This window comes from Quercus suber, unplaced genomic scaffold (assembly GCF_002906115.3).
Source record: "Quercus suber isolate HL8 unplaced genomic scaffold, Cork oak 2.0 scaffold_19, whole genome shotgun sequence".
Classification (NCBI taxonomy): Eukaryota; Viridiplantae; Streptophyta; class Magnoliopsida; order Fagales; family Fagaceae; genus Quercus; species Quercus suber.
The window spans coordinates 2,462,716-2,534,804 of record NW_027069484.1 but is presented as its reverse complement, the minus strand read 5'-3'; the positions used below and the strand labels follow the sequence as shown (position 1 = coordinate 2,534,804).

The 72,089-nt window shown below is 34.9% G+C and overlaps 3 protein-coding genes across 5 annotated transcripts; all 3 read right to left on the bottom strand.

Moving 5' to 3' along the window:
• Window positions 1-27,467: 27,467 nt before the first annotated feature.
• LOC112031602 (glutathione gamma-glutamylcysteinyltransferase 3) lies at window positions 27,468-35,039 on the bottom strand. Of its 2 annotated transcripts, none has more exons than XM_024064293.2 (8): window positions 34,560-35,039; window positions 34,308-34,464; window positions 33,205-33,443; window positions 30,767-30,930; window positions 29,882-29,933; window positions 29,089-29,316; window positions 28,407-28,910; window positions 27,468-27,885 (listed from the first exon to the last, which is right to left on the bottom strand). In XM_024064293.2, the coding sequence occupies exons 1-8, from the start codon at window positions 34,638-34,640 to the stop codon at window positions 27,820-27,822; spliced, it is 1,491 nt and encodes a 496-aa protein (XP_023920061.1). In that variant the 5' UTR covers window positions 34,641-35,039; the 3' UTR covers window positions 27,468-27,819. The 2 variants fall into 2 exon arrangements, with proteins under 2 accessions (XP_023920061.1, XP_065618166.1); XM_065762094.1 differs by having other exon boundaries at window positions 34,565-35,039.
• A 3,880-nt stretch (window positions 35,040-38,919) lies between these two features.
• On the bottom strand, window positions 38,920-51,008 carry LOC112031627 (glutathione gamma-glutamylcysteinyltransferase 1). 2 transcript variants are annotated; one of them, XM_024064333.2, is made up of 8 exons: window positions 50,849-51,008; window positions 44,426-44,582; window positions 43,783-44,021; window positions 43,222-43,385; window positions 41,721-41,772; window positions 40,380-40,607; window positions 39,752-40,261; window positions 38,920-39,346 (listed from the first exon to the last, which is right to left on the bottom strand). In XM_024064333.2, exons 1-8 carry the CDS (start codon window positions 50,945-50,947, stop codon window positions 39,260-39,262), a joined length of 1,536 nt encoding a protein of 511 aa, XP_023920101.2. In that variant the 5' UTR covers window positions 50,948-51,008; the 3' UTR covers window positions 38,920-39,259. The 2 variants fall into 2 exon arrangements, with proteins under 2 accessions (XP_023920101.2, XP_023920093.2); XM_024064325.2 differs by lacking the exon at window positions 50,849-51,008 and adding an exon at window positions 45,288-45,636.
• Window positions 51,009-70,000: 18,992 nt separating this feature from the next.
• Window positions 70,001-71,657, bottom strand: LOC136062817 (uncharacterized). Its single transcript, XM_065762386.1, has 2 exons — window positions 71,360-71,657; window positions 70,001-70,347 (listed from the first exon to the last, which is right to left on the bottom strand). Exons 1-2 carry the CDS (start codon window positions 71,655-71,657, stop codon window positions 70,001-70,003), a joined length of 645 nt encoding a protein of 214 aa, XP_065618458.1.
• Window positions 71,658-72,089: the final 432 nt, after the last annotated feature.

The window sequence follows — 72,089 nt, the reverse complement described above, 5'->3', positions numbered from 1 at the left end:
ACGCTATAGGTTGAAACTCTCTAAAAAAAGAGAGTCTTCCACTATCAAAAGAAAGTCCTTCATTTTTAAGGTAATAACAATTGCATGAGGAATTTTATCAACACAAAAATTATTAGAATAGTTGATTTGGCAAGTTTTTAGAAAAAATTACACTTTACCTATTTAAACTATACTGCCTCATTTACTCTCTAAATTATAAGAATGCTTGTTTTTCCCCTTAAAATATTACTCATCAGACACCAACATGTCACTCAACTGCCATATAAGCAAGTCCACCAACGGAGGGACTAATTTTGCTAACGGAGAGAAACTTTATGGAGTGAAATCCATTTTTTCAAACTTTAAGCATTAAAATATCACATTTTGCACTAAAATTAATTATATCACATTTTGCTCTGAAATGGCTTTGAAGACACAACTTTAATATAAACACATTTTACACTACAATTGCAAATTTTGAAGTTTTGATACAAAACATCAGTGGCAGCTCCCTGAAATCAATATTATGAATACCGTTTTGGACCCTGCTTTGGTTTGTTTAGTGGAACAGAATATTTTAGTACCGGTCTATTTTGACGTACCGTTTTAGGGTGTTTCAGGATTTCTAAAAAAAATAAAAAATAATATATATTTATATTTTCTTATACAACATAAAATAATTGATCCAAATAAGTAAACCTCAAATAAAACAAATCATTTAGTTTTTCTTTTTTGACACTCAAATCATTTTGTTATTACATAACAATTACTGTTTTAGAATATTAAAACATAAATATGTAATTAAATAATGAAAAAGAACAACAAAAAATAGTACAATAAGAGTGTATATATGTATATCAACCCATTGCAAAACTGCTTAACATTTTTTATTTATTTAATGTGTATTCACTTACTTTTAAGGGACTATAGTCCACTACCCCAATTCAATGCCATGGCCCCATCCACCCCACACTAAGAGACAAGAGTCGATCAGCAATTTCAACACAATTACATATTTTTATATTTACATACACTTACACAAAAAGACAAAAGCTAAGCAATTTATATTGTCAAAAGATAAGTCTAAGTCACAAGACTCACAACACAAGTCAGACTATGAGTGAGAGAGAGAGAGAGAGAGAGAGAGTTGACATACCTTGATGTTGCCTGAGGTCAAGGGCGGTGTCGCGGCGGCATGTTGAAGGCTGAGGTTCTTATTTCCCGATCTTGCTTTTGCTGTTGCCGATCTCGCAATATCCGATCTGGGCCAAGTCAATCTCTAATCTCGCTGTCGCGGAGCTGCTCTAGGTGTTCAGTATTGCTATTGCTGCCTTGCTGAGTCTTTTTTTTTTTTTTTGTTTTTGAGAATCGCTGCCTTGCTGAGTCGCTGCTGCTACTAAGAAGTGACTCAAGTGAGGACATGAGGTTCTTATTAAGTTAGAAATTGTTTTAATTTAAAATATGATTGGGTATTATTATTATATTTGTTGAGAATCCGTGGGTTTGCTCTTTGCTAGGCTTGCACTGATCAGTCTTGTATTGATCATTTTTTTTTTTTTTGAGAATACATGGGTTTATGTTTTCAGTATATTAGGCTTTTTTACCTGGTGGGCTTGCTTGTTACAATTTTTTTTTTTTTTTTTCTCTTCAGATTTTAGTTCAAATTTTTTTTTGGACTTTTTTTTTGCTTGAAAGTAGAACAAATAAATTTTTTTTTTTATTTGAGGGTATTCCTGATTTTTTTTTTTAGAGTGTAAACAAATAAAAAAAATTAATTATTATATATAAAATTTTTTTTCCAGGTCAGGGTGTTCCTGGGAACACCTTGCCATGAATGTGGTGCTGCCACTACAAAACATGATTTTTTTAAGAGGCTATTTTTTAGAAAAAAATTTCACATAAAATAATATTATTTTTTCAAAAATCTCTAGATTTTACTGTAAAAGTGTTGCAAAAAAAGGGAGTATAAAAGGTTTAACGATATTGTATTTGTATGCAAAATATTACTTACTGGTGTATTCTCAAAATGTATAGTTATATTATGCAAAGTTCAAGCATAATGAATTTAGCTCGAATGGAAAGGGCACAATAACAATTTTATTATTGAGAAAACCAACAAAATTGTAGGGACTGGGTTTAAGCACTTCTGCTTTTGGATGAGTGGGCTCAGACCTAACTAGCCCAATACAATGAATTTGTAGAGAGTGGGCCAAAGAACTAGACTTTAGTGCATGGACAAAAATCAATATGGCGTTCGTGACAATCAGACAGAGATGAATTGAGATTAAGAAAGTTTGTCTTTGGCGCAATCCGAGGAGCTTTGCTGTAATAATTATTGAATAAGAGTGGTTGCAGGAACTCTTCAGATCCTTCTCCCCCCCTCTCTATGGTTGGTTTCTCCTATTATATAGTCCTCTTTAAATGAGCTTTGCCTTCCACTTGTTGATCATCCAAGCCTATACCTGACTGCTCCTCCCATCAACCACCTTACCAAACCTCCTGTGATTTACAGCAACCAAGGCAGCACTGTTCAGAGGTCACTTTCTCATTAATGCGGCCAGGACGTTAGTTGTGGGCATTTAATGTGGATGTGACAGTTTCTCCTTAAATTGCTCTTTCACTATACTTCCATAGATGACCCATCGTACTTGTCTTTTTCTTGGGGTGCTTAGGGGGGCTGCCTTTGGTGGCATGTTGCTCTTCCCTTTTATGATCTTGGCTGGCTGTGGACAAGATTGTCCTCAGCAATGCTTCTTGGCAACTTGGGCTTTCTACGTTCATCCTCAGATGTTTCTTCATACTCGGCGTGGGCCTTGGGCTTAATTTAAAGTGGGTTGGGGCTGCCAGATTCTTGGGCCCCATAATAGCCCTTCAAAATCCTGTTGTCCAGCTCCTTGGACGAGGAGGAGGATTTTGATTTCCTCGAGCCTTTGTCATGGCTTGTCCAGTCTTGTCCTACGTCAACGCTAGAGTCTTTTTACCTATCCAATGCACATTTCCGGTGCTTCGGTATACAGCGTGCACCCTTATTAAATTCTGGCGGCTCTGTGCTCCCCACGTTCAATGGTGTGATGGTAATCTATTCAAACCGATTTGTCTCTTTACTTTTGCATTCAAGAATTCTTGCGCACATATCCTGAATCTGGTCAAGTCACTAACCAAACTCGTGTCTCTTTGTAGCATAAAAAGCCTGTCCTTGGAGTTTTTCCTCATTTCTGTAAGTCTTCTTCTTACTCTATCTCGTGTTTTGTCCATTTTGATCTTCTTTTCCCTTTATTCCTCTCTTTCTTTTGTTTTTCCCTGAATCTTTTAGCTGTTCTTTAGGATGGGTAGGTTTAAGAAGTTGGTTGAGTCTGAGGAGGCGATGGAGAAATTCATTGCCAATTATAGGATACCCAGTAATGTGGGTTTGAGGTACTGTGAAGAAGGGGAATGGTATATCAAGAGGGAGGTGGGTGAAGTAGTGATTCCCATAATCGTCTTCCTTGAAGGCGGTATGAGAATACCTATGGGGCCAGTGATGAAGGACTACCTTAGGCACTTCCGATTAGCCCCTACCCGGTGTGCTACTAACGTGTTTAGGATCCTGGGTTGCGTGGATGCCTTAAACGAGCAAATGGGGTTGATGTTAACTCATCACGATATGAATTGGTGCTACAACCTCCAACACCTAAAGGGTAAGTCCTACTACATGAAGACGAGGGACGATAAGGTTCGGCTTATTCAGTGCCTCCTCGAGTCCAGTAAGAGGCTAAATAAGGACTTTCTCATAGTGTACGGGGAATGGCATGACGACCTTCATTGTCCAACAGAGAAGGGGACACCAGGTGGGGTGCTTAGAGCAGGAGAGGACTTGATCTTTTGTGTTATTGTTTCTCCCCACAGACGGCGCCAATTATAGGGATTGGGTTTGAGCACTTCTGCTTTTGGATGAGTGGGCTCAGACCTAACTAGCCCAATACAATAAATTTGTAGAGAGTGGGCCAAAGAACTAGACTTTAGTGCATGGACAACAATTAATATGGCGTTCGTGACAATCAGACAGAGATGAATTGAGATTAAGAAATTTTGTCCTCGGTACAATCCGAGGAGCTTTGCTCTAATAATTATTGAATAAGGGTGGTTGCAGGAACTCTTCAGATCCTTCTCCCCTTTCTATATGGTCAGTTTCTTTTATTATATAGTCCTCTTTAAACGATCTTTGTCTTCCACTTGTTGATCATCCAAGCCTATACCTAATTACCCGTCCCATTAGCCACCTTACCAAACCTCCTGTGAGTTGCAGCAACCAAGGCAGCACTGTTCAGAGGTCAGTTCCTCATTAATGTGGCTAGGACGTTAGTTGTGGGCATTTAATGTGGAGGTGACAGTTTCTCCTTGAATTGCTCTTCCACCATACTTCCATGGATGACCCATTGTACTTGTCTTTTTCTTGGGGTGCTTAGGGGGGGTTGCCTTCGGTGGCATGCTATTCTTCCTTCTATGATCTCGACTGGCCGAGGACAGGATCGTCCTCGGCGATGCTTCTTGGTAACTTGGGCTTTCTACGTTTATCCTTGGACATTTCTTCATCCTCAGCGTGGGCCTTGGGCTTAATATAAAGTGGGCTGGGGCTGCTAGATTCTTGGGCCCCACAATCTGAGGAGCTTTGCTCTAATAATTATTGAATAAGGGTGGTTGCAGGAACTCTTCAGATCCTTTTCATGGTCAGTTTCTTCTATTATATAGTCCTCTTTAAACGATCTTTGCTTTCCACTTGTTGATCATCCAAGCCTATATCTGATTGCCCATCCCATCAGCCACCTTACCAAACCTCCTGTGAGTTGCAGCAATCAAGGTAGCACTGTTCAGAGGTCACTTTCTCATTAATGTGGCTAGGACGTTAGTTGTAGGCATTTAATGTGGAGGTGACAGTTTCTCCTTGAATTGCTCCTCCACCATGCTTCCATGAATGACCCATCGTACTTGTCTTTTTCTTGGGGTGCTTAGGGGGGGCTGCCTTCAGTGGCATGCTGCTTTTCCCTTCTATGATCTTGGCTGGCCAAGGACAGAATCGTCCTTAGCGATGCTTCTTGGCAACTTGGGCTTTCTACGTTTATCCTCAGATGTTTCTTCATCCTCGGCGTGGGCCTTGGGCTTAATATAAAGTGGGCTGGGGCTGCCAGATTCTTGGGCCCCATAAGAATAATTATGAATGTGCAAGTGTTTAAATCTTAAAATTTTTGAGACATAATTTCTGATGATGCATAGAAAATAGAAATATTCCTTACCAATTTCCATTTCCAATGTTTTTGAAATCTTTCCCTAGACAAAAGTTTCTTAGAAATGCAGTTTCTTACTCGTACCAAATATATTCCCATTAATGCTTTATTATAAATGTGATTATTATTATTATTGATATAAGGGTAAAAGACTTTAATTAGTTTAATTAAAATTGAATCAATGAATTTTTAAGTATAAATACGGTACACATTGTGAATTTCAGTTAGTTCCTTTGATAAAATTTCTTGTTGTTGAATAAAAGATTTGGAATTTAAACCCCACCTATACCAAAAACCAATGGGTATCTTGACCTATTGATAAAGAATAATTATTATAGAACAGATACTATAGGTTGAAATTCAATTGCGTGTGTGTGTCTATATATATATATATATATATTATGATGAAGCCATGACAAAGTGATCCTCTCTGAAGTGAGGAATTGTAAATGTCAAGGAAATCTACAATTGATAATATATATATATATATATATATAAAACTGAAGTTATTTGACTTTTGGCTAACCACATAAGATCATGCAATATAAGCTTTTGAGACTTCAATTTATAATATAGATAATTATCATGAAGCATATACTATAGATTTTCAATTTACTTCCTTCTAAATGCCTAGAAATTTTATATTGTTCTAATCAATCGAATTGTTTCAAATGCCATTTTTTGGAGCTTTGTATTGATTGATGACATGTTTTCCAACTCAATGCTTTCCAGGAAATGTTCTTCATAAAGAATTGTATGAAGAGTTGAGCTTGATGGTTTAGGGCTCATATATATTTAAAATCATTTAAAATCCAAGCAATATGAAAGGGAGTCCTCCTACTTGCAAAACGTAATAGAGACAATTGGTCTTATAGTAATTACAAAATTATTATTGTTATTTATGTGCAAAAGAAAAGATAAAATAGAGGTTAAACAAAATATCCAAAACTTTGAGTCTCCATTTGAAAACCCAAATTAGACTGGATCCTAACCATGATGGGGCTACTATGCTACCACCATTGTGACCAAAATCAAAATACAAAACAATAATTCTGAATTTGTGATTATTCAAATAATGATAAATTCATTTTAATACCTTTTTTTTTTTAGGAAATTATAAATTTATAATTCAAGACTTTGAACCTCTAAAGTCTTAAAAAGAGAGTTTTAGAGACTTTGTTTTTATTGTCCAAAGTCTTTGGATTCAGAGTAATTCATACATTGGGCAGAACTTTTCAATTTAGAATTTATTTTTTATTTTTTATTACAGTACCTCTTTTTTTCAATGATAATTCAATTTAATACCTCTTGTCCCAAAAACATACAAATTCATAATCCAAAGACTTTGAACTTCTAAAGTCTTAAAAGAGAGTTTCAGAAAATTCATTTTTCTTGTTTAGAGACTTTAGACTTTAGAGTCTCTCTTATATATGCTAGGCACAAGCACAACTTTCCCATTTAGAAAATTTGTTTGTTAGTATCATATTATTATAAGTGGCAGGTTGTTACTGGTTGTTATTGTTGGGGCAAAAAAGTAATCTTAGTATTAAGTTCAAATTTGAACTAATAGCAACTAACCACCTATGATTTGTTTTGAAAATGTTATGAACGTAACACTTCTCTTATTATTATGTAAATAGTACGGGTTTTACTAATGAAAATGATACTAATTGGATGATAATTTATAGGAGAGTTTTGTGCTCACTACAAAAAACGAGGGCTATAGCCGCGTTTCTAAAATGTGGCTATAGACCCTAAAAATGCAGTTATAGGCCCGTATGGTCTATAGCCACATTTTCTATAGCTGTGCTTACACAAGTGGCCTAAATCCCATAACTATAGCTCCTGCGGGTCTATAAACGCGGCTATAGGCTACCCTCTAGCTGCGTTTTCCAAACGGGGCTATTTTTCCCCCTTTTTTTTTCCTTGCTAAATCACAAATTCCTACCCAAATTGCATGAAGAAACACAAAACAAGTTCCCAACACATACAAACCCACAATTGAGGTGTGATGTAAACCAACAAAAATTACTCTTGGGAAAAAAATTAAAACAAAATTAGCATCTTTACAAACTTACTATTAGAGAAAGGAAAATTAAATGTTTCTTTGATACTCAATTCATATTCAATAAAACAACAAATTGTACCCATCAATATTTACTTTACTGGAAGGACAGACCTAATTAGGAGTTTCTTAGAGGATTTGTTGAGCATGATTATATGCAACACAGAAGCTCACAACAACAAGATGCAGAAAAGGCACAGAAATTTTTTCCAGAATTTTTGCCTAAAAGAATCCAAGCACTTTTCCTTAGAGATCACTCTTGAAATTAAGCCTAGTAAAAAAATCCAAGCACTTTACCACCAACATTCTTTCTCCTAGCCTCTTCATGATCCATGATACCAGCAGAAGTCGTCAACACAACATATCCAAACTGCAGTTTTCAGAAATATATCACTCAGGAAAAAAAAATAGCAATCTGTATAACCGAATAAAATTATAGAGATGTAATGCAGATCAAAGTCCACTTTTTAATATATATATATATATATATATTTAAGTCACAGAATTTCATTAAAAATGAGCAAGAACAAGTGCCATCCCAATACATAGGGCGTATTAAAAGCATAGCAAAGACAAGCAAAAAGGGACAAGGAGAGAAAAAGACGTAAACAGCTGATAACAACAACAATACAGATTTGACCATCCTTAACAGATTAGTCAAATGAGGTCATTAATTTACATTTAACATTCTTCGTAAATTTAATCATCAGTATCAGCCAATCATCTGAAGATTATAATCACCCGAAACCGAACATTTTTCATCACTCCACCATTTAATGAAAAAGGAAATGGCATAAACATATTAAGGTAAAATAACATATTAATAGACATCTGGCTTGAAGGCTTGCAGTAATAAAGAAACAGCAAAATTCCTGAAAAAGACTTTACAAGAAGCATGTGGTGCTAACCTGTCTTGAGGGGAGCAGCCTTGCAGTCCAACCTTCAATCTCTTTGACACCCACATCAATGACTAAAACAAGGGTCTGGCACACAAAGCAAATATGCAAAAAGATGTGTGTTGAGTATGTATGTGATGGGGGTAAAATTTTCATATTGTGATACCAGTTTAACTAATTAACCCTAAACTTCAAGTTAGCGTCTTATATGCTCCTAGAAGATCATTATTTTCATGTCATCGTTCCTGTGATGAGGCCAATCTTTGGACAGAATTCTCAAATCAAACAGCCAAAAATTCCCTTTGCACAACCATGTGACACAATATATGAATCATCAATTATCAATTATCAATTCGCAATTTCCAAGAAACCAAACTGCGTAGAGGACCAATTTACAAAGCTTGTATGAATTTAACCAAATGATGTAGCATGAGGTGCATGATAATTGACAAGTCACTCAGAAAATGGCTAGAGTTTATCAAAAATACTTACTTGGAAAGTTTTATGCGATAAAGTGGAAGAGGGAAAGCAAGAAATGGTCTAAGTAAATAGATAACACTCTCAGTAGGATAAACAATGATACCTATGCATAGAAAACTTAAAATGTTCTCATGCATAGCATGTCTATATGCATACCTCTCAAATAATGCATAAATAGGTCGCATAAAGTGCAATGTAGCCTAATGAGAAATACAATGATAATTATTATTTTATCAATAGAGAGCAAATTCCAACTTATAATATCAAATAATCATACCCTTGTGTCATCTGATCCAGATATCAAAAGCGAACCTTTGGAATTCCATGCCACAGCATTAACACAACCTTGATGTCCCTATTGAGAGAGAGATAATAAACACAACACTTTCATAACAAATCAAATATGATAAATTGTTATTGGTTTTAATTTAAACTGACCAATGAAACTACTTTTTTGCCCACCAATAACAACTTTTAGTAACCTACTACTTATAATTTGTTGTAAAAATGTCATGGACATAACATTTTTTTGTGTGAAAAATGTTAAGACATCTTGATGTTGTCACAATATTTCAAAACTGCTGAACTGTCAATTTTTTACAAGTTAAAATAAAATATAACAAAATTATAAAGGTATTATAAAAATATTGCGTCATTCTATTGTGTTTTTAGAAATTTTTTGTTGGTTTAATCAACTTTGTTGAGCCAAAATTCACTATTCCACATACAATTTTTTTGAGTTGACTTTTTGTATTTTTTTTTTCTTTACACACTATTTTAAGTAAAAACACATAGTTTTGCACACAAAAATAAAAACTTAGGAAAAAAACATTTTTCATCCTTTATGTTTGGGATAGTTTACCATTCTTTCTTAAACTTTAAAATTAATTTTTCCCTTAATATTTTGGAAAAGAGCAAATATGTCATATTGTTATTCTCTTAGATTCTTAAAATATTTTATTGTGTAATGTCTAAATTACTCTTGCTAAATTTTATTCTAAAAATTTTCTTTACGTATTTTGAGTTTTAAACGATAAAAATTCTTAAAAAGATAGAAGAATGATATTCAATAACACAAGCCTTAGAATGATGATATTCAATGACACAAGCCTTTTGTTATCTTTTTTAATTTTAAATTTCTTAGCAAAACTTAGTTATTTATTGTTGGAAGATGATAATATTCATTATCATTTTTAGAAGTTTTTAGAGAATAAATATATTGTCTTTAGCAAGTAGGTACTAAAAAACTATTATAGTTAAATAAATATTTGTATGTTAAATAACTACCCTAACTTTGTGGTTGATCAAAATTCTTAAATGAATGAGATTAACTTTTTTCGACATAATTATCAAAATTCTTAAAATTAATGTCTCTTTTGATTAATGTAAATCTCTATATACTTTAAAAATCAAATAATTCATATCTTTATTTTATAATACAAATAAAATCTAAAATTGACCTTAATTAGTACAGTAATTTTTTTCTACAGCAAGTATGTGTTGCCCTAACTAGTTATATATTAAATGGGAAGCAACTTATATGGTCCTTCAACTAGTATGTCTTCACAAGTTTGTATTAGACTACACTAGAGTAGTACTATTTTCTTTTCTTTTTTTCCGGAAAAAATGATCCCACCCTAGTCCTTAGAGCATCCCCATTAGTCCATGTATAGTCTTCTATTTTAGAGAAAAGTACAAATTTTATACATTTTGAGCCAAAAAAACACCCACATCAGTGAGTGTAAAAATGTGTAAACATTTCCACGAGCTACAGTAACCATGTATATTTACATGGTTACTGTAGTTCGTTTATAATTATTTTATTAATTTTTTCTCTCTCTTGTCTTTGTTGGTCTCTATTTTTCTCATTTTTTTCTCTCTTGTCTCTGCTTCTTTTTTCCTTCTCTCTCACTCCTCATTCACTCTCTGCTTCAATGGGTCTGATAAACCTTCGCTACGATCAACCTTGGGTTTCTGCTTGAATGGGTCTGGGTTTCACTCTCTGTTGGTCCTCTTCATCGGCTTCGACTTCGGCTTGAATGGGTCTGATCAACCTTCGCTCTGATCAACCTTGGGTTTCTGCTTGAATGGGTCTGGGTTTCGGCTCCGATCAATCATGAGAATGAGAAACAAAAAAATCACAAAGCTTGGGTCTGAGAGATCTGGGTTTCGGCTTGATGGTGGCTGGGTGATGATAACGGTGGTTGGGTTTGAGAGAGAGAGAGAGAGAGAGAGAGAGAGAGAGAGAGAGAGAGAGAGAGAATATAATAAAAAATGTAAAAGAATGAATATTTTATTGAACAAATGTGTAGAATAGATAAATTGATGTGGCTGTCTTGTAAAAGTGGATGTGCAAAATAGAAAGAGTAAGTTTTTTCATGTAAAATAGACAGAAAATTTAAACGAGCTGATGTGGTTGCTTAGTGTCAATTTTTTCCACTTAAGTAGGCATATTGTGAGACACTAATTAATACGCCAATGCCTCTCACCTTTGCTTTCAACGCCTATTTCACCTCCCACACTCTTTTTCTCCCTCCTAAAACTCAACATCTTAAAACTTAAAAAAATAGTAATAATAATATTAAGATTTTAAAGTTCTTTATAATAATAATAATAATTATTATTATTATTATTATTATTGTAACATTATTGACGGTCTGCCTCCTATCTTTGCTCATAAGGTAAAGTAAGAATTAATTGGTAAAAATGATTCCATTGATTATAATAATTTAACTTATGGTGATATTTTAAGCACTATTAAAAAACTCGGTATTAATATGTGCAATGATGAAAAACTGTTAAAATATCAATTAAAAAATAAAAGAAAAGCCAAATATGAAATTGGTAATTTTTGTGAACAATATGGTTTACCCCATATTGCTCATTCCAGACAAAAGAGTAAAAAATATGATAAAACCCATAAGAAACATAAAAAATACAAAACTAATTTCAATGATTTCTATGCTAAAAAGAAGAATGCTTCTAAAAAAAATGTTAACCAAAAATCAGGTAAAGGTAAATGCTTCAACTGTGGAAAACCTGGTCATTTCAGCAAAGATTGTAAACAAAAACCTGGTAAGTTAAAAAATAAGTTTAACATGTTAAATATTGATAATTATTATTATTATTATTATTATTATTATTATTATTTTGTATAGCTAAAAATTATAAAATGGTGTATTATTACAAAATCCCATTACCAATCTGCGAATTTTAATTGTTGTGTTTTTATTTTTTAGTCTTTTACAATGTTATATATATATATATATATATTGCCTCTGTTACTGGGCTCACCATATAAAGTTACCAAATTTAAACTGAATTGAAACAATTCTGATATCAAGGTGAAGAAGACTTCATCTAAAAGATCGTTGTTTCAAACAAAATTGCAACATTGAGTAAATTTACATGACTGACCGGATTGAATTAGTGGTTCAACGACAAAGGTGGACTTGAAATCCAGATTCAAGATCAGTAGTCAGTACTATTAAAGAGAGGGTCGAAGGAGCCGAATGTGTAGGAACAAAAGTTTAGAGGTTTATGTACTGTACAATAAAAGTTTTAAAGGGAGACCATTGCATCCCAATTAAAAATTAGCCATTTGAGGATTGGTTTTATCCATTAATATAATACAGTATATTGAAATACCACTAAATCTAAAAGTTGAATCCAATAAATTTATTAATTCCAGCAAATCCAGCTCTAACATTTATTTATTATTTTATGGGACATCTCTAACACTTATTAAGGAATATTCAACACTCTACTTTCTTTAGATATGATTATATGAAACCACAAACATGGAGGGAAGAGGATCCATCGAATAAATTTTTTTTCTTTTACCAATTATTTTAGCAGAGGAGTTTAAAGTCGCAAAGGTGAGAATTAAGCATAAACGAGCACTATCTTTTGCCGCTAGCTACCAGATATATATATATATATATATATTTATATTTATATATATCTCTGGTTATATATGATTATATGAAACCACAAACATGGAGGGAAGAGGACCCATCGAATAAATTTTTTTCTTTACCAATTATTTTAGCAGAGGAGTTTAAAGTCGCAAAGGTGAGAATTAAGCATAAACGAGCACTATCTTTTGCCGCTAGCTACCAGATATATATATATATATATATCCAATTATTTTAGCAGAGGAGTTTAAAGTCGCAAAGGTGAGAATCAAGCATAAACGAGCACTATCTTTTGCCGCCAGCTACCAGATATATATATCTAGTTATATATGATTATATGAAACCACAAACATGGAGGGAAGAGGACCCATCGAATAAATTTTTTTCTTTTACCAATTATTTTAGCAGAGGAGTTTAAAGTCGCAAAGGTGAGAATTAAGCATAACGAGCACTATCTTTTGCCGCCAGCTACCATATATATATATATATATATATTTATATGAGTTGGGTTTAAGTTACACCTGGTGTAACTCTAAATAATGTTACACCATCTAATAACTTATTATTGAATATATATTTTGAAAATTCAACCGTTGTATTATATGTTCTATATGTTTTAACATGCATGTCAATTTTCATATCAATCTGATGCTATTTATCATTTTATCCATAAACTCATTTTTTATATATTATTTTAAACTATAAAAATTTGAATCTTAACAATTAATTGATGACATGGTTATTAATTTTTAATCTCCTTGAAATTTTGCAAGCATGAAGAATATACGAAGATAATGTAATCTAACGGTGGATTTATCAATATTTGCATCCAATTAAAAAATATTGAGTGGTGTAACATTGCTTAGAGTTACATTAGGTGTAACCATTGTTATTGATTCTGTTTCGTTCCGGTCGGAACAGCCGGAATTTTTCGTACTGGTATGCAAACCAGTACTGGAATACCCTATGTTTCACCTCAGGTCAAATTTCGGGCCGTTTCGGTCATTCCGGTCAATTCCGGCCAATTTCGGCCGAGATGCAAATTTCGGCCGATACCGGATTTGGCCTATTATTAAAAAAAGAAAAAGAAAAAAGAGTAAAGGTCCAATGGGTGCTGGTAGTTCTTGGGAGTTCTTTTGATGATAAATTTGATCCTTCTCTCATGTATGATAACGAGGAGGAGGAGTAAATCTTGTATTTTTTGATATTTAGTTATTGTCTTGTAAATTTTCTTATTGTGTGATGTTAAAATGATGTTATATTGATGTTTAAGACTTAAGAGTTAAGACTAAATGATTTGTATTATTTGATATTTAGTTATTTATTTATTAGAATTGAAAATTTTATGTTCAACAAGAATATATATAAATTATTTTTTAAGAACCCCGAAACACCCTGAAACGGTACGCCGAAATCAGCCTATACCGAAATATTCCATTCCACTGGACAAACCGAAACGGGGTCCGAAACGGTATTAATAACAATGGGTGTAACTTGAACCCAACCTTATATATATATATATATATATTTGGGCACTTCTTAAAAATTCAATAGGAGACTAGTAGAAGAACCAATTTTTATTATTATTATTTTTTGTCTTGTTTATGGTTGCTCTTAGGGCATTTGTTAATTGGTCATTTTAGGAAAGTTTTAATAACACTTTCATGTAAACAGATGCCCTTATGGTAATTATTAATAAATCATAATAAGAAAGTTTTGACACCACTTTTATGAAATATAGAAATCTGTTAACAACATTTATTATTTTATCATTGTTCCTGATAAGGGTAATTCCGTGGTTTTGATAAAGTCGTCCATGATAGGTGGAAGCGACGGTCCTAATGAACTCGTCAGCCTCGCTTGAACATTCACGGCCTAAACAACAAAGCAGAAGTCGAAAAAGTTTTTATTATTATAGGAGACTAGTAGAAGAACCAATTTTTATTATTATTATTTTTTGTCTTGTTTATGGTTGCTCTTAGGGCATTTGTTAATTGGTCATTTTAGGAAAGTTTTAATAACACTTTCATGTAAACAGATGCCCTTATGGTAATTATTAATAAATCATAATAAGAAAGTTTTTATTATTATAGGAGACTAGTAGAAGAACCAATTTTTATTATTATTATTTTTTGTCTTGTTTATGGTTGCTCTTAGGGCATTTGTTAATTGGTCATTTTAGGAAAGTTTTAATAACACTTTCATGTAAACAGATGCCCTTATGGTAATTATTAATAAATCATAATAAGAAAGTTTTGACACCACTTTTATGAAATATAGAAATCTGTTAACAACATTTATTATTTTATCATTGTTCCTGATAAGGGTAATTCCGTGGTTTTGATAAAGTCGTCCATGATAGGTGGAAGCGACGGTCCTAATGAACTCGTCAGCCTCGCTTGAACATTCACGGCCTAAACAACAAAGCAGAAGTCGACGATTCCACCTCAAAGTTGACGACTGCACCCTGAAGACAACAACCTTCTGAATGAGATGACTAGAATATATCAACAAGATATGAAGCTGATGAGGGGAAGCTAAAGAGGATAATCAAGCCTTTGATGATGCTAACATGACTTGGCCTCCATGCATAAACATATAAGGGAATATCTTGTGCACCACACTTAACCCTGATCAAGAGAGTCCTATAAAGAAAAGATTCTGTAAGATATGCGAATTAAAGAAGATCTCTCCCACAAGGAAAGAACTTCTAACCCAAGAAACGAATATCAACCCCATGCTACTATAAAAACCAAAGACCCTCACAAACCAAGGTATGCATAATTTACCCCAGCTCTGGCCCTCTAGAGTTGTGAAGAGTTCTCTAACTTAACCTCTGGAAGGTCATTGGCTGGTACCACACCGGTACTCTTCTAGGGTTTTCTTTGTTTTTGTTTTGCATGTGTTGTTTAGAGTACGTAAGTATCGTGTGGCTTACTGACGATTTTTGGTATCATCAGTTGGCGCCATCTGTGGGAAAGCTTGCCATACTATTGCTTCCCAGACAAAAAGTTGCATGGTACTTACTCCCTCGATGGCAACCACCAACAATGCTCAAAGAGATGAATCATGCACGACCGCCCTCGAAAGACAAGTTCAAACTCTCATCATCGCCATAGAGCTCCTCACCAAGCAAAACCATGATCTGGAAGAGCAATTGCGCCAAAGAACGCAGGCCTTAACACATAAGAGGAAGACCAAGAAGACACCAATGCTGAGAGAAGGAACCAAGAAAGGCCAGAGGGTAGCAACGCCCCAAGCAGACCAGAACGACAAGACATGAGCTGGCCATTCGTCATAGATACGGTTCCACCTCATATAGTCGTCGAGATGTAGATGATGAAGGAACGGATAGACTTTATAATGAACGCCCTTAGAGGATGAGTATCCAGCGACCTTGATGACTTGGTCCATCGAACTGATTTGCCATTCACTGTGCCCATCACTTTTTTCCCCCTTCCACCGAAGTTTCATATGTCGTAGGTGGAAAGTTACGACGGATCTAAGGACCCCTTAGATCACTTGGAGTTTTTCAAGACCTTGATGCACCTTCAAGGGGTGGCAGATGAGATCATGTGCAGAGCCTTCCCTACTATGTTAAAGGGACTCGCATGGATTTGGTTCAGCAAGTTAACCCCCAACTCCATTAGTACATTCAAGGAGTTAAGCGCCTAGTTTGTCTCACACTTTATCGGGGGGCATAGGTATAAGAAGTCCACTATGTGCTTGATGAACATTAAGCAACTGGAGGATGATACGCTAAGGTCTTACATAGCTTGTTTTAACAAAAAGACCCTCTTGATCAATGAAACTAACGACAAGATACTCGTGGTTGCTTTCACGAATGGGCTACGGAAGGGTAAGTTTCTATTTTCCCTATATAAGAATAACCCAAAAACTATGTCAGATGTGTTATACAAGGTAACCAAGTACATGAACCCGAAAGACGCACTGCTGGCCCGAGAAGAGAAGCCTAAGAAGAGAGAAAGACAGGAAGATGTACGACAGGATAGGGGGTGGAAAATGGCTAGGATCGGAGAACGGCGGGAAGACAGGCGCTCCAAGCCCCCGGCGGGGAAGTTCACGAGTTTCACCTTGCTAACTGCCCTGATCAACTAAGTTTTAATGCAAATCAAAGACGAAGGAGCTCTAACATTTCCTAGTAAGCTAAAAGGAGATCCCAATAAGAGGTCTAGAGACAAGTACTGTCGCTTTCACCATGACCACAATCATGACATAGCCTACTGCTACAATTTGAAGCAACAAATAGAAGCCCTCATAAGAGAAGGAAAGTTGCAGAGTTTCGTTAGTAAAGAAAGAGCGGATCTATTGCAAGAGTAGGTCCCTCAGTGGGAGAACAAGCGCCCTACGCCGCCCATAGGAGATATAAGAATGACTGTAGGAGGTGTTACAGCCTCTGGTTCATCCAAAAAGGCTTGTAAGACTTACCTCAGGATGGTTCAGAACGTCCAGCTAACAGGCTTCGTCCCCAAGTTGGCACAAATCGACAACCCCATCATTGAATTTTCAGAAGAAGATGCTCGACATCTCCACCACCAGCATGACGATGCACTCGTCGTTAGCATCCAGGTAGGGGATTACAACACACATCAGGTCCTAGTTGATAATGGCAGCTCAGCTGACATCCTTTACTACCCGGCGTTTTAGCAAATGAGGAATAATAGAGAGCGACTGGTTCTGACGAATGCTCCGCTCGTTGGTTTCAAAGGAACAAGGGTATTCCCCCTTGGTGTAGCCACATTGTCTGTAACAGTTGACGACTACCCCCAGCAGATTACTAAGGATGTAACATTCCCTGTGGTCGACTACTTGTTCGCTTACAATGCCATCACAAGATGACCTACCCTCAATTCGTGGAATGCTGTAACCTCGACCTACCATTTAATGATCAAATTCCCCACCAATTATAGAGTAGGAAAACTACGTGGAGATTAGGTGGCTGCACACGAGTGCTACGTAGTTATTTTGGAAATGGATGACCATCTCTAGGCCATGAACATAAAAGAACATCAGACAGTGGCGGAGCCTGTTGAAAAACTTGAAGAGATACTTCTTGACGATTTCCAACCAGAACGAACAACCAAGATCGGCACCCTTGCCAACTTGCCGGTCTACCAAGCGCTCATGACTTTTCTCTAGGAGAATCAGGATGTCTTCGCCTGGAGTCATGAAGACATCCTAAGATCGATCCCTCAGTCATGATGCATAGGTTAAACGCTTTGCCTAATTTTCCACCTATTAGTCAGAAGAAGAGAGTGTTTGCCCAAGAGCGAGACCAAGCTATAGCAGAAGAAGTCTGCAAGTTGCAAGAGGCAAACTTCATCAGAGAAGTTTACTACCCTGACTGGTTGGCCAACGTAGTGATGGTCAAGAAAGCCAATGGGAAGTGGAGGATGTGCGTGACTTCACGGATCTAAACAAAGCATGCCCTAAGGATAGTTACCCCCTCCCGCGGGTTGACGACCTAGTAGATTCTACAACCTGACACCAGTTGTTGAGTTTCGTGGATGCTTTTTCTAGCTACAACCAGATCAAGCTAAATGAAGCAGATCAAGAAAAAACTTCGTTCATCACCATCCAAGGCCTTTTCTGGTACAAAGTGATGCCATTCGGCCTCAAAAACGTCGATGCAATGTATCAAAAGACCATAAACAAGATGTTTGCACATCAGATCGGAAGAAATGTTCAAGTCTATGTTGACAACATGTTGGTGAAGAGCCGAAAGGAGGACAATCATCTGGACGACATGCGGGAAACCTTCAATACCCTCCACTCTTACAACATAAAGCTCAATCCAAGCAAGTGCGCATTCGGGGTAACGGCTGAGAAGTTCCTAGGAAATCAATCTTGACAAGATTAGGGCCATAGTGGAAATGGCACCACCGAAAAATGTAAAGGAGGTGCAAAGCCTCAACGGCAAGGTAGCCGCGCCGAATAGTTTCGTATCGAGGGCAACGAACAAGTGCCTACCTTTCTTCCACACATTGAAGAAGTCTTTCAAATGGACAGTAGAATGTCAGCAAGCATTCGAAGACCTAAAGGCCTACCTCTCGTCCCCTCTGTTGCTGAGTCCCTCCCAACCTGGGGAAGAGTTGTTCCTCTACTTGGCGGTATCCCCAGCTACAGTCATGTGGCTTTAGTCAAGGAAGAAGACAGGGTATAGAAGCTCGTGTACTATACAAGTCAAGCGCTCTGAGGCGTAGAGGAAAGATACCCACCAACGGAGAAGTTTGCCTTTGCTTTAGTTACGACCCGTAGGCTAAAGCCATACTTCTAGGCCCACACTATCATTGTCTTGATTGACAAGCCTCTACGAAGAGTAATGAGTAGTCTCGAAACTACCAGACGAATGGCGCTATGGGTGATAAAACTAAATGAGTTTGACATACAATACTACCTGTGTACTGCCATAAAAGGGCAAGTAGTCACAGACTTCATTGCAAAGTTCACTAATGGGGAAGGCCAGGTGGCAGAAGAACCTCCTCACTAAAGTATCCACATAGATGGGTCGTCTAATAAGCACGTAGGCGGAATTGGTGTAGTGCTCCACTCCCCTGAGGGAGACAAGATCGAATGCATGGTTTGACTCGACTTCCCTACAACAAATAATGAGGCAGAATATGAAGCCTTAGTAGCATGACTAGACCTCACCAAAGCTGCAGGAGCAACAAGTGTGATCGTATACTACAACTCTCAGGTAGTCACCAGTCAAGTAAATGGCAACTATGAATGCAAAAGAGAAAGGATGAAGAAGTATTTGAATCATGTGCGGAAACGAGTCAACAAACTACAAGCCAAGTTCTTCCAAATCCCTAGGGAAGAGAACGAGTAAGCTAATCGCCTTGCCAAAGCCACGTTAGCCGAATATATGCTTATCCCTAGTAAAGTACTTCCCTTTGTTCGACTTTCACCTTTGATAGATGATGTCGTCGTGCAAGAAGTGAACTCAGAAAGCAATTGGACTACACCAATAGTTTCCTATTTGAAAAACGGCAAACTACTTGACGGTAAGGAGGCTATAAGAAAGCTGAAGGTTTAGGCGGCACAGTTTGTCTTGATAAAGGATGTCCTGTATAAGAGGGGCTTCTCTCGACCGTACCTAAGGTATCTGCAGGTGAGAAATCCATGAAGGTATCTACAAAAACCACTCAGGGTTACAATCGCTGGTGCACAAGATGATCCGGGCTGGATACTACTGCGTACTATGCAGAAGGATATTGAGGCATATGTCAAGATGTGCGACAAATGTCAGAGGTTTAGCAACGTAATTAGACAGCCGATAGAGGAGCTCCCCCATGACGGCCCCGTGGCCTTTTGCCCAATGAGGACTAGACATCATGGACCCATTCCCAATAGCGATGAGACAGCTAAAGTTCCTAATAGTTTTCATAGACTATTTCACTAAATGGGTCAAAACTGAAGCCTTGACCACTATCATAGAGAAGAACGTGTGAAACTTTGTCTGGAGGAACATTATTTGTAGAGATGGGATCCCTAGAGTCTTAGTCTCAGACAATAGGAAGCAGTTCGACAACGACTCTTTTAGGAATTTTTGCTCATAGTTGGGGATCAAAAACCACTACTCCTCCCTAGCCCACCCTCAGGCCAATAGGCAGGCTGAGGTTATAAATCGATCCTTACTTAAAATCATCAAGACTCAGCTTGAGGGGGCAAATGGTATATGGCTGAAGGAGCCGCCAAGCATACGATGGGCATATAGGACGACAGCAAGGACACCTACTGGGGAAATACTGTTTCGATTGGCTTATGGAAGCGAGGTAGTCATCCCAACGGAGGTCAGACTCACAAGCTACAGAGTGGGTAATCATGATGAAAGAAAGAACGACGAGGCTATGCGTCTACAGCTTGACCTATTAGACGAAGTCAAGGTGACAGCTAAATAAAGACTTGTGCAATACCAGGACCTCATGGCCAAGCACTACAACTCGCGAGTCAAACACAGAGACTTCAAGGTTGGAGACCTCGTATTGAGGAAGGTAATGGGCACCGCCAGAGACCCCACCCAAGTAAAGCTCGACCCTAATTGGGAGGGACCCTACCGAATCACGTCATGGCAAGAGAAAGGCACATATCACTTAGAGACGATAGATGGACAGAAGTTGCACCACTTATGGAAGACCGAGCATCTCTGAAAATACTACCAATAGATGATAGCATGAAAAGCGACACTCCTTATTTTCCATTTTATTTTAGTTAGTTTTTGCTACCGTACCTTTTAAGCCTAAAGGGCAGGTCTTTTTCTTTAAAGAACAATTTTTCTATATGCATTTATCATAATAAGAGGAGTTTATTCAGATATGACTGACGTATTTATCTATTTCTACATGTTTATCAAGTCCACAAGTGGACGGATTCATAATCAAGTCCATAAGTGGACGAGTTCGTCCTATGAGGATGAGTTAATATTATTAAGTCCACAAATGGACGGATTCATTATTAAGTCCATAAGTGGACGAGTTCATCCTATAAGGATGAGTTAATATTATTAAGTCCACAAGTAGATGGATTCATGATTAAGTGCATAAGTGGACGAGTTCATCCCATGAGGATGAGTTAGTATTATTAAGTCCACAAGTGGACGGATTCATAATCAAGTCCATAAGTGGACGAGTTCATCCCATGAGGACGAGTTAATATTATTAAGTCCACAAGTGGACGAATGCACGATTAAGTCCATAAGTGGACGAGTTCATCCCATAAGGATGAGTTAATATTATTAACACAAGTGGATGAGTTCATACCATAAGGATTTATCAAGTCCACAAGTGGACAAATTCATTATTGAGTCCCTAGATGGACAAGGTCATCCCATAAGGATGAGTTAATATTATTAAGTCCACAAGTGGACGGGTCCATGATTAAATCCATGACTGGATGAGTTCATCTCATAAGGATGAGTTAATATTATTAAGTCCACAGGTGGACAGATCCATGATTAAGTCCATGACTGGACGAGTTCATCTCATAAGGATGAGTTAATATTATCATGTCCACAAGTAGAGGGGTGCGTGATTAAGTCCACAAGTGGACGAGTTTAGGATGCCTTAAGGGGTTCGTTAAAATTATTAAGCTTACAAATGGACGGGTTTATTGCAAGAACCCACTAGCAGACGAGTTCGTTGTTAATACTCATTAAGTTTGATGCCTCAATTTATTAAAGACAAGAAAACAAGTTTCTTATTTTGCCCTTAAACAGGATAAGGCCTTTGTCATGGCTGATGTAAAAAGTAAAGAATGTGTGAACATATGCATCAATATCAGCACACGCTAAAAAGTGATAGCTGTAAAAAAAAGTATACCATACATAAAATAAGGTCTTTACAAAAAAGGGCCCAAAAACAAAGGGGCATTCAACCTTGTCTGAAAGTTAAATATACAATAAGATTATTGTTCAAAAAAATAAAACTAAGTCAGAGAGGCAAGGACGTCCTAGGGGTTCTCATCATCCTTATCTTGAACGTCCTGAGCAGAAGGAGGATTCTCAACATTCAAAGGCTTAGTGGACAGAACTAGAGGCGTGACAGGAGGATCTGCAGCAGACTGAGTGAGGACGACACTATCATCTTTTGGATCAGGCTCTGACTTAGTGTAGTCGATGGTTTCCTCCATTATAATGTCACTGGCAAGAGTTAACGGCAATAGGTCGTCCTTGGTGATCTTGGATAAATCCAAGTTTGGACAGGAGGACTTGACCTATTTAAGGCAATCCTCAAACCCGTTCACCATAGTAAACAACACAAGAATCAATAAAAGGTTGCGAAGCCTTAAATTCTCTCACGGCGTCAGCCCTAGCCATCTCCACTTGCCCAAGAAGGGCCGCCAGCTCCTTCTCCACTGTTGCCTTCTCCTCTTGTTCCTTTTCCCTCTTTGCGCCCTCCTCCTTCAGCATCTTCGTCAACTCTTTGTTGAGAGTATGTAGGGCCTCTTTGTATAGATCCTGCTCATTGGTCAAGATCCTGTTGCGCTTGGGAAGAGAAGCAATCACCCTTTCTTGGGCGACGCTCCTATCCTGCAGCGCCTTCATACGGACCAACCTCTACAAAGCAGAACAACCATCAGCCATTGAATGATAAATAATTGAAGAAAGATAGAAAGGAAGAAACGTACCCGAGCAAGGTCAAAGAGGCCTGATGCCCCTAGCTTCTTCGTCATTTAATCAGCATAAGGGTCCATATCCTTATCCTTGATGATCGACCCAATCATCTCAACGACATAGTCCTTGTGGGTGAGAAGATGACAGTCAGGTCCTTGAGTGATGGGGCCCAACGACGTCATTAAACCCTTGCCTACCTCGTGGCTCGGCTTGGGGGGCGACGGTTTCTTTAGGAGTTTATCCCTGGGGGTGACGGATGCTTTCTTAGAAGGATAGTTGTCCTTCCCGTCAGCCTTCCTCTTTGGCGCCCCCTTATTAAGAGCCTTAGGGGCTGACGAGGACGCCCCTTCCTACACCTTTGCCTTCTCCTCCTTTTTCCTGTGCGTAGCAATTGCCCTCACCTGCGCTCTCTGCCTAGCTGCCTCCATTTCTACAAAGGACAAATGACGAGTGTGAGACCTAGTGACGACAAAAAGAAAAAAACGACGGGAGAAAATCAAAAAATACTTACGCTAACGGGAATAGGTATTTAGTCTACGAGCTGCAGGTGTTGGTTTCGGACCACCACATTATGCGTGCAGCATATCGAGGGTGATCAAATCCCTACACTTTCGCTGCTCAAACGAAATCTCAAGAACCTGACGGACTCGTCAAGTATGACCGGACGAACATGGGCTGAAAAAAGAAAACGACAACATTAAAACACCTGATGAATAAATGAAAAAGTAAAAGTAAAAGCTGGTGGCGCTAAACCTGAATCTTTGACAATGCCCCAAGTATTGTCAAAACCATGGGGCATTGTATCCCACTCTTCTGGATGGCATACCTAATCCGTCCCCTTAACAAATAAGTATCTGCCCTTCCAATTCCTGTTAGAGTCGAGCATGTTCGATACGAGCCTTAACGCATTTTTTGGTGCAGCAAAATGGTATATTCCCTAGGACAAGACAATGTGCTGAGGCTGTAGCAATAAAAGAATTCATCCAGCGTAAGCTGACGGTTCCCACCATTCAGACGACCCTACAAAATCTCAGCCCCTATAAAGATCCTCCAGGCATTTGGAGCGATCTAGTTGATGGATAATCCAAGAAAGCTAGCCAATTGATAGTGCAACGTCGTCAGTGGCAACGTTAGTCTCGCTGCAAACATTGCGTTGTACATACCGATGTCTGCAATCTTCCCTGAGTAGCACCTATCGAATTTTCCAGGGAGACAAATCGGGATATGGTTAGGGATCTGGTAACGATCCCTCAAATTCTTAAATATATTAACTGTCATCTTCGGCAAGAAATCGTTGACGGTCCACATTTGAGGAAGGATAAACGAATGGGCATGCCCATTCCCAGGGCTTCTTGAACTTCCAACTTCAAAGGTTCTCTCGTCAACGTCACTCTCGTCCTCGTCATCCTCCCTTCTCTCACCACCTTCAACCTCTCCCTCATCTATCTCCTCTTCCTCATCTCCCTCTCCAACACAACTCTCCACTTTTCGTTAGGAGAATGGGTTGACGTTTTCCTTCTTGATAACCAGGAAAGGCCCTCCTCGAGCTCATAACCTGTCCGGAAGACCTCGTCGTAGCCCACTCCCTCACGGACTGATAACTACTCACTAGTCGCTTCTCTAGACATCTATTTACCTACAAGCAACGAAGGTATTCTAAGTACCTAAGTTGACGGCCTCTCTATAAAAGGTAAACGATTAACTAGAAAAACAAAGATGAGAGATAGAATGAAGGAAAGGAAAAAGTAACTTACCAAGTAGACGGTTCCTTGAAAGGTTATGGTCTCAACAAAGGAATGAAGGCAGCGTAGTAAGTTAACGGGAGCAAAGTTCTCAGAATAGCAAGCTCTCTCTCTAAAAGATCAACGATGAAATGAGAGAAAATAGGGAAGGGACTAAGATTATATAGGATGAAAAGTGCACGGAAGATGAAGCGACACCCTTGTCCAGAAATGGAGCCAATCTGCTTAAGCCAGGTGTCCTAGCAATTAATAAAGGCTGCTTGAGGAATCACCCATAAATGCCCTTTCTTTTTTTCGATAAACAAAATAATAATAATAAAAAGGAAAGAGCTACAAATTGAACTCCATAACCCGTTGGCTGAAGCCGACGGGGCTATGGATTAGGGGGTAGATGATAAGGGTAATTCTGTGGTTTTGATAAAGTCGTCCATGATAGGTGGAAGCGATAGTCCTAATGAACTCGTCAGCCTCGCTTGAACGTTCACGGCCTGAACAACAGTGGAAGTTGATGGTTCCACCTCAAAGCTGACGACTACACCCTGAAGACAACAACCATCTAAATGAGACGACTAGAATATATTGACGGGATATGAAGTTGATGGGGGGAAGTTGAAGAGGATAAGCAAGCATTTGACGAGGCTAACATGACTTGGCCCCCACGCATAAACATATAAGGGAATATCTTGTGCATCACGCTTAATCCTAATCAAGAGAGTCCTATAAGGAAAAAATCCCGTAAGATATGAAAATTAAAGAAGATCTCTCCCACAAGGAAAGAACTTATAATCCAAGAAACGAATATCAACCCCACACTACTATAAAACCCCCAAGACCCTCACAAACCAAGGTACGCATAATTTACCCTAACTCTGGCACTCTAGAGTTGTGAAGAGTTCTCTAACTTAACATTCGGAGGGTCTTTGGCCTGTACCACACCGGTACTTTCTTAGGGTTTTCTTTGTTTTTGTTTTGCAGGTGTTGTCTAGAGCACGTGAGTATCATGTAGCTTATTGACAATTTTCGGCATCATCAGTTCTAATAAAATATTTCTAAAAATAGCTCATAAACCAGTGTTGTTAAGATATCGGTTAATAACTTAATATTTCGTTTTTTCTTATACCATAAATTGTTTCTATTAATATTCATAAATCAATGCTTTTAGGACATCGGTTTATATTTTATTTTTCCAAGAATGACACTTTCAAAGTACAAATTTCTTTTCTAGATACAGCTTTTCGAAGAAATCTCATTCTCAATAAAATTTAAAAAATTTTAAAAATTAAAAAAAGGAGAAGAAGAGTATGTATCAAACGGACTCTATGGTGCGTTTATTAAATGAAGATTTTGGAGAATTAAACACTGGACACTGGAGGCTGGAGTATTGTTTAATTTATAATACTATAATGTGATCGTGTGAACCTTCCTGATACAATTCATGAGACTTCTATAAATACTCAGCAATTTTCTAGTATCTCAGGCTTGTTTGGTACATGCACTTAAACAATAGTTTTCAGTTTTTAAACAATGTTACACATTTTTTCACACATTTCTAAAAATAGCTCATAAACCAGTGTTGTTAAGATATTGGTTAATAACTTAATATTTCCTTTTTTCTTATACCATAAATTGTTTCTATTAATATTCATAAATTAATGCTTTTAGGACGTCGGTTTATTTTTTATTTTTCCAAGAATGACACTTTCAAAGTACAAATTTCTTTTCTAGATACAGCTTTTCGAAGAAATCTCATTCTCAATAAAATTTAAAAAATTTTAAAAATTAAAAAAAGGAGAAGAAGAGTATGTATCAAACGGACTCTATGGTGCGTTTATTAAATGAAGATTTTGGAGAATTAAACACTGGACACTGGAGGCTGGAGTATTGTTTAATTTATAATACTATAATGTGATCGTGTGAACCTTCCAGATACAATTCATGAGACTTCTATAAATACTCAGCAATTTTCTAGTATCTCAGGCTTGTTTGGTACATGCACTTAAACAATAGTTTTCAGTTTTTAAACAATGTTACACATTTTTTTACTTAAACGTATTTTCAAAAAATACAAACAATATTACTAAAATAACATTACCAAACGGCCTTTAGTCTTTTGGTTATTTCTTGTCAAAGTAAATTAGTAAATTACTCTCTTCTGACTATCAGAGATTCAGAATACTCCCCTGCAAATTGCTTTGTAGGTTAAAAGTTTTTTATTTTTTGGATTTCCATTCAGTTTCTACAAAGTTTTTTCCTCGGTTTTCTATTTCAATATACTCCATCTTCTAACCAAACGCATTACGCATTTAATTAAGAGCATATATTTTAATTTTTTTTCTTTCTTCTAATTTTATTTTTTCATTACCTGCAGATGAAAAGCAACATAGGCATATTGAAAGTTGTCCTTTTTAGTGCCTCGACTGATGGAGATATTTGTCGAAATGGAGGATGGATCACCAAAATTGTTGGAAGTTGATACCGTGCACAGAGTGAAGACCAAGATTTACCAAGCCCAAGCCTATGGAATTGACCCTAGATTCCACATGCTTAGTTTTGAAGGACTGGTGCTCAAAGATAGTAAAACACTGATGCAATATGGGATTCCTAAGGGCTCGATCCTTAAGCTTTTGAACCATTGAGCTCCTGGAATATTCAGTAATTCTAATTTGGTCTCTTGTAGTCAATAAATTTTTTGCAAAATCAGGAATTTTTTAAGGATGATTTTAATAGCTAAAAGTGTACTTGAATATATTGTGTCATTTGTTCCCCACATGGGAGGAATTAACATTGTCTCAATCTAAAAGTCTGGAATGTTTGTTCATATATTGCTGAAGAACTATCATGGTCAGAACAATGAAATGCATTTTTTCAAAAACTCAGGAAAAAATATTTAATACAATACAAAAATCATCAACCAAGCTAATAATCAAGCAAATTATGGAGGAACATATGTATTTATGAAGCATATGTTGGCAAGGGAATGCAACAAAGAAAAGGCATCATCAATGAGGAACATAAGCTTTGTATATATTTTAGTTCTTACAACAATGTACTTTAATGGTCCATTTGGATTGAGTGGGAGGGAGGGAATTGAAGTAGAGTAGAATATAGTAGATTTAACACAAAATTAGATTATTTTTAGCCAACTCTATTCTACTCCTCTCCACTCCCCCTCCTTTCCCCCTCTATCCAAACATGCCATAAATCATGCAAAATGGTACAACCCATTATCCATGATTCACAGAGCCTTCTAAACTTTATGGTGTACGAGTTTCTGTCCTCTTTTTTCATTCATATTATTCTCTTTACACTTCTAGTTTACAAGTAATTAAGAGAAAACAAGGATATCATGGAGGGGTAGGAGTGCCCAGATCTGTGATGAGAAAATGGAGCTGTTGTCTCAAATACGTAACCTGTAATGGTCATTAAGAAATCAGTGTCCCCATTCTTGTGGACATAGTTTGATTGAAGCACCCCATGAAACAATATGACAGAAGACTTCAATTTCTAAATTGACAACTCTATATCTTGACATCTGTGTGATTTCCAGACTTCATTCAAATAGCTGCTTAAACCCATAACTTAACTAAAACAAATAAATGGAAGAGGTCCGAATTTCAATATAAAAAAAAAAAAAAAAAAAATTTTAATATAAGAAAATGTAATTTGATTTATAATCAAATAAAAAAAAAAAAAAAAAAAAAAAAATTTTAATATAAGAAAATGTAATTTGATTTATAATCAAATAAACTTAATGTTCACGATAATGAACACAAAGTGTCAAATAAGTACAGTAGTATCATAAGGAAAATCTAAGAGAAGCTTGAAACTCTAAAATTGAAGAACAATGTGTGAAACCCCAAATCTGGGATCCATCAAAAAGAGTATATCAATATAAAAAATAATAGAAAATCATGAAGGATATGTGTAGTACCTCATCTTTAAGCAAAGGAGGAAGACTGTCAGTTGACACGAGACTGTTAATTTCTGTCAGTAGCTTCTCTTCTTTAATGCCAGCCCATGAATGTTGTGGCAGGGAAAATAAAAGCACTGTGAGAACATCAGCTGTAGATGGATACATTCCGATGCAATATCCTTGATCAGAAACACACAAAGTAGTGGGATCGAATTGACATAAAGGAACCAGCATATCAACTCCTTGTTCTGTGCCATCAGAAATTACAGTCCCAGATACCACTGTCACAGGCTTTTCACCATTAGCCTTCATAAGCTTCACATTTGTTTTCCGGCAGCATATTTTCTCTGCATTCCCAGTCAAAACTTCAGCTCCTTCGCAACAAACACGTGCAGCAATTTCAGGTAACCCATCTTTGTCACACAAAGATGTGATGTCTTTACAAAATGAACTCACAGAAGACAACCATCTTGTCACATGTCTGAATAGTTCAGTCTCTTGTACTTGTTTCAATATCTCCTCCTGAAATCAAAAAGCTTAAAAACTCAAAATCAGAAATTGATTTAATTTTCATCTTTTTGGGAAGAAGAAGCCTAGGAAACTGTTAAATAGTTCACCCTTTAACAGCTCAAAGAATTAGCAGAAAAACAGGAACATATTAAATGAAATAAACAAGGAATTCAAGGAAGCTGTAGAAAACCTTGATTCCAATCCTTCCTTTTTCCTCTTCACTTAAAATTCCATTCCCATCCTCTTGTGTTCGAACTTCAGCAACCCACTTAATGAAGTCTCTCAAATCCGCAGGGTGTGATTTGAATACCATAGAGAGTACATTTTGAACATCTTTTAGATCTTCTGACTTCAAGAGGTGGGGAACATCTTCTACCAAGTACTTTGCCACACTTTTCCAACTATCATGTCTACAACTCTGCACAAAATACAGTCACAAGCAATGCTAGTTCAAAACATCTGTAGTAAGCAGAAACAGAAAAGAAAACAACAAAGAAATGAACAAAACTGTATCAGAGGGATGTTTCTAGCCAAAATCACTTATCACAAAAGCCATTATCAATTGCCAGAAGTCACCACCTTTAAATATCCCTTCACTTAAACTGAAGTATATGTTTAAGGAAAATATCAAATAAGGGGAACAGGAGATAATATAGGGCATTTTCACTATTTGTCACACTGTGCTGCTTTTCCCTGCTCAAATATGGACCCCATGGCTATGTGATACATGTATTGAAAACCATTAGTATTAAAAACCAATTATGGGTCATAGAGGCTATTTATCACAGGGCCTCAACTTATTTGCTTAAATTTGTAGTTTAGGGAGCACATCACAAATGTTATAAAAGTTTTCAAAAGTTATGCAATTTATCCAATTTTTGGTACTACCTTGAGCCATAGGGGGAGAATCCAGTACTAAAAGTTAATGTAAGGCAACACAATAACAAGGTTATATGAAACAGACCAGCCAACAGGTACAGTACCAGCGTATAAAGGATTGACGGTGCTCTGTGATGCCGTGAAATAATCATAAACCTGGAAAGGCATATTTCAGAATGTAAGTAGAATACTACCAAAACAGATAACATGCAACACACACAACCAAAATGGCACTGAGGCAGAACTTGAGTAGAACCCTAGTACATGGAGGTGTACAAAGAATGAGCCAATAAAAAGAACAAAAAGGAAAATACAAAGGAATTAATATCTACAAATTAGCTTATCTAAAAAATACAGAAAATAAGTCGAAAAGGTTTTGCCACTAGCCTGTCCCCCATTCACGTACAGCATAAGAATAAGAAATTAAACTTCACGACTGAGAGCTCTTCACTTCAGAAGAAATACTACTAACGAGATCATAAATCATAATACTTAAAAATAGGCTGTGCAAGCACAAATTTCTGACCAAATTTAGAATGGTTGAGAGAACAATGAAAATAACCGATGTGTTACTTATGTTACCTTTTTAAAGCTTTTATACTACTTGAAAATCCAAAGCAAACATCAGGACTAAGACCAAATTGTATGTATAGAAATTAGAAAGTGAAGATATCGCATTGATAAATTATCTATTGTCCCAAAAGCTTAAGTTGTTAGGAAATGATGAATTTAATCATTTAATATATCACACATAACACGAATATTTCACACATAAATTTATATTTTTAATAAACAATGCACACAATTAGAACAGGTAACTTATGATATCCATCAAAGAGAAAAACACAAAGTAATACAGTTTAAAGAAATTTACAGAATCTTAGAGAAATACTATTTTGTTTCAAAAGTCACAATATATATACAGTTTATTTGATGACAAATTTTCAGCCTTATACTTTGATATGGAGGTTCAAACTAGGAGAGCATACCCCCTACGTTGTCCCGTAGCTTCATCAATAGTATCCATGGCCTCCCAAAGAAGCTTGAGAGGAATCCAATGAGGAGGATATTTAAATCGAGCAACATCCAACATGAGAACCATATCTCTTCCAGCATGATAGCCTCCAATTGGTGAAAAGTGACCAGTCCCAGTCTGTACCCAAACAATAAAATGAAATTCAATGCTCTCTTAAATTCTAAGAAGCAAATGTACAACAGTGGTAAGAAATTTTGTATTTTCAAAGCACAAAAGAATATAAGCAATCCTATCATGAACTAGAATATTGTCACCAAATGTCACACAGGAAATTTTAATACTAAGAGTTCGTTTGAGAACAGCTTATTTAGCTAAAACTAAAGATTTTTTTGCTGAAAGTACTATAAATAAAGCTAAAAGATAGTTAAAATAGTACAGTGAGACCCATAAATAGTACCAACAAGTGCAATGAGACCCATGAATAGTAATAAAAATAAGCTGAATAATAGCAAAAATAAGCTAAATAGTAAAAAAAGCTGTATTTTTCAGCTTTTCCCAAATGCAACCTAAGTAGGTGCCACTAACAAATTCATACACTATCAGCACTCAGTTCATAATGAGACTCTCTCTTTCTTTCTCTCATTTCTTATTTTTAATTCCATGGACTAAAAAGGTTTCAACACATAAAAACTAGTATAGGCAATAAAGCGAATTGTTACAATAGTTTTCGTAATGCTAGTATTGATGTTTAGAAATAGCTTTGATACCATATTAGAATTAATGTTGGGATTAAGAGTGAGAGGCAGAGGAGAGAGAAAGAAAAGGTGGCAGCTCAAAGAAATTTAATGTGATTTGGCTTGGTGACCTATGCCTTTGAGGGAAAGCCCTTGGATGTCTGTATATATGGAGAGACTAACTAACCCTAGGCTAACCATAAACTAATTTTGGGGTTACTTTACTTGCACTACAAGTTGAATTAAAATTACTTTGCATGCACTACAAGTAGGTCCTAATACATTAAATCTAGACTAGGTACATCAGGTTTGGGCCTTGAGCCTTGATATCTCTAACATCCCTACTCAAACTCAATGTATAAACTTGAAGATGCTTTGAGTTTGGAATATGAAATTGAGAAGGAAAGGGTTGTTATGAAGGATCAGATTGAGTGTATAATGGATTGAGCACGATGTAGAGTGGAACATGCAAGACAACTGCTGCAGTGGCAAATGATGACTGTTGGCGACAGATGGAGGCTAAAGGACAGCTATACTTGTGACAAGAGTAAGGCTACTATGGTCGACATACAGTTGCAGCGGTGGCCTAGGGAAAAATCGGTAGAGGAACTGTCGCTTGAGGATGACATAAGCGACACAAACACCAGTGGTAGCTACAGTTAGTGACAAATGGTGGTTGGAAGATGATAATCGTCACCAATGACCAAAGGAGAGCGGCACTGCTTGATGAAAGATATTGGCTGAAGACAATGTTACGGTGAGGCATGTGAGCAAGTTGCCAACCTTTGGAGAACCAAACAGGAGACTTGGCTATGATCCCATGTTAGAATTGAAGTTGGGACATAGCTTTGATATCATATTAGTATTTATGTTAGGATTAAGAGGGAGAGAGAGCAAGAATAGAAATAAATATGATTCAACTTGACAGCTTATGTCCACACAAAAAACCCAAGCAGCTACATATTTACTGTCTTGAATTTTGTGCTATAATGAGCCCATTTGGGATATATATATATATAATTATAAAGATAATAATCCTAGACTAACCCTAGCCTATTTTACTTGCACTATAAGTAAGTCTTAGTAAATTGAATCTAGACTAGTTACAATGGGCTCAAGCCTTGATAATTGATATTTCTAACAGGTAAATAGTAACATAGTTCTAAAAAGCAAATGATCAGTCTTGCCTATTAACTCAAAAGAAGGAAAAAAAAAAAAAAATAACAAAGCAAATAAAATATTAAAAAATAGTGTTGTCAGAAGCATCATTTAGGTGATTGCATCCAACTTTGTAGTTCAGATGTATGGCTCGTTGAGCTGAATTCAATAACTATGAAAGGAAAGGTAATATAATGTTTTTAATTTAGCTGCAACTACAGAATTGTAATGTACCTAAAAAATCATGTGTCACAATGGTAATATACCTTATAAATCATGTGTCTAACAAAGTCATCAGCATTCACCAAATTTCATAGTATCATTCTATATCAATCAGTGAACAGTAAGGACACATCATATCTGAAGTACCATTATACATTACATTATAAATACCATTAACTTTTAACTGTTCTTTCCATTACAGAAAACATTTATTCTATAGGTGTAAATCATTTTCATGGGCATAGGAGTTTTTCTGAAAGTATCCTGAAGAAAAGGAATGTAACAATAAAGAAGCATTGCTAGTTAGCAGACAGCAATTTAGATAAGCTCACAAGACCTGCTTAAAAACTGCTCGGTGGTATGACGTGATCACATGACAATCCTCTGAAGAAGTACAGCAAATTACATACTTGCGGAAGTCATCAATGGTGCTTTCACTAGTCCGAAAAGCTTCAACCTTAGCTCCATTGCAATGTGCCAAACATGCAACTTTGCCAAAGGTAATGCCGTCAGCTTTGATCTTTGCCAAGGGTTCACAGCAATCCAACATAGAGTCGTCAAACCATCTCCAAGGACCTGCAATTCAAACCCCCAAGTTCACAACATGAAGAACCCTAGACCCGCAGGCAGAAGCCATGAACTAGGCATCAATAATGGCAACAATTTTCACACTCTTGAATTTCTTTCAACTAGAAAACAATTTTCCAAAAAGAATGTGAAATATGTACAGTAACAGAGTACTAATTCCTTTAATAATTAAAGAGTCTTTAATATCTAATCGCTTACTGCTCTCTCTCACTATATCGCCTATGAAATTTTGTCTCTATTATATTATTACACTAAAGAAAAGCCTTTAAATATATTGGCCCCTAAGTTTAGCACATGAATGGTGATTGCATTTAGTCCATTAGATGATGTGGCCAAACTAAAAATAGACATTTCATCATTCCATGGTGACTAAAACCAATCACTTTAAGTTTGTTAGGGTCTAAAATTAGTGACTTTCAAGTTTGGAAAAAGTTAACAGATGTCCTAAGGACGCTAGTTTAGGAAATATTTTTTAAAATTTTTTATAGGAAAAAAAAAAAAGTAACTTTATTTTTGACCGCCGTAAAAATGGTATTAAAATTTTCTTAAAATAGTTAATTTACAAATGTTCTTATACACCGGACAAAAAGTGATCATTTTAATGTAAGGGACTAAAACAATCATTTTAAACTTGAGGGACCAAAAATGGCTCGCTCAAGAGTTAAAAGTTCAAAGACCAATAGAGTATTTTGGTTTTAATCAACTATTATAGGTTATAATAAGGTACATTAATTGCAATATTGGAGCTCTATAAATATGTTTCCACTAAAAAACCCATTGCTGAAACAGTAATTGGAGTGAATTAAATTAGGGATTATGAATTTGAGAGAGAAAAAGAGAGGTCAATTATACCTTTCCATTTTCTTCCGGGGTCGATGGAGAGGGCATTGAGGACCATAGAGAGGGTGGCGAGGCCGCAATACGCAGGCTCCGACTGGGTTTGGTAATACGATATGAGCTTGAAAAACCCTTCCATTGTTCCATCTCCTAGCGCCTCACTGAAAAGCTTCTGCAACAACAACAACAACAACAACAACAACATTCCATTAACTTTCTTTCATTCAATTAGATCCACACACACAGAGACAGAGAAACAGTACAAACCTTGCCTTCGGAGGAAGCGAATTCGATTGCCGGAGGAGAGGGTAGGGATCTCCGGTATAGACCTGGCAATGGCGTCGCCATTTCTTTCTCTGGACTTTGGTGAATCAGATTCTCCCTTGCATGAGTATGACGCTTTTTTTCTTCTTTTTTTTTATTATATAAAACTAAAAAGTTAAAGCACTAGACTAGAGTTCTTTTTTTGTTTTTGGTGTAAAAATTTAATTAATAGACGTGGAGGTGCGGGTGGAGTAGAGTTTGTGATATATTTCAAAAAGTTTGACCCCGTTTAGGCGCTTTCATGGCGGCCAGGCCATGCATTGCCAGCACTACTTTTGGTAGTGGACTGGTTCCATTACTTTTTTCACTTTCTTTTTCATTTTTTTTTTCTTTTCAGCAAGAGCATTCGAATCCGTAACTTTCATCTTCCTCTATTTTATCACCTTAAAAAAGTAATTTTATCTATTATATTATATTATTTTACAACATATCTAACATTTTAATTTTAATTTTACTATTTTATTTATTAAAATAATATATATTACATACTAAAATAATATATAATATATAATTTTTGTGCTGCTACAATGCTACAGTAATTTTTTGGAATTAAAATATATTATAATTTTTACAATTGTGCTACCATGCCATCTTATATTTAGGATAGCATTGTAGTACAATTGCAAAAAAAATTGCAATTCTTAAATTTTACAAGTTTGGCTATTGGACTCTTTTTATACCTTGATACTAAATTTTTCCTACATTTCTCATTTACAATTGCCAATGGGAATGCTCTAATGATGATGAGCAAGGCTAATTGTTGATTCGATAACAATAGCTTGTTTCTAGGTTTCTTTTTTTCTTTTTCTTTTTTCTTTTTTTGCTGAAAGTGATACTTGTAACTTCAAAAATTTTGAAAAAGTAAGAAAAAAGGGGAAAAATAAAACGTGTGGTTTAAAAAAAGTCGTACATAGAAGCTAAAAAAAGCTGTACATTTTGCATTTAATTTTTTATTTTTTTGTCTGTATTTCGAGAATGCAAGAAGAAAATGGATGATAATTGTTATGTAGGAAAAAAGATAAACAATTAAAAACATTAATAATTTAATGAAATGTGTAGTGTAAAATAGATAATATAATGTGAGATTGGCCAAAATAGACATATACCACTTTTTGGTAAAATATTTAGCAATATACCACTGTTTGTGAAATATTTAGCAATTTACCACTTTTTTGAAACTCGATTTTACTGTGTAATTCAAGTTCTTTGAAAAAATAGCCTTCAAATTTATTGTGTCATTTTTTATGGAACTCGAGTTTCATAAAAAATTTTCCATAAAACTCGAGTTTGTGAAAAAAGTGATAGATCCCTAATTATTTCACAAACAGTAATAGATCCATACATATTTTGCCAAACAATGGTACTTGGCCATTTTGGCCATGTGAAATGTTTTGAAAAGTGAGTATGTAAAATATTAAAAAAAAAAAAAAAAAAGGTTCTTATACTAATATAGACAAAAAAAAATTTACATGAGTTGATGCAAATGCTCCGACATCCATTAATCATTAATTTTAAGAAACTTTTAATAGAATTTGAAAAGGCTGTAAAAAAGAAAACTACTTTTTTACTTTTCTATAAAAAGTAAGACTACAAATTCATTCAATATATATATATATATTTTGGATGTGAATTGTGACAAATTAATCATTGGATTACATTTTCTTCTTATATCCTCTATATTTACAAAATTTCAAAAAGATCAATAATTATGTCATCAATCAAATTTTTAAATTTTTAGTTTTTGTAGTCTAAAATTATATAAAAATTTAAGTTTATGAATCAAATAATAAATAGAATTTGATTAACATAAAATTTGACATGTGTTTTACGAATATAAAAAACATGCAATTTAACGGTTAGATTTTCAAAATATGTAGTTATGTTGATTTGTTTAGTAAAAGTTATAGAATTAGGTTACAACTAAGTTTGTTACCAAACTTTGTCTTTAAATTTTGGCCCCCTAAACAATATATTAAGTCATTATAAACAAAAAGAAAAATTCCAATAAATTTTTTATTTAACTAAAATTTTGAAAGAAATGTAACTTGTAACATTGATAATGAGACTATCATGCAAAAATTTCAAAATGAGAAAATTTGTAGAAGAAAATTGTAAGACATTATGTATTTGCGTGTGTCTGTTTTGGTCAATGTATGAAATTATCTTTTTATTAAATTTTGGTCCATAAAGGCTACCTTGAAAAATATTCCTGGAGCCGCCACTGAAGTTATTGGTAATTTTCAACAAGACCCACAAATAACACTACATTATTTTTCACCATTTATAACTTACCACCTAAGTGGTTGAAAAATTTTGTGATTGTAGTCTGAATCTAATGGAGACTAAAAGAAACTGTGTGCATATAAACCACAAAATTTTCGTTCCTAATTCATGGTCACACTTGAGCGACACTAGAGCTAGGATACTGTTGACAAGTTGAAACAGCTAATTCAACCAAAATCCTAAGATATTTTCTACCTTCTCCGACGCCTCTTTAAGCTATATCCAACTTCCAATTCAGCTACAACCTGGCAGAATCTTTCAGTCAGTACGAAGGTTACCTTCACCTCGGACTTTGGCGTCCTCGGACGTGTGCTATACCACTGTATATAACACCTGTTTATACCTTTCATATCACCTATTTGACGTGAATAAAACTTCTTTAGGCTGTCCTCGGACAACTGCGTGTTCTCGGATCGGGCCTTTGGGCCCTGAGCCCAATTCTGAGGGCTACTATACCTTTTTTAGGTAACAGGCCCCACAACCACTGTTTGTAAAATATTTAGCAATTTACCACTTTTTTGAAACTCGATTTTACTGTGTAATTCAAGTTCTTTGAAAAAATAGCCTTCAAATTTATTGTGCCATTTTTTATGGAACTCGAGTTCCATAAAAAATTTTCCATAAAACTCGAGTTTGTGAAAAAAGTGATAGATCCCTAATTATTTCGCAAATAGTAATAGATTCATACATATTTTGCCAAACAATGGTACTTGGCCATTTTGGCCATGTGAAATGTTTTGAAAAGTGAGTATGTAAAATATTAAAAAAAAAAAAAAAGGTTCTTATGCTAATATAGACAAAAAAAATTTACATGAGTTGATGCAAATGCTCCGACATCCATTAATCATTAATTTTAAGAAACTTTTAATAGAATTTGAAAAGGTTGTAAAAAAGAAAATTACTTTTTTACTTTTCTATAAAAAGTAAGACTACAAATTCATTCAATATATATATATATATATATTTTGGATGTGAATTGTGACAAATTCATTATTGGATTACATTTTCTTCTTATATCCTCTATATTTACAAAATTTCAAAAAGATCAAAGATCAATAATTATGTCATCAATCAAATCTTTAAATTTTTAGTTTTTGTAGTCTAAAATTATATAAAAATTTAAGTTTATAAATCAAATAATAAATAGAATTTGATTAACATAAAATTTGACATGTGTTTTACGAATATAAAAAACATGCAATTTAACGGTTAGATTTTCAAAATATGTAGTTATGTTAATTTGTTTAGTAATGGTTTGTTTGGAAGTTTAGAGAGGGAGGAGAGTAGAGGGGAGTAGAGGGAAGGGGAGTAGTGGGGAAGAGAGTAGAGGAGAATGATTCACCTCCACCTTATTTGGATGTTTTTAAAATTAGTAAGGGGGAAGGGAGTAATTAGCCATTTCCCTTGTGTAATTTTGTTAATATAATAAGGATAAATTAGGTAATTTACTTGGTCAATAGTTTATGTACTCTACTTCCCCTCCAAATCTCTCAAATTTGGGGGAATTAAAATTGGGGGGCTAGAGGGACTCCAAACCCCTCCAAACTCCTCCAAACCCCTCCCCCTCATTCTTTAAAAAACTTTCAAATAAGGTAATTGCATTACTCTCCCTCCCTCTACTCTACTCCCCCTCCTTTTTTAAACATCCAAACATGCCATAAGAGTTGTAGAATTAGGTTACAACTAAGTTTGTTACCAAACTTTGTCTTTAAATTTTGGCCCCCTAAACAATATATTAAGTCATTACAAACAAAAAGAAAAATTCCAATAAATTTTTTATCTAACTAAAATTTTGAAAGAGATATAACTTGTAACATTGATAATGAGACTATCATACAAAGATTTCAAAATAAGAAAATTTGTAGAAGAAAATTGTAAGACATTATGTATTTGCGTGTGTCTGTTTTGGTCAATGTATGAAGTTATCTTTTTATTAAATTTTGGTCCATAAAGGCTACCTTGAAAAATATTCCTGGAGCCGCCACTGAAGTTATTGGTAATTTTCAACAAGACCCACAAATAACACTACATTATTTTTCACCATTTATAACTTACCACCTAAGTGGTTGAAAAATTTTGTGATTGTAGTCTGAATCTAATGGAGACTAAAAGAAATTGTGTGCATATAAACCACAAAATTTTCGTTCCTAATTCATGGTCACACTTGAGCGACACTAGAGCTAGGATACTGTTGACAAGTTGAAACAGCTAATTCAACCAAAATCCTCAAAAATAGTAGAAAATAGCCTTGTTGCTGTCAGACTCTCTAATATTCTACTTCTACACTCATAATGGTAAGGACTTGCTCTTTTCTTAGACACATAAATACACTAATACAAAAAATGAGTCAAATGGGGGAGCTAAGAGAGAGGTGCACCAAGATTCTCATCTATCTTGTTCTCTTGGCATCTCTTGAGAAGGTGGAGCTGGTCTCTTAAGTGCAAAACCTGCCATACCAATTGATAATAAGAAATCTTAGAAATTATAGTAGCATACAATGTAAAATTAGTACCCAAAGAGACAATCATGTATTGACTCTTTATCAACAAAACTTTTGCAGTGATCTGGGGCACAACTTCTTGACTTGCATACTCTATCAAACCTTTTTTGTATGGCCATACTTGTTCAACATTTTCAAGAACAAAATGCATGTTTCCTTTGGTTCTCAAAATGTTGATCAACATGTAAATGTGAAAGGCATACTATTACTTTTAAGATGACAAGATAATGAGCACATGCAACAACATTTCTTATAAACAAACCACTCAGATAGATATCTAAACCATATTTGCAACAGAAGTGAGAACTTAAAAGCACACCAATAAAATAAAATTTCTACATGAATTAGTTACCTCCTCTTGAACCAAGGTGGGAAGCTTTTCGGTCGAAACAAGGCTGGATATTTCCTGTAAAAGCTTCTTGTCTTTGATACCAGACCATGTTTCTGGAGGCAAGGCTAGTAAAAGTGCAGTAAGAACGTCATTACTAGCTGGGAGCATCCCAATGTAATTGCTTGAGGCAGAGCAAGAGCAACTCTGTTTTGTTTGGGATGAAGGAACCAAAATGTCAACACCCTGCTGACATTTTCCATTAACCACTGTCCCAGACACTACTGTAACAGCCTTGTCACCATTAGCCTTCAAGCATTTTACACAAGTTTCGCGACAACAATATCCGTTCAATGAGCCATACTTCCCAGCCCAAATTTCTGCTCCTTGGCAACAAACAGTTGCAGCAATGTTAGGCAAATTGTCTTCAAAACCCAAAGGTGGTAAGTTTCGGCAGCAAGAATTTGCTGAAGACAAAAATGCTGCCACCTGTCTAAATAGGCCAGTCTCCTGCACCTGTTTCAATATTTCTTCCTGCAATAACAATTCTTGTCATTAAAAATTTGGAGGAAATGGAACAAACTTCAGAATTGAATCTGGCTCATCAGGGGGAAAGATGAATGTGAAAATGGAAAGGAAGTTTTTACAACACCTTCATGGCAACCCTTGCTTTCTCCTCTGTGCTTAAAATCTGACCAAAATCCTCTTGACTCCTAACCTCTGCAATCCACTTGATAAATTCTCCAAAATTTGATGGGAGCGATGAGAAAACAACAGAGAGAACTTTCTGAATGTCATTCACACCCTCTGACTTCAAGAGAAGAGGAACATCTTCCATTATGTACTTTGCAATACTGACCCAACTCTCATGTTTACAGCTCTGAAAGAAAATCCAGAATAAAATCCATTATCTTATGCAATATAACTTAGTCAATATTTCAGACATCTCCAAGCCCTAAAATCACAGACAACTAGACAAGTAATCTCTGTCTAAATCTGTGTGTGTGTGTGAACACCAATAATCAGTATATGAGTGTGGCAAACTCATTCAAAGACCAAACACCGTCAACGCAGGCATTCTTGCCAAATGAATACAGAATTTACCAACCCAAGTATATACATTCACCATCCTGTTGTTCATATGTTACCAAATTGTGAAAATCAATATGCAATGAAAATATTTTGTTGTAATTAAATTAATTGAGAAAACATCTAGAAGATTCTGTAATGGGGCTTCACCCAAAATATAAACCTTTTCAGAGGCAAAGCTGCAATTTCATGCATTATAGTCTAGTTTGTTCCACATAGGAAAACAAGTCTGTGTATACATAAACTTTACAGACAAAATATGTAAGTATAGTTTAAAATTATACAAACGATAATAAAGATTCTCTCGACACTGCAACTATACATACTTGAGAAAGAAATTGTATAGTTTAAAATTATACAAACGATAATAAAGATTCTCTCAACACTGCAACTATACATACTTGAGAAAGAAATTCACTCTCAGCTTCAAAGTAGAATTCATACAGATGAGGCCCCTGTAGAAACCACCATCACTATTTTTATTTTTTATTTTGATAGGTCACTATTTTTATTTTTTGATTTGTAAGTTAGGCATGCACCTGCTGGGTCATAAATCCACAACCTCGCGCTCCACTTACCTCTTACAAGAGGAGGTTCCATTTAAGCTAGAGCTCATTGGCTCATCACAATTATTAAGAGCAACAAAATCTTGCCTCTCAAGAAGAGGAGATGAAGTCAAAGTAAAAACATAACTATCCAAGTCATTTATTATTATTGAGAAATTGCAACATAAAATAGGTAGAATTGTATTATTCCATTTTTGTGTGTGTGTGTGTGGTGCGGGGGGGGAGGGAGGGGGGTGGTGTTCACTATTACAGATTGAACATTAAGAAAGAAAAAAAGGACGATGAAAGGGTAATACAAACAAGATGCAAAAACATAAACAATTACAACTCAAGCATACCAGGGTATAAAGCAATCCTGGCTCCCTGTGAGGTGTAGATATAAGCATGAACCTGAGAAAAGCACAATAACACATGATTGACACATAATCTATCTTGAATAAAAAAAATCAAATGCAAAAGCAACTATGATAGCAAATCACACAATGCAAAAAGAAGCATTTAACCTAAGTATAGATATTTTGGAGCATACTTGAAAAGAATTGCCTCAGTATCTCTCTATAGGCTTTGGGCAAGGTTTTCAATGACCCGTGTTTGAATGTTCTTGATATTTTTGCTTTTGCCTTAAAAAGAATCTCCCTTTTCGGTTTTTCCAACTGTGTTTATTTCTTTTCTTTTAATTTAGTTTTTCATCTATAATCCCCACCAAAAAAAAAAAAAAATCAACATAAAAGATTGAATGACGTAGTGGCATATAACATGTAATGACCAAGGGAGGTGCAGTGGAGGTAAACAAAACAATACAAGAATTTGGAGGATGAATGTTTAATTATTTAAACTTTTACAAGAAGGCATTCAAACTGAATGCAATTGCACCCTGTTTGTAATTTAAATAAAGGAAAATTACAATTTATTTTTCTGTGGGTTGACCAACTAAAATAAAATCATTATGGTTCCATTTAAAATAAAAAAATTCTGCATTTTGAGGAAAAACTTTTCATTACAAATTACCACTTTGTGGTTTAATCCTATCACAATTTAGTCTGATATAAGCAATTGAAGTAAAGAAATGACTCCCTGCAGGCCACCAAAAGCTGTCGATTGTGGACCTTGACTTGGAGGATAGGGGGAATTGTGATGGTGGCCACACAAAAGCCAAAAGGAGAAAGCAAAATTAACTTCATGCTATGGGTGAGGTTGTTGAATAAGATTCCCTAAAGTTTCGATTAAAATGAAACTTTTATGGGATCTTTTAACAGAAACCTAATGATTTCATTTTAGTCAAAATCTTCTGTGGTTAAAAGTAGCAATTGTGTTAGTGGACTAAATTGTGATAAGGCCAAACAACCAGGGGATAACAATGTTACTGAATGCACATTAAAAAAAAAAAACCCTGAGAAGCTCCTCTCCTAGTTAAACAAAAAAAGTAACTTTTCAGTGCTTCAATGAAAGAGGAATTAACTCTCTCTTTTTTTCTTTTTTCTTTTTCTTTTTTTTGGGGGTGGGGGGGGGGGGGGGGAGAAGGGAAGCAAAAAAACAAAAGGCTTCACTTTTTAGTCAAAAATACAGGGACCCCAAATTAGTTTCATATCTTTATTCTGCAGTTTGGCACAACTTTTAATTGAGTAAGTCGCCTTCTTTGCTGTCAATATGAAAAGTCATCAGGCAATTGTCAATTATGACTAAACATTTTGATAAATGTTAATTAGGTCTTGAACCAAAAGTTTCTTCAGTGAAAGAAATATCAAGAGTCAAGACAAACAAGTTGGTTCAAGCATGCATATCCAAATCATTGTGATTAAGTATAATAAATTACTAAAGAAAATATACGTGAATACATACCCTCTATGTTGTCCAGTTGTATCATCAATAATATTCATTCCTTCCCAAAGATTACTGAGAGGAACCCAATGAGGAGGATATTTAAAACGTGCAACATCCAATATTAGCGCCATGTCTCTTCCAGCATGATAACCACCAATAGGTGAAAAATGACCTGTTCCTGTCTGCAAAAAAAAAAATCAATTGGTACTTACCTCAATTTTTTTACATGTAAGACATTGCATTATTATAAAAGGTATTGGAGATTATATATAACACACCATACTTGTTGAATATTGTGCACCACAAACTTATAAATGGTAAAAAAATCAAAATTCTCTTTCAAAAAATTTCATTTGAAATACTGATCGATACTGCATAATTGAACCTGCATGTTAATATTTTTGCTATTAAAGTAATACATGTTGTCAAGCTCACAGTTTTATTCCTCCAAATTGATTAACAGATTGAAGGTTATTACATACAAGGCCAGGATAGGAGCCCACCTATGCATGAAAACACCTAGGACACGCACACAGAGAAGGCAGTGATGAGTGAAATCTGCAATTGGTAAATGCTTACCTGTTTCAAAGCAGATCTATGATATGATGAGATCACATGACAATTATCAGAAGTGGAACATGTAATGACATGTTTACGGAATTCATCAATGGTAGTGTGACTTGTGCGGAAGGCTTCAACTTTTGCTCCAGCACAGTGAGCAAAACATACAACCTTCCCAAATGAGATGCCTCTAGTTCTGACATTTTCCAATGATTCACAGCAGTCAAGCATAGATTCATCAAACCATCTCCAAGGTCCTGTAAGTAAGATGAATTATAAGACACATAACACATAATAAGTCGTCATATATCATCAAAAAAGATGAATAATATTTTACATGTTTTGGAATGGTCTCAAAAAGAAAAGAAACACCCATTATATTGTGCAAGAGCCAATTATGTAAATTGAAATCATCTGTGGATAGGGGCGTCAGATAATGAAATCAAGGCATCAGCAGCCAATTATAACAAACACTTAGATGTCAACAAGCACATTTAAATTGTCTTATGATTCATACTCATGCAAGAGAAAACAATAGTGACATGCTAAACCAAGCAATTACAGAACCCCACTAAATGGCGGTGATTAGCATTGTATCAACTAGCTGGAACAATTATGCAAAATCTTCAATATGACAAGATTTAAACAAATTGAATAGTACCCTTCCATTTTCTTCCTGGATCAATAGCGAGGGCGTTCAAGACCATGGACAGACTGGCCAGTCCACAATATGCAGGCTCCGATTGCGTCTGAAAATTAGAAATCAACCTATAAAAACCCTCCATTGTCCCATTTTGAATGGCCTCGATGAAAAGCTTCTGCAATTACAGAAACACACGGGCTTAATGATTGATATTCGATAGCAACCAGAAATAATGACACTCCCACAAGTCAACAACTAAAGAACCACACAGTATATCTAGTATCTACAATATGTATTTCCCAAATTAGCTTACTTATTGTCACCAATGAAGTGATAGAATTAAATTCTTAAAAAAAAAAAAAAAAAAAAAAAAAAAACCCCAGAAACCTATTTATTAAAAAAAAAAAAAAACCTTAAATAAGCTAAACCCACAATGTAATCACTTCATACACTTACTTTTCTATAAAAAAAAAACACATAAGGATCATCCATTAATCTTAAAATAACCCTACCCAGAAAAGCTACCATCATAATAAAAAACACACAATTATAGTAAAAGAATCGATTATTATATGCATTCAGATAACACTCCCATCTATATTATAAAAAAGAAACAACAACAAAAGACAAATAGAGAATCACAGTCCCACATTGCTAGATAAACTAAAAAACTTCAATTCTTTTCATTCTTAACTATAAATTTAACAAAAATCCGAACCAAACAAATCAAAATCACCAAAAAAAAAAAAAAAAAAATCAAACGCAAACAAGAATTCAAACCCAGAAATACCCTTTAGTAGACAAATTCATCAAGATCATAAAATTGAAAAAAAAAAAAATTTGAAATTGCGGAACTGAAAGAGGAGCAACTGTAACTGACCTTGCCTTCAGAAGAAGCGAAATCAATTGCAGGTGGAGAAGGAAGTGATCGCCGGTACAACCCAGCCATAGCCATTTTTATTTTGTTTATTTATTTTGCTTTTGTTTTCTTATTGCGTAAAGTAACGGTACAAAAGCTCCAACGTGAAAAAGGTGGAGTGGTATCAAAGTGTATTTTTTTGAGAAAATATAAGTTTCTAAGTGATTTTTTAATAAAAACAAATTATTAAATAATTAGAGATATCGTATTTAAATTCTCGACGTCTCTGTTGAAAACAGAGTGAAGTATCGAACTAGAGAGAAGTGTCGACGACTAAGATGAGTCATACATGTGTTGTGTCGGGTGCAAGACTTTTTGGTCTTTGGAGTCTCTTGGTTTTGGCTGAAAGATTGACAAATTTTTTTTTTTTTTTTTTTGAGCAAAGAAAGATTGAGAATTCTAGGAAAAAAACAAACAAAGAACCGTGTTTAATATGGGAAATTAATGTTGACTGTGAAATATAAAATTGTAGTTGTGGGAATTTTCTTTTTCTTTCCTTTTAAAATCAAGTCTATATTTAAATTATTTCAGCGCTATGAACCTGAGTAATTTTTTTTTTTTTGAGAATCATGAATCTGAGTAATTAAAGTTTATTAGTTAATATGTTAAGGATTTTGAGCTTAATAGTAGTTAAGGTTCAAGTCAAATTCTTGGTGTAAGGATATATGGATAATATCTTCGAACCAAATAATCCTAGTGTAATTGTGTTTTCTCTCTATGCTCTATCTTTTCTTTCCTTTCTTTGGATTTCTAACCTAATATAACTATTATTAGATTAGGCATTCTCTAAGTCTCTATATCCCATTTTTAATTTGGCGTAAATGGACTTTTAATCCCTACATTTTAAAGTTTTTTCATTTTAGTCCCTACATTTTATTTTTTCCACTTTTAGTCCCTAAAACCAATTTACGCGTTCTATTTTAGTCCTTTCCGCCAGTCAACCGACGGAAATAGCTGAGGTGGCAGCCGGAGCAATTAAAATATTATAAAAATGCCACGTCACTCATGACACATCAGCATATAAATTTAAAAAATTAATTTATTAATTTTAACTAAATAAAAAAATAAAAACATAATTAAAAACAATAAAATCAAACCCAAACCCAGAAAATCATACCCAAGAACACGAATTCAAAATTAAAAACAATAAAATCAAATGCCTATGAACACAAGAACACAAACCCAGAAAATCAAACCCAAGAACAAAACCCAGTTTATTTCAAACAATCAAACTCAAAATCAACCCAGAAACCTCAAAAAAAACCAAGCCAAACTCAGTTCATTGAATCAAACCCCAGCCAAACCTCAAACTCAAACTCAAAATCTCAAACCCAGAAAAACCCAGCCAAACTCAGCTCATTGAATCAAACTCGATTCTTTAATTTTTTTTTTTGGTTTTTTTGGTTTCATTTTTTGGGTTTGGGTATTTGATTTTCAACCGAGCTTGAAAATTGCCGGCATCAAAGGCCGATCTTCACGCCCCAAATGCCAATCTTCAAACAACCAAACCCCAAACACCAATCTCGACACCATCCAACCAAACCCAGAAACTGCCACCACCACCGCCACACAACCCACCTCTACCATATGACCCACACATCCTAAAACTTCCACCACACGACCCACACAGCCCATAACCTCCACAACCCGTCAATCTCCACCATGCCGACTCTGATCTGCACGGTCCATAGAAACCCCAAACGCCGATCTCCACTACGTCAAAGGTCGATCTCCACACCCTAAATCCCGATCTTCAAACAACCAAACCCCAAACGCCAATCTTGACACCATCCGCTGATCTGTAATGAGAGAGAGAAGGAAGAGAGAGAAGAGAAATAATAAGAGAGTGGGTGGTGGCTTGCAGTGGACTGGACAGTGGGTCCGGCCATGGGTGGCTCTAGTGATGGTGTTCATGACCATGGGTTTCAGCCTTGAAGAGAATGGGTTTGAAGAGAAGAGAGAGCAACATGAGAGAGAGAGAGGAGATGAGAGAATGAAGAGAGAGAAATGGGTTTGATTCAAATATGATCTGGATTTTTTGTGTGTTTGATTCAAATCTGATGTATTTTTATGTATTTTTTTTTATTTGATTTGGTATTTTTATGTTTTTTAATTTTGTTAAAATTAATAAATTAATTTTTTTAATTTATATGCTGATGTGATATGGTGATGTAGCATTTTTTATAATATTTTAATTGCTCCGACTGCCACCTCAGCTATTTCCGTCGGTTGACTGAGGGAAAGGACTAAAATGAAACGCGTAAATTGGTTTTAGGGACTAAAAGTGGAAAAAAAAAAATAAAATGTAGGGACTAAAATGGAAAAACGTCAAAATGTAGGGACTAAAAGTGCATTTACGCCTTTTAATTTTGATACAATATATATTGGTTAAGTCAATTGTCAAAAGTCACTAGACTTTTCTAATGAAATTCCAACGCCCAATAATTATTATAAAAAATGGACAAAGTTTAGTTATAAAATTAGTTGTAATCTTAGGCTACAACCTTACTCAATATCTTTTTATTGAAGGTAAATTTTGAAAAATCTACCATTGGATTACATCTTCTTCTTATATCATTCATACTTGCAAAATTTATAAAAAATTAAAAATTAATAACTATGTCATTAATAAATTGTTTAAATTGCAAGTTTTTGTAGTTTAAATTATGCATAAAATATAAGCTCAAAGATTATATAGTAAATAATATCCGATTGATATAAAATTTGACATGTGTATTAAAAACGAAAAAAGCATGCAATTCAACAGTTAGATTTTCAAAATATGTAGTGATGTTTATTTTATTGAGTAAAATTGTAAACTTAGGCTACAACTAATTTTGTAGCTAAACTTTGTCCTTATTAAATAGAGTTTAAATTTTATAAGAATGTGGTGTGAAATTCAAGTTTTATAACTTTCAATCTCAACATATCACATCATCTTATCACATATTAAAAAAATAAGTACAACTACACCCAATCAATTCTAGTAACCATATGAAAATTCAATCAAATTGAGAGTTTATTGAGATGCTATTAAGCATAGTATGATACTATGATGTACTGAGTTTTGAGTAAAAAATTAATGTGGCAATCTTTTATTGGATGTTGTAAAACATGAGTTTTACACCCTTATTATTATCAAATTTGGACTCTATTGGATATTGTGAAACTCTAACATTTTTAAGGATGATTATAATATAGGTGTTTTTTTTTTCTTTTTCTTTTTTTTTTTAAATTCTAGAGTTTATTATTGTGTGAGTGAGGACTTGAATCTTAGAACAAATTATATCACTAAATTACAAGACTCTTTTCTTCTCAAATTTTATAATAAAAAAAAAATAGTGCAATTCCACAACTCAAGGCCTAAAATTTATCGAGGCAAAAGATTTAGTACAATTCCACAACTCAAGGGTGCTGTCCATGCATCTATTGTGAAGAAAGGAAATAATGGAAAGGAAGAGAGAGAAGGGGTGAGAAATAAGGATGTTGGAAGAATAATTAGCAAAGATACGGTCCCCTAATTACTTGGATTTATGCATATGATTCTCCTAATTTTTTGTTGTCCTTCTATTATTAAGCCACAAAACTTTTAGAGACCCCATAATTTTACAATCATTATTCTAATACAAAAATTTTAATTGAATAAATTTTATTCCATATTTAGAACTTTTTTTTTTTTTTGGAATCTTTAGACAATTCCTAAGAAAATAGGGAGTGGGCACATTATATATATATATATATATTTTAAATGGTAAATATATAAGTTCATATACGAATACTAACATAATAAACATCTTACTTATAATATATAATTCCGTATATAAATATGATCACAATAAATACTTATTAAAAACTACTATAACTACTAGATTTAACATTTTAAAAAATACAAAAAATTATATTACGTTAAATTTTCTCGTGCATTACACAATTGCCAACTAGTTAATACTCCTACAATATAACTTACCGTGAAATATTTTCCTAGAAAAAAAAAAAAAAACATTTAGTACATGCATGCAGTCCTCAACTTTGGGGTATAACATAACATAAAATACGTTCCCACTACTAGATGATTGTAACGCTTTAGTGGCCAATAAAAATGGCACAAGGAGTCAACACCACAAGGCATTGCAGCAATTTCAATAAAAAAAAAAAAGCATGATTTTCACCTTAGACCATTCAATGAACTATAAATAGAAGAAGTTCAAAATTTTTAAAATCAAACTGAAATCAAACTTTAATGATATTATAATTAATTTATTAATTATTTAAAATATAAATAAATACTTTTAATTAGTACAAATAAAAAAATTAACTAAAATAGTTTAATTAGATAAAAGATGTATCTTTCTCACTATTAGTCTATTGAGCTTTACGAGGTATGTGGTAGTGGTTTTGTCCGGCAATACAGTGGGCGCACTTAATAAAAACAAAAATACAGCTATACACTTGTTATTAGTGCACTGCTCAAAAACAAGAAACAAGAGACAATACGAGGAGATAGTTTCTAGCTGCTGCCTGCTGGGCGAGGTGTTGCCGAGAAGGAGTAGAAGAAATTAGGAGGTGGGGATAATTGGAGAGATATACTACCAGAAAATTAACAGTGATGTTAGCAACCTCACCAACTTGGCTCTCTGTTTTCTTTTTCTCTCTCGCAGTTTGTTTTTTAATTTTTTAATTTTTATATTTGAATTCTTTATAGACTGAGATTTGTTTTTTTGGCGAAATATAGTAAAAAAATGGAACTATGCGAACCTCTAAAACCGGCCACAGTTTTTAGAACTGTATGATTTGACCGCGGTTAGAGTGATTTCATGCATTAGTTTTAAAAGAACCGGAATAACGAAAGGTTAACAAGCTATGTGATTTTCATTTTTCTGGTTTTTTCTTTTAAAAAGATTTAATATTTTCTTCTTTAGACAGCTAGTTTCTCCAAAAATTTTCCCTTGTGTGTTTACATTAAGTACTCATATTTGACCATTTTATCTAAAAGTTTCTAGTTATTTCCTTACGTATGCAGGACTAAAGTCAAAACTTGAACTGAAAGTATAATTTATGCTTATAGTAATTGATCTTCTTGACATTATTCAAAGAGAAATTTCATTAAACCTATAAAATTAGATTAATTCTTACTCTATACATTGAAAGTTTCTCCAACCAGCATTAAAAAAATAAAGTATATTGCTAAATTTAACATCAAACAACAAATGCCAGCTACCTTTTCCTATTTGCTTATTTGTTTATTTACAATTTTTTTTTTAAGCATCGCATTAGAAACAGCAGCAAACAACAGTTTGTACATCACTTGGGAAAAAGGTTCGAGTTAGGGTTAGTAAAAAAACAGCTCCCATACACATGAAAGTAAATTTAAAAAAAAAAAAAAAAAAAATCATATGCTCTAAATTCTAAAACCAACTGACACAAAAAGTTAAGCACCAAAAATTCACATAAAAATAAAACAGAACTCTTCAACTGAATGAAAGAATAAAAACAAAAATAAGAGGATGAACAGAGAAACTGACCTTGCCTTCGGAGGAAGTAAAATCAATTGCAGGAGGAGAAGGAAGGGAACGTTTGTAAAAGCCAACCATTGCCACCTTTTTTTTTCTTTCATTCTCCATGCTAGTAGTGTTTGTGTTTATTGTGTTACAATATTTTTTGGTGGGTGGAGGCGGAGACAAAGGAAGAATGAAAGAAGAATGCGGTGGCAGAAATTCTCCTTCCACCATGTTTTTACTGGTTTCGAAAGAGAGAGAGGAAGGGGAATAAAAAATCATTTTTTCCAAATTGAGTTTATTTAGCAACATAGTATTAATTAGCTTTATTATTTCCAAAAAAGAAAAAACGTAAAACCCTTCTTTTCTCTCTTTTGTCTTTATATAGAGTCTATACTGAATCTTCAAAATTATTACTTGAAGATGTGCGACGAGATTTCAGGAGAAAACTGTACTTCGTAAAGACTATATATGAAAATTCAATATGTGATTTTCCTTTTTATTTAGACTTCCCCTTTTAAATAGCCCTAAACGACCGACTCTGAAATTTCTCTTGGAAAAACCAAATTATAAGTTTTTTTTTTTTGAAAGAAAACCAAATTATAAGTTGAGGCGGCTTCCATGTCAAGCTCAATGAGTCCGTCTCTTGGTAGGTAAAGCATAAAGTTTTGCTATTACCACACATGTCATGCAGGACTAAAAAGACCATGCAGTTTTGTTTACATGACTTTTTGCAACGAGTCATGTAACTTGTTAAAATAGTAATATTCATAAATAATCATATAAAATAACTCTAAATAGGTTTGGAGTCAAATATTGTCAATGGGTAAATAGTAAAGGAAAAAGTCAATGAATGTTTTAAAAGTATAAATTTAGATAATATTTTTAGAAACTTTTAATTAAAAAAAAAAAACAACTAATTTTTCTTTTTTGGAAAACTTTTTACATTTCTCATTTAAGTGATATCAAACTTTCCTAAAATTGTTAATTAACAAATGTCTTAAAGGTAAATGTACCCAATAGTAAATATAATAGCAGTTACCCATTCAATTAAACTCTATTAGATTTTTTTATGTGATCTTAAATGTTAATTCATTTGTGTGACCTTTCCACACTGACATTGATAATCAGAAATTCTAATACCACGGACTAAGTCGCAACTTTTGGTATATCATGGACTAAGTCACAACTTTTGGTATAACTATCCTACATGACATACTGTAACCAGTTGTTTATCACTTTTATATAAGCTCGCCACTTTTTGTCCACCACTCACAATCTACCATATGGATAGTTGGGGTTTAGTTTGTGATACAAAAATTTTTGTTGATGAATTGAATAGAGTATATAGGGCATACACAAAATATAGATCAACAGTTTCAAATAGAAAAGCAATAGCTCCTACAAAACGGTTTACCTATGTGAGATGCAATTGTCATGTTTCGATAAGAAAATAGCAACACAACAATTTGAAATGGGATGATTGTTTTTTTTTTTTTAAAAAAAATTTGGGTAAGGAGTTTTAAAATTTTAAATCTATTTCTGTAGAAAACATTAGAAGATATTAATTGAGTTGTAAGACTTACGTTAATATGGCTAACATAAGTGAATAATTTGATATGACTTATGAGATGGATGGTTTTATTTTGTTTTTTTATAATTCCAAAATTGGGTAGGAGGGATTTAATGTTTTAAACCCTTCTCCGTGCAAGACATTAGTAGATGCCAATTGACTTATTAAATTTATGTTAATATGGGTATAGAGACAAGATCCCAGCCCTTGGATTCACCTATTGACAGCCTAAAAAGTAAAAGTAAAAATAAAACATAAAATGTAAAAGATAAGATTAATTAAATTAATACAATTAAAGTAAATTGTATTATTTTATTATGTATCTTTTTTTCTTTTTTCTTTTTTCTTTTTTGAGAAACCAGTTTGTGAAACAGACTGGAGCTTTTATTTATTTATTTATTTTTTTTTGGTAACCTAGAAAATGCATTCAACTAAAAAGAAGAAATAATATTAGAGGCAGGACAAAGCCTGGTCTGAGATAGTCCATACAAGTCTGAAATAAAAGCATCTAGAATAGAGGGAGGTGGATAATTGAAATACATAATATTAGCTTATAAGGAGCACCCTAATCTAGCAAGGCCGTCAGCACAGCGGTTGCATTCTCAAAAGCAATACTTCACCTTAACTTGAGGGATTTGGGAAATCAAAGCCCTGCAATTAGCCACAATAGCATAGTTAGTAGTGTTTGGGCTTCCAATATTGTTCATCAAATCAGAAATTACTTTAGTATCCAATTCAACTTCAAGGGCATTAATGTGCATATGTAGACACATTTGTAACCCGTCCTTAAGAGCCCAAAGCTCAGCAAGAAAACTGGTGGTAGAGAAGCACCATCCGTGTTCAATTTGAACCAACCTCTAACTAGTCTTTCCCATCGGATAAATCTTTCAACTCTAGGACTCTTGACTGATTGATTTTTTTGCATAGAAAGCAAATTCAGCTGCTCTTTGAATGACCTCCTTGTGAGTGGAGGGGCGTAGGGGAGTGTTCTTAAAAACTACCCTGTTGCGATGGTTCCACAAGGTCCAAACACCAAAGGAGAAGAGAGTGTTCCAAGAAATTTGGAGGTGACTAGAAGGTTTGGTCAATTTGCACTTTTCCTTCAACCAAACATAGAGGTCTGAAGAGTAAAAGTCAGGACCAAGGTCTCCCATTCCTAGGTTCTGCTAGCAAGTAGAAGCCATATGACAGTCCCTTAGAAGATGAATAATGGTTTCTGAGTTGTGATGGCATATTGGACAAGAAGCGTTTAATTGGATACCTCTTGTAGCAAGTCGTTCCCGAGTTGCTAAGCTGTTATGGTAGCAAATCCATAAAAAAGATTGAATTCTTGGCCAAACCTAAATTTTTCAGATCCATTTGCCATTGAATAGCTGAAGACCTTCCCCATTTGCTAGGCTATAAGCACTATTTAAGCTAAAATACCCATTAGGTGAGGCTGCCCATATTAATTTATCCTCCTCATTAACAACACACGCTCAAGGCATAGCATGAATTTCCCTACAAACATTGGCAGATAACACCATAGAGAGCTTCTCCCACTCCCAACTGTTTCGGTTTTCCTCTACCCAAAATTAGGTAGTTTTTATTATGTGAAATGATGAGATGTGTATGGAAATTTGGATGATTGATGATGGGGGTAAGATGCTCTATTTTGTGTGTGTGTGTGTGTGTGTGTGTTCTAAGTGTATTTGTTGATATTTATGTTTGAATTAGATAATTGCCATTTGTTTGTGTTGTGCCACCTTTTACTAAAATTGTTAAGCTCATCTTCTTCCCTGGTAAGAAGACCATGCATCAAAGATCTCAGGAGGCCATAAGATGACTAGCCGTCATGCCACACACTTAGATTGCTGTCTCTGCCTAAACTCCATCTTGTTCCTTTTTGAAGTGTCCATACCCTTCTTCATAGCTTTCCAAGTTCGAGAGCTTGGAAGGGAGTTTTCATTGCTAGACGAGATTCTTCTTGAGTTTAGATACTTCTTCCTCATCACTTGAGCCCACGACGCATCCTTTTCAGAGTGTAATCTCCAGTTCAACTTGGAGAGATATGCAATATTCCTTCCTTTGGCAGATTGGAGACCTAGACCACCTTTAGCTATTGGTTGGGTAATTTTCCCCCATCCCACCCAATGCATTTTCCTTTTAGTATCGCTAGATCCCTAAAGAAAGCTCCTATTTACTCTGTCCAAGTTGTCTAAAATTCTATTTGGAAGATATGTGGTTTGCATCACATAGGAGGGAATGGCACTAGTGGTGCATTGAATAAGAACTCTCACCAGAAAAGGACAAAAGATTGGCCTTCCAACCAGCTAGTTTTCGCCTAACTTTCTCCAACACAATATTAAGATCTTGATTAGATGGCCCTGCATGCCTTATGGGAAAACCCAAATAGGACCCCAGATTGGTGGTAGAATGGAATCCAAGAATCTCACAATGCTTTGATCTAAGATCTTCATTGTTGTTAGGAGAGAAAAACACCTTGGACTTGGATGGGTTAATCTTTTGCCCCAAGATCATACAAAATTCATCAAGGGCTTCCCTTACAGCTAAACAATTTTGTGTCCACCTTCGCAAAAAGTAGAAGGACATCAACAAAGAACAGATGAGAGAAGGCCGAACCACTAACAGAAGCTTTAACTGGACACCGAAGTTTGTTGGAGCACTTATCTTCTATGATTTTGCCTAAAACTTCCATGCACATAATAAATAAGTATGGAGAGAAAGGGCCTCCTTGGCGAATACCCCTAGAGGGGAGGAAGGGATCTAGAGCACCACTATTAAACAAAATTGAAGTTGTGGCAGAAGATATATAACTCATTATAAGTTGAATGAGATCGGGGGGAAAGTTTACTGCATTAAGAACCTCACGAATGAAGGACCATTCCTGTTTATCGTAGGCTTTCTCTAGGTCAATTTTAATAACCATGTACCTGACTTTACCTTTCTTCCTGCGGATAGTGTGAATAATTTCTTAGGCAATGACAACATTGCCACTCCCTTCCTACCTGACACAAAGGTTGATTGGAATGGTGAGACCAACTTGTCCAATAGAGGTCTAATTTTGGACACAATGATCTTGTATACCGTGTTGCATAGGCTGATAGGTCTGAAGCTCCCAATGGATTCTGGCCCTTTTATCTTAGGGATTAGGGCAATATGGGTTTGGTTAAGAGTCAAGGGAATTTTTTTTTTTTGTCCCTAAAAATATTTTTAATTTCTTTTGACATCAATCTGCCAACCACTAACCAGAATCTTTGATAAAACCCAGTGTGCAAGCCATCAGGTTTAGGGGATTTAAAGGCCTTCAATTACCATAAAGCATGCTTAATTTCTTCATCCCTTATGGGAAGATTGATGAGCTGAAATCATTGTCCAAAAGTCGAGGATAGACGAAATCATTAGATGTAGTAGCTAAAGGGGAAGAGGTAAATTCAATGGTAAAGAGATTTAAGAAGTTGTTCCTGACAAACTCCATGATAGCAGGGAGATCATTAATCCATTCTCCTTGAGAATTTTTGAGGTTGAGGATCTTGTTACGTTTCCTTCTAATGAGTGTAGACACATGATAGAAGGACATATTCCGGTCCCCTTGAATCATCCAGTTAATATGGGATTTAAGAGCCCACTGTTCCTCTTCTTGGTTAAGAATGTTCGAAAGGTCCATTTGAAGTTGCTTTTCCAGATTAATAAGAAACCCGGATGGCAATAGGGATAATGTCCCCAGGTAAGTCTTTAACCTAAACCTTAAGTTCTAACCCAACCCAAGATTTCTTAGCCAAAGCATCGACAACCTATTACAATTTCGATTCATGTGACAAAATTTATAATATCGCAATTGCGAAGCTAGATGGAGGATGTCGTCCACAATATGTTCATACAACGAAGGGCTTGACAATCCGCCATTGATTGCCTGGATCACTATTGTCGAGTCACCTTCAAAGATCATCTTATGAAGACCAAGGTCGACGGCGAAAGAGATAGCATGACGACAAGCAAGGGCCTCCACTTTTGTCACAAATTGAGGGAGAGGGGCATGGACTAACATAGCTCCCATGATTTCACCACGACTATCTCAAATAACTACTCCCAGATCAACAATGTTGCTATACTTGAAAACAGTACCATCAAAGTTTGCTTTGTAGTACTGGGGATCTGAAGGACACTATCGGTTTGTTAAGGAAGTCACAGTAGGCACAGGGACCAAGTCTTGTGCATTGATGAAGTCTTGAAGCATGCCACCGGCCGAAGAAGTTAACATCTGCGGTGGTTGAACCGGTTAGCCCAGACTCAACAGATTTTGTTTGTAGTACTGGGGATCTGGAGAACATTATCGATTTGTTAAGGAAGTCACAGTAGGCACAGGGACTGGGTCTTATGGATTGATGAAGTCTTGAAGCATGCCACTAGCCAAAGAAGTTAACATATGCGGTGGTTGAATCGGTTTGCCCAAATGTAGCAGATTTCATCTGTTCCATAAGAGCCACAATGTGAGAGCAAAAATTTCAACTTTGTAATCGTCATGTACCTACAAAAAATTTTATTATGTATCATGAGTATGAAGGAAGAAGGTGGATGATAGTTGTTGGGTGTGAAGAAAGAAAAATAATTAAAAAAATCAAGAGAAATTGATATCTTAATGAAAGAGTAATGCTACAGATATAAACTATTTTATAACATTTTTACAAACTACTGATGTGGCTTTAGCAATTTTCAAATAATTATTGGTAAATATAAATATAAGGTTAGCAGTGAACCCATACTAGAATTAATAATAATTTGCCAAATTAATAATTTGTAAAAATGTTGTAAAATAGTTTGTGACCGTAGCATTACTCTTTAATGAAATGATAAAACATATGTACAGTAGCTTAGATATTGTTTCTTAAGTTTCTCTTTTAGGATTTAGCCATATAACTATTTAACTAAAAAATACATTTTATTCTCATGAGAAAAAATCCACATGACAGAATCTTAAAAAGGAAACCTAAGAAACAACACCTAAGTATTGTACTTAAGTCTTACTCTTAATGAAATATAATTTAAAATGGATAATATGGTGTGAAGTGTTTTGAAAAATTAGTATGAAAAAAAGAAAGTTCTTATATTAAAATAGACAAAAAATTTTGAACGAACTGATGCAAATGACAAAGTTTTTTTTTTTAGAATACTAAGTATTTTTAACACACAAACACACAGGGAGAGGAGAGAAGACTTAAGCATGTTTTCTAAATGGCAGGTGGGAGGTGTACTCTTGAAAACTCAATAAAAACTTTAATTATGACCGTTGGAAATTTGATATGTTATCCTTAATGTATTCATACTTACATATAAAATCACAAATATAAAAATAATTCTCTTATATTAGTTTTATATATATGCATTGTCATTTTTGGTAATTTATTCTTCAAACAGCAGTTTTGAGAATTTACCAAACGCTCTTAGTTTTTTTCAAAAAACTCATTTCATTCTACAATTATTAAAACCACAATTTTTTTTTTCAAATAGCTCAACTATAACGGGTTTTACCATATTCACCCTTAGTAATCACTCAATATCTGTGCCACCGGTGACCACAAACATCTAAGAAATTAATCAATTGCTATAAAAGTCATGAAAATCCATATTAGTACGAGGAGAAGAAAATTAATTGCACTTTGCTAACATGACAGCGCAAGACAGAGAAATATACCACTAGGATTACAAAGCCCATATAAAAGTCTCAACTTCCACTATTGGTCAATTGCTCAGGAATGTTGTCAAACGGAATTTAACAGAGTTTTAAAAACATTCACTAAAATTTGGCCCAAAATCAAACTAATCTCTTTGTTCTTTTAAATTTGTAATTTAGGCTTCGCTTTGGAGTTCATAAGGAAATGGAATGGAATGGAATGGTCATAAGGGAATAAAAAAGAATAGAATGAAATGAAATTAAGTAACCTTGAACGAATGTTTTAAAATAAAGGAATGGAAGTAAATGAAAATGAATGGAATATAAGTAATCTTGTTTGGGAGTAGTATGGAAGGAATTAAATGAAATCATTTTATGATAATATTACTATTAGACCCCTATTTTAAAATAAAGAGTTAAATATATAGGGGTATTTTTGGAGTTTTAGTAAAAAAATCATTAAATTTAATTTCATTCTCTTCTATTCCTCCTAATTTCAAGGGAATGAAAATTTGAGGTTTTAAGAGAATAGAGAGGAATGAGTGTTCCTTCTTACCCATTTTATTCCCTCCCACTTAAACTCCCAAACAAAGGAATGAACTTTCCATTCCCTCCATTAAAACTTCAAAACAAGGGAATGAAAGAATATTCTAAAATGATTATTTTCATACATTTCCATTCCATTCTATTCCTTCCCCCAAAGTGAGGCCTTAAGGAAAACATTAAAGAATGCTCTAAAATAATTTTTTTTAGAATTATTTTATGGAAAAATGATAAAACAATTAATTTTGTTGACAGTTTTTTATATTTTCCATATCGTACGGGCATACGGCTCTTAATATGGTTTATTAACAAGGGAAGGACTTGTGTCCAGTGAAAGTTATCACTGGACACGTCATGATTCGGACACGTGTCCAAGAGTGGACACGTGTCCGCAATTTAACGTGTCCAGTGATAACTCTCATTGGATACAAGCTGCACCCTATTAACAATTGATCTAAGGGCACCTGTTAACATGACTTTTAATTTAAAATTTAAAATTCTCAAACTTTAGAAAAATTCCACATCAATCCTTCTATTGAGCCTTTTCTTTAGTGAACTTGATAAACTAGTCACCAAACACTTTATGATTAGTCAATATGGCTAGATTTCACAAGAAGCTTCAAAATATGGCTAGATTTCCCATACCTTGAAGAAAAAAGTCATGGAAAACTTAGTTTCATGTTTGAAATTAATGTTTCACCACGCTAAGCAATGAACCATGTATGATATGGTGTAGTAAAATTTAAAAAATTCTGAATAACTCATTATTCGATTAAATCATTTTATTCATAATTGACCACACCTCACAAGTCACAACATGAAGTGAGAATTAAACCCACAAAAACATCAACCCCACTATGCTATTCTAGAATTTGCATCTTGGACTACAGTTGTGGACTTTGTTGGGCCTGGCACACATTCGCATTCACCTTCAATGCTACAAACGCCAACGTCAGGGGGGGCACATAACTGAATACAGTCGACATCAGTTCTACAGCCCACAGGTTGCTCCTTTGACAATGGCAGACCTGCATTCAAAACCATTTCATAATTTTCATTAGCTACTTTCATGTGATATGTAAAAAAAATATATATTGTACCTTTGAATCCATGAGAAGGAAAGGAACTAACAAGATGCAATGACCAAGAGGATCATGATCATGGAAACCATCTTGGAAGATGCAAGCTTCATATCTTCTATGTTTGTGTGGATGATAGGAAACTATGATTTCTCTTGGGTTTGCTTTGGTATATGGCGTGGGAGCCCCATTGGCAATATTTATAGTGGTCCTAGTGGAGATTATCTATCCTTGGAAAGAATTGGGTAGGTTTAGGTAATTTTTGAAAAAATGGTTTAAATATTTTGCACCAGAGGCAAATAAATTTATTAAGATTTCTCTAGAGTTTTTATGGTAACTCTATCACGGACTTTGGAAAATATTTCATTGTAAAATAAGTGGAATAGATTTCATCATTTCATCACTATTTAAAGAAATTTTTATTTTGAAATCCCTTCTTGAATCTTCAATTTTTGTTTTTAACCTTTTTTTTTTGGTAGACTATTTTCTTTCTTTCTTTCTTCTTATATTTATTTTTCTTCTCTCTTTCTCTCTCGGAAAGGGGTGGGGAGGAATTTTTTTTTTTTTTAAATTCCTTTCTTTTTCTTTTTCTTTTCTTTTTTCTGTTTTTTGACATACCAAACATTAATTTTACTTTATATTATACTGTTTGGTATATCAAAAACAGAAATCAACCCCAAAAAAAAAGAGTTGTGATCAACTGAAAACAAGCTGGGGTTCAAGCAATATGTATTCTTTTTTTTCGTATATATATAAGAAAATTTCATGATTTAGTTTTATATAATTCTAGACTAATTTTTCTTCCAATAAATGAAGACAAAAATTTATGCATTTGGCAATCCCTAAATCTTTAAATAGTAATTGGTCCAAAAAAAAAAAAAAACTCTAAATAGTAAATACCCTTCAAAAATTCAAAATAAAAAAGGAAAATATTAAAGAAAGATAATTTTTAATGTATTTATTACATATTTATTGAAATATATGCTTTAATTGCTATTATAGTTAATGAATTATATATGGTAAAACAAATTGAATATTAAAAACACAAAAAAGATACATTAGTACTTTAAATACATTTTCCGAATTTTGTAATTTGTTTTTAAAATATCAAGGGGACATTGAGTAAAAATAAAACTCAAGTTAAATTCTGGTAAAAATACAAAACACGCACCCTCTAGTTTGATAAGAAATCATTTAAGTTCTCTTTGGTCAAAAAAAAAAAAAAAAAACTCTAAATAGTAAATGCCCTTCAAAAATTCAAAATAAAAAATGAAAATATTAAGGGTACGTTTAGTACGCTGTAATAGCCCCTGTAATGAAATAGTTATTCATGTGTAATATCAATTCGGTCATTTGGTTGCATGTTTATTACATAGATTAATTATTACATTGGAATAACTATTCTTTAAATTGAAGAATAGCTGTTCCTCTTTAAAATGGATGTAATAGCTATTCCTTAGTATATATAATAGGTTTTAAAATTAATAAATTTCCAAAAATATAAAGTTTCCTTATACATCATCTTTTACAAGTTTTCCATATGTAACAACCAAATTTATGAATAGTAATAGTTATTCCATTACAATGTCTTCTATTCCCAGTAATAAAGATTACTATTCCTAATGTAATCTACATTCAGTGTACCAAACGTACCCTAAAGAAAGATAATTTTTAATGTATTTATTACATATTTATTGAAATATATGCTTTAATTGCTATTATAGTTAATGAATTATATATGGTAAAACAAATTGAATATTAAAAACACAAAAAAGATACATTAGTACTTTAAATACATTTTCCGAATTTTGTAATTTGTTTTTAAAATATCAAGGGGACATTGAGTAAAAATAAAACTCAAGTTAAATTCTGGTAAAAATACAAAACACGCACCCTCTAGTTTGATAAGAAATCATTTAAGTTCTCTTTGGTCAAATGTATTTTAAGCCAAAATGTTAATAACATTACTAATGTTAAGCTTCTTTCTTATTTTAGTCAAAGCAATAAAGATGAGAATTTATTTTTAAACTTTAATTTCATTAAAAATGATTTCGAAATGATGCTAATGGCATGCACAAAGAAAACCAATTAATGATTAGAAAGAAAGTTTCTATATAAGTGAAAGTCGAATTCATGTTATAATCAAAAACAAAAATTCAATTAGGCAACCAAAAAAATCTATTTAATTAAGACATAAATTTAAGGATATTTTGCTAAATTATATTATATTTATTATAATTAAATGTCATTTATTATTGTAGAGACTCAAATTGGATCAGACCCAGAATAGGAATGGGTTTCTAACCCAACAAGCCCAAACAATAAATTTTTAGAGAGTGGGTAAAAGAACTAGTCCCATTCGAAAGAAAAGGTCATGATCATTGTGCAGCAAAGGATGCTTCAAACACATCCAATAATCAAAACTCTCCTTGGCTAGGTCTTAGGGGATATCTTTTTGGGTTCTATATTTCTTTCTCCTTTTTTCTCTCCCCCCTCCTTAATGTCATCCATTTTCAAGTTATATACCACGTTCCTCACCCCATTCTCACCGTACACGTGTAGATTCTATTCTGGGAACTCCTTTCTGTCCCATCCAGCACCTCCCGGAACCTTTACTCAGCAGCCATAAGGCTGCTTGGTTACTGTTCAGGTATCACCTCCACATTAATGCAGCCAGAAAGTTAGTTGAGAAGCATTTAATGTGGAGGTAGCAACTTTAGAAGATATTTGTTATCTCTCCCAGTTCCTCCTTTGTTCTATATTCACTTTCCAGTTCTAATACAACTTTGCGAAGTACCTTGAATAGTGAGATAATTACATCCACCTCGAACTATGGTATCCGAGGTGGATCTTATCCTCGGAAGCGTTTTGAGCCACTATATATGACTTCCATCCCTTTTTCTTATACTACTCCCACAATATCTTTCTTTAACCATCCTCGGCCAAGCGAATGTCCTCGGACTGGGCTGTTAGGCCACAAGCCCATTTTCTAAGATTTCCACATCATCTTTTTGGATAACCGGCCCCACAAGAACCCTTCAAAATCTCACTTTTTGTCACCTCAGAAAAAGGGAGATTTTAATATCTTGCCCTCACCCCTTTCATGGACTCTCCCAATCTTCAGAACACCTTTCTACCTACCCAAGGCATGCTCTTGACGCTTCAGCGTCAAGAGCACGCCATTATTAAATGATAACAGCTATTTTGTCCCCCACGTTTATCAGCAAGATATAAATCTAACAGTGGAGGATCTTCAGTATTTATGAGCAGGACTTTTCCCGCTTACAATTTCTGCACCACTATAAAGAGCTTTTCAAATCAACTATCTTTTCAGTTACAAAAATCACACTAGCGTGCATTCACTGAACCTGTCTCTCTTTCTCACTTCTCCACACTCTCATAAATACTGAGTCTGTCCGAGGACCTCATTTTCTAAACCTATAAGTTTCCTTAACCCTTCTTAGCCTTCAATCCTTTTTACTAATTTTTCTTCACGACTTTTAGAAAATGGGTAGGTTCAAGAGTTTAGTTGAGTCCGAAGAGGATATAAAGATATTTAAAGCTAAGTATAGGATTCCCCCAACAGTGGGCATGAGATATGCTTCCCCAGAAACGTGGGTAAACGATAGAAAAACGGGAGAAGTGGTCATCCCTATGATCGCTTTTATAAAGGGAGGGATGACTATTCCTATGGGTAATCTCACTAGAAGTTATCTTAGATTCTTTAGGTTATCTCCCACACAATGTGCCCCAAATATGTTCAGGGTGCTAGGGAGTATAGAAGCCCTAAATGAGAGGATGAACTTAGGTCTGACCCATCACGATATGAACTGGATGTACAATCTTAATCATCTAAAGGATCAGGGTTACTATCTTAAGTCTAAGAATCATGAAGTAAGGTTAATCCAATGCCTCCCTACATCGAATAAGGGATTAAAAGATGACTTTTTAATCTTTTCAGGGGAGTGGCATGATGGTTTACCCTGTCCGACTAGAGAGGGAAAACCAGGAGGGGTTTCTGGCTATAAGCCTATATAGTTTGGATTGTATTCTTTAATTCACGTTATCTCTATTTCTGACAAAATTTTCCTCCTGTTTTAATGATTTTGCAGACAAGCACGCTACCAGACCTCAATTTAGCCTAGTCAACAGGGAGAGTTTAGATAGAATCTTGCGATCCGAGGTGTATGTGAACCCATTTGACGGCCAACTGAGGGCAGCACACATAATCCTTAAGTATAAACCTATTTGCAAAGCATTTCAAGCTCCCAAGTGCGTGATAAAGGCCAAAGATCCTCGGCTTCACCATATTAGTGTAGCTTTTGATGGATTTATTGTTCCTGAGGGCGTTCCGATTCCTGAAGGTACCTCTTTTACTCAGCCGTTATTTGTTACTACTCCTTCTGTAGGAGCTTCGTCATCGCGCTCCATTCCTTAGGAAGGGAAGGAGGAAGGAGAAAAAGAAGAAGAAGAAGAAGAAGAAGAAGAAGAACAGACTTTAGAGGGAGTTGTAGAGTTGTTGGATTCTGCAGACGAATTTGAAGTATTCAATCAACCCCTATCTCTCGAGGTGATTTATGATGAAATGGGTATCCAGAGAAAGAGGCAGAGGAGTTTGATGGACTTGATCGAAGGCTAGCCTGGAAAGGGTGCACCGGGGAAGTCAACTGAATCCAAATTCCCCCTTCCCCCTCCTCCCAGATCCCCTCTTCACCCTCCTTAGTCACTCCAACCAACTGTGGTCGAACCTAATGATCCGAAGAGGAGGAGAGAGCCGAAAGATAAGGAAGTGATAGAGACTAGGAGATCTCGTCCAACTCGGGAAGACGAAGCTCAACGAGTTGCAAAGCAGCAAAAGGTTAGCCATGGGCCTCAACGAGTCGTAGAAAGGACAACCACTCAGTCCTCGGACCCCGAGGCTTGGCTCCCTACACCCATGCTCAATGGTGAGTCCTTGAGGGAAGATGCCTTGATTAGGGACTTGAACGGCGGAATTGGGTGCCAAGTGGCCTCGGCCTTAAAGGAAACTCTCCTACTTCCCAAGGACATGACCGAGCTGAGAGGCATAAAGAGGAACGAGGTTTTTCTGAATACTAAAAGATATTTGGGCATGGTATGATACCCTCCTTACTTTGTTTCTTTAACTATAAATGTCACACACACAATTTTGTTTATTGCATTCCTAATTTTTTTTTTTTTTTTAGGCTGTTCGAGCCACTTTCAGGCTGGAGGAGATAACCAATTCTTGCTACCAGCAAATAGACGAGGAGAGGAAGAGGCGAGCATCAGCTATGCAAACACTCACCATTAGCATCAAGCAGACGTTTCCTCTGGTCCTTGGCTTGCCTTTGGGTGCTAACATAATAAACATCTTACTTATAATATATAATTCCGTATATAAATATGATCACAATAAATACTTACTAAAAACTACTATAACTACTAGATTTAACATTTTTAAAAAAATACGAAAAATTATATTATGTTAAATTTTCTCGTGCATTACACAAATTGCCAACTAGTTAATACTCCTACAATATAACTTACCGTGAAATGTTTTCTTAGAAAAAAAAAAAAAACATTTAGTACATGCATGCAGTCCTCAACTTTGGGGTATAACATAACATAAAATACGTTCCCACTACTAGATGATTGTAACGCTTTAGTGGCCAATAGAAATGGCACAAGGAGTCAACACCACAAGGCATTGCAGCAATTTCAATAATAAAAAAAAGCATGATTTTCACACATAGATCATCTAATGAATTGTAAATAGGAGAAGTTCAAAATTTTTAAAGTCAAACCAAAATCAAACTTTAATGATATTATAATTAATTTATTAATTATTTAAAATATAAATAAATATTTTTAATTAGTACAAATAAAAAAATTAACTAAAATAGTCTAATTAGATAAAAGATGTATCTTTCTCACTACTAGTCTATTGAGCTTTACGAGGTATGTGGTAGTGGTTTTGTCAGGCAATACAGTGGGCGCACTTAATAAAAACAAAAACACAGCTATACACTTGTTATTAGTGCACTGCTCAAAAACAAGAAACAAGAGACAATACGAGGAGATAGTTTTTAGCTGCTGCCTGCTGGGCGAAGTGTTGCCGAGAAGGAGAAGAAGAAATTAGGAGGTGGGGATAATTGGAAAGATATACTACCAGAAAATTAATAGTGATGTTAGCAACCTCACCAACTTGGCTCTCTGTTTTCTTTTTCTCTCTCGCAGTTTGTTTTTTAATTTTTTAATTTTTATATTCGAATTCTTTATAGACTAAGATTGGGGATTTTTAAAAAAATAACTACAAAACCCAAACAATATTATTAGTTAGACAACGTTTCAAACATATTGTATTTTTAACAATTCGACTTCAGAGGAGTCGATTTTACTGTTCATATGCCTATTTTTTGCGATTTTTTTTACACAGAAATCGACTTCAGCGAAGTCGCTTTCTCTACAAAGAAATCGACTTCAGTGAAGTCGTTTTCTATACACAGAAAACGACTTCACTGAAGTCGATTTCTTTGATATGCCCAGCCCAAAAACTTACACGATTTTTTCGTGTTCTCTTTCCTGCGCCTGGGTTTCTCCACTTCCAAGCCCCAAAAACTCATGAAGAACGAAGCTTTTTGTGTGATGAAGACCGAAGAACCCAGGCGCCGTCGGTCACGAACGAAGAACGAAGAACCCAGGCGAATGATTTTTGTGTGATGAAGAACGAAGTCTGACCGAAGTCCCCATCGGTCACGAACGAAGAACCCAGGCGAAGAAGAACGAACCCAGGCGAATGAAGAACGACGGTGTTGCTGGGTTCGTCGGTCAGAATCGGCGTTCGTCGGCAAGAAACCCAGGCGCCTGGGTTCGTTAGTTCTTCGTTCTTCATTCGCCTGGGTTCGTTCTTCATTCGCCTGGGTTCTTCGTTCTTCGTTCTTCGTTCGTGATCGACGAGGACTTCGGTCAGACTTCGTTCTTCATCACACAAAAATCATTCGCCTGGGTTCTTCGTTCTTCGTTCGTGACCGACGGCGCCTGGGTTCTTCGGTCTTCATCACACAAAAAGCTTCGTTCTTCATGGGTTTTTGGGGCTTGGAAGTGGAGAAACCCAGGCGCAGGAAAGGAAGAACACGAAAAAATCGTGTAAGTTTTTGGGCTGGGCATATCCAAAGAAATCGACTTCAGTGAAGTCGTTTTCTGTGTATAGAAAACGACTTCACTGAAGTCGATTTCTTTGTAGAGAAAGCGACTTCGTTGAAGTCGATTTCTGTGTAAAAAAAATCGCAAAAAATAGGCATATGAACAGTAAAATCGACTCCTCTGAAGTCGAATTGTTAAAAATGCAATATGTTTGAAACGTTGTCTAACTAATAATATTGTTTGGGTTTTGTAGTTATTTTTTTAAAAATCCCACTAAGATTTGTTTTTTGGCGAAATATAGTAAAAAAATGGAACTATGCGAATGTCTAAAACCGGCCACAGTTTTTAGAACGGTATGATTTGACCGCGGTTAGAGTGGTTTTATGCATTTTTTACATAAAGAGGTTCCTAGTTTTAAAAGAATCGGAAAGGTTAACCAGCTATGTGATTTTCATTTTTCTGGTTTTTTCTTTTAAAAAGATTTAATATTTTCTTTTTTAGACAGCTAGTTTCTCCAAAAATTTTCCCTTGTGTGTTTACATTAAGTACTCATATTTGACCATTTGTTCTAAAAGTTTCTAGTTATTTCCTTACGTATGCAGGACTAAAGTCAAAACTTGAACTGAAAGTATAATTTATGCTTATAGTAATTGATCTTCTCGACATTATTCAAAGAGAAATTTGATTAAACCTATAAAATTAGACTAATTCTTACTCTATACATTGAAAGTTTCTCCAACCAGCATTAAAAAAATAAAGTATATTGCTAAATTTAACATCAAACAGCAAATGCCAGCTTTGCCACAACCTTTTCCTATTTGCTTATTTGTTTATTTACAATTTTTTTTTAAGCATCGCATTAGAAACAGCAGCAAACAACAGTTTGTACATCACTTGGGAAAAAGGTTCGAGTTAGGGTTAGTAAAAAAACAGCTCCCATACACATGAAAGTAAATTTAAAAAAAAAAAAAAAAAAAATCATATGCTCTAAATTCTAAAACCAACTGACATAAAAAGTTAAGCACCAAAAATTCACATAAAAATAAAACAGAACTCTTCAACTGAATGAAAGAATAAAAACAAAAATAAGAGGATGAACAGAGAAACTGACCTTGCCTTCGGAGGAAGTAAAATCAATTGCAGGAGGAGAAGGAAGGGAACGTTTGTAAAAGCCAACCATTGCCACCTTTTTTTTTCTTTCATTCTCCATGCTAGTAGTGTTTGTGTTTATTGTGTTACAATATTTTTTGGTGGGTGGAGGAGGAGACAAAGGAAGAATGAAAGAAGAATGCGGTGGCAGAAATTCTCCTTCCACCATGTTTTTACTGGTTTCGAAAGAGAGAGAGGAAGGGGAATAAAAAATGATTTTTTCCAAATTGAGTTTATTTAGCAACATAGTATTAATTAGCTTTATTATTTCCAAAAAAAAAAAAAAAACGTAAAACCCTTCTTTTCTCTCTTTTGTCTTTATATAGAATCTATACTGAATCTTCAAAATTATTACTTGAAGATGTGCGACGAGATTTCAGGAGAAAACTGTACTCCGTAAAGACTAAAAATGAAAATTCAATATGTGATTTTCCTTTTTATTAAGACTTCCCCTTTTAAATAGCCCTAAACGATCGACTTTGAAATTTCTCTTGGAAGAACCAAATTATAAGTTGAGGCGGCTTCCATGTCAAGCTCAATGAGTCCGTCTCTAGGTAGGTAAAGCATAAAGTTTTGCTATTACCACACGTCATGCAGGACTAAAAAGACCATGCAGTTTTGTTTACATGACTTTTTGCAACGAGTCATGTAATTTGTTAAAATAGTAATATTCATAAATAATCATATAAAATAACTCTAAATAGATTTGGAGTCAAATATTGTCAATGGGTAAATAGTAAAGGAAAAAGTCAATGAATATCTTAAAAGTATAAATTTAGATAATATTTTTAGAAACTTTTAATTAAAAAAAAAAAAAACAACTAATTTTTCTTTTTTGGAAAACTTTTTACATTTCTCATTTAAGTGATATCAAACTTTCCTAAAATTGTTAATTAACAAATGTCTTAAAGGTAAATGTACCCAATAGTAAATATAATAGTGGTTACCCATTCAATTAAACTCTATTAGATTTTTTTATGTGATCTTAAATGTTAATTCATTTGTGTGACCTTTCTACACTGACATTGATAATCAGAAATTCTAATACCACGGACTAAGTCGCAACTTTTGGTATACCATGGACTAAGTCACAACTTTTGGTATAACTATCCTACATGACATATTGTAACGAGTTGTTTATCACTTTTATATAAGCTTGCCACTTTTTGTCCACCACTCACAATCTACTATATGGATAGTTGGGGTGTGATACAAAAATTTTTGTTGATGAATTGAATAGAGTATATAGGGCATACACAAAATATAGATCAACAGTTTCAAATAGAAAAGCAATAACTCCTACAAAACGGTCTACCTATGTGAGATGCAATTGTCATGTTTCGATAAGAAAATAGCAACACAATAATTTGAAATGGGATGATTGTTTTTTTTAAAAAAAAAAAAAATTGGGTAAGGAGTTTTAAAATTTTAAATATGTTTCTGTAGAAAATATTAGAAGATATTAATTGAGTTGTAAGACTTATGTTAATATGGCTAACATAAGTGAATAATTTGATATGACTTATGAGATGGATGGTTTTATTTTGTTTTTTTATAATTCCAAAATTGGGTAGGAGGGATTTAATGTTTTAAACCCTTCTCCGTGCAAGACATTAGTAAATGCCAATTGACTTATTAAATTTATGTTAATATGGGTATAGAGACAAGATCCCAGCCCTTGGATTCACCTATTGACAGCCTAAAAAGTAAAAGTAAAAATAAAACATAAAATGTAAAAGATAAGATTAATTAAATTAATACAATTAAAGTAAATTGTATTATTTTATTATGTATCTTTTTTTCTTTTTTCTTTTTTCTTTTTTGAGAAACCAGTTTGTGAAACAGACTGGAGCTTTTATTTATTTATTTATTTTTTTTGGTAACCTAGAAAATGCATTCAACTAAAAAGAAGAAATAACATTAGAGGCAGGACAAAGCCTGGTCTAAGATAGTCCATACAAGTCTGAAATAAAAGCATCTAGAATAGAGGGAGGTGGATAATTGAAATACATAATATTAGCTTATAAGGAGCACCCTAATCTAGCAAGGCCGTCAGCACAGCGGTTGCGTTCTCGAAAGCAATACTTCACCTTAACTTGAGGGATTTGGGAAATCAAAGCCCTGCAATTAGCCACAATAGCATAGTTAGTAGTGTTTGGGCTTCCAATATTGTTCATCAAATCAGAAATTACTTTAGTATCCAATTCAACTTCAAGGGCATTAATGTGCATATGTAGACACATTTGTAACCCGTCCTTAAGAGCCCAAAGCTCAGCAAGAAAACTGGTGGTAGAGAAGAGTCCAAATCTTCTGTCCCACTTTTCCTGCTCCACTCTATACTCCACCAATAAATACTTACCACGTGATACTATTAATTAATAACTGTAGGATTAATAGTATTATCATTATTACTATTAATACTCCACGTGTTCACCTAATTAATTAAATATTATCATTATTGACTTATTAATCCTACAGTTATTAATTAATAGTATCACGTGGTAAGTATTTATTGGTGGAGTATAGAGTGGAGCAGGAAAAGTGGGACAGAAGATTTGGACTCAATAATTTGCTATGACTTATGAGATGGATGGTTTTATTTTGTTTTTTTATAATTCCAAAATTGGGTAGGAGGGATTTAATGTTTTAAACCCTTCTCCGTGCAAGACATTAGTAGATGCCAATTGACTTATTAAATTTATGTTAATATGGGTATAGAGACAAGATCCCAGCCCTTGGATTCACCTATTGACAACCTAAAAAGTAAAAGTAAAAATAAAACATAAAATGTAAAAGATAAGATTAATTAAATTAATACAATTAAAGTAAATTGTATTATTTTATTATGTATCTTTTTTTCTTTTTTCTTGTTTCTTTTTTGAGAAACCAGTTTGTGAAACAGACTGGAGCTTTTATTTATTTATTTATTTTTTGGTAACCTAGAAAATGCATTCAACTAAAAAGAAGAAATAACATTAGAGGCAGGGCAAAGCCTGGTCTGAGATAGTCCATACAAGTCTGAAATAAAAGCATCTAGAATAGAGGGAGGTGGATAATTGAAATACATAATATTAGCTTATAAGGAGCACACTAATCTAGCAAGGCCGTCAGCACAGCGGTTGCGTTCTCGAAAGCAATGCTTCACCTTAACTTGAGGGATTTGGGATATCAAAGCCCTGCAATTAGCCACAATAGCATAGTTAGTAGTGTTTGGGCTTCCAATATTGTTCATCAAATCAGAAATTACTTTAGTATCCAATTCAACTTCAAGGGCATTAATGTGCATATGTAGACACATTTGTAACCCGTCCTTAAGAGCCCAAAGCTCAGCAAGAAAACTGGTGGTAGAGAAGCACCATCCGTGTTCAATTTGAACCAACCTCTGACTAGTCTTTCCCACTGGATAAATCTTTCAACTCTAGGACTCTTGACTGATTGATTTTTTGCACAGAAAGCGAATTCAGCTGCTCTTTGAATGACCTCCTTGTGAGTGGAGGGGCGTAGGGGAGTGTTCTTAAAAACCACCCTGTTGCGATGGTTCCACAAGGTCCAAACACCAAAGGAGAAGAGAGTGTTCCAAGAAATTTGGAGTTGACTAGAAGGTTTGGTCAATTTGCACTTTTCCTTCAACCAAACATAGAGGTCTGAAGAGTAAAAGTCAGGACCAAGGTCTCCCATTCCTAGGTTTTGCTAGCAAGTAGAAGCCATATGACAGTCCCTTAGAAGATGAATAATGGTTTCTGAGTTGTGATGGCATATTGGACAAGAAGTGTTTAATTGGATACCTCTTGTAGCAAGTTGTTCCCGAGTTGCTAAGCTGTTATGGTAGCAAATCCATAAAAAAGATTGAATTCTTGGCAAAACCTAAATTTTTCAGATCCATTTGCCATTGAATAGCTGAAGACCTTCCCCATTTGCTAGGCTATAAGCACTATTTAAGCTAAAATCCCCATTAGGTGAGGCTGCCCATATTAATTTATCCTCCTCACTAACAACACATGCTCAAGGCATAGCATGAATTTCCCTACAAACATTGGCAGATAACACCATAGAGAGCTTCTCCCACTCCCAGCTGTTTCGGTTTTCCTCTACCCAAAATTAGGTAGTTTT

Bases quoted from the DNA above. Each gene is read 5' to 3' on its own strand.
- LOC136062817 (XM_065762386.1), bottom strand. From the start codon at position 71,657: ATGGGAGACCTTGGTCCTGACTTTTACTCTTCAGACCTCTATGTTTGG. The intron at 70,348-71,359 runs GTTGGTTCAAAT...ATTAATTAATAG, and splicing joins GTGGGAAAGACTAGTCAGAG to TATCACGTGGTAAGTATTTA.
- LOC112031602 (XM_024064293.2), bottom strand. From the start codon at position 34,640: ATGGCGACGCCATTGCCAGGTCTATACCGGAGATCCCTACCCTCTCCT. The intron at 34,465-34,559 runs GTTTGTACTGTT...TTGTTGTTGCAG, and splicing joins TCGCTTCCTCCGAAGGCAAG to AAGCTTTTCAGTGAGGCGCT. The intron at 29,934-30,766 runs GTATGCTCTCCT...ATGCCTTTCCAG, and splicing joins GCTACGGGACAACGTAGGGG to GTTTATGATTATTTCACGGC.
- LOC112031627 (XM_024064333.2), bottom strand. From the start codon at position 50,947: ATGGAGAATGAAAGAAAAAAAAAGGTGGCAATGGTTGGCTTTTACAAA. The intron at 44,022-44,425 runs GTACTATTCAAT...TCTTACTTACAG, and splicing joins TCCAGGAAGAAAATGGAAGG to GACCTTGGAGATGGTTTGAT. The intron at 40,608-41,720 runs GTATGCTTGAGT...ATTTTCTTTCAG, and splicing joins CAGGATTGCTTTATACCCTG to AGCTGTAAACATGAGAGTTG.